The sequence below is a fragment of the Pagrus major genome, chromosome 22 (genome assembly GCF_040436345.1).
Source record: "Pagrus major chromosome 22, Pma_NU_1.0".
Lineage (NCBI taxonomy): Eukaryota > Metazoa > Chordata > Actinopteri > Spariformes > Sparidae > Pagrus > Pagrus major.
In genome coordinates this window covers 22,240,965-22,312,619 of record NC_133236.1, presented here as the reverse complement: position 1 = coordinate 22,312,619, position 71,655 = coordinate 22,240,965, and the positions used below count along the sequence as shown (strand labels likewise).

The 71,655-nt window shown below is 41.2% G+C and overlaps 3 protein-coding genes across 5 annotated transcripts; 2 read left to right on the top strand and 1 right to left on the bottom strand.

Moving 5' to 3' along the window:
* Positions 1–3,781: 3,781 nt before the first annotated feature.
* myb (v-myb avian myeloblastosis viral oncogene homolog) lies at positions 3,782–12,410 on the bottom strand. Of its 2 annotated transcripts, none has more exons than XM_073492945.1 (14): positions 12,319–12,410; positions 10,159–10,276; positions 9,959–10,030; positions 9,726–9,818; positions 8,638–8,858; positions 7,964–8,180; positions 7,774–7,842; positions 7,586–7,690; positions 6,887–7,153; positions 6,182–6,300; positions 5,907–6,084; positions 5,561–5,659; positions 5,289–5,372; positions 3,782–5,175 (listed from the first exon to the last, which is right to left on the bottom strand). In XM_073492945.1, exons 1-14 carry the CDS (start codon positions 12,339–12,341, stop codon positions 5,062–5,064), a joined length of 1,779 nt encoding a protein of 592 aa, XP_073349046.1. In that variant the 5' UTR covers positions 12,342–12,410; the 3' UTR covers positions 3,782–5,061. The 2 variants fall into 2 exon arrangements, with proteins under 2 accessions (XP_073349046.1, XP_073349047.1); XM_073492946.1 differs by having other exon boundaries at positions 4,965–5,172; positions 12,319–12,400.
* Positions 12,411–18,647: 6,237 nt separating this feature from the next.
* On the top strand, positions 18,648–42,003 carry hbs1l (HBS1-like translational GTPase). 2 transcript variants are annotated; one of them, XM_073492376.1, is made up of 18 exons: positions 18,662–18,806; positions 19,418–19,483; positions 19,780–19,911; positions 20,049–20,300; positions 31,471–31,579; positions 31,787–32,037; positions 33,694–33,859; positions 34,607–34,724; positions 35,899–36,045; positions 36,545–36,619; positions 36,747–36,864; positions 38,393–38,461; positions 38,597–38,701; positions 40,018–40,108; positions 40,218–40,326; positions 40,442–40,542; positions 40,846–40,990; positions 41,226–42,003. In XM_073492376.1, the coding sequence occupies exons 1-18, from the start codon at positions 18,764–18,766 to the stop codon at positions 41,235–41,237; spliced, it is 2,109 nt and encodes a 702-aa protein (XP_073348477.1). In that variant the 5' UTR covers positions 18,662–18,763; the 3' UTR covers positions 41,238–42,003. The 2 variants fall into 2 exon arrangements, with proteins under 2 accessions (XP_073348476.1, XP_073348477.1); XM_073492375.1 differs by lacking the exons at positions 31,471–31,579; positions 31,787–32,037; positions 33,694–33,859; ... (9 more) ...; positions 40,846–40,990; positions 41,226–42,003 and adding an exon at positions 21,055–24,214 and having other exon boundaries at positions 18,648–18,806.
* Positions 42,004–44,689: 2,686 nt separating this feature from the next.
* On the top strand, positions 44,690–49,352 carry aldh8a1 (aldehyde dehydrogenase 8 family, member A1). Its single transcript, XM_073492676.1, has 7 exons — positions 44,690–44,941; positions 45,814–45,961; positions 46,868–47,023; positions 47,108–47,257; positions 47,346–47,602; positions 47,882–48,043; positions 48,129–49,352. The coding sequence occupies exons 1-7, from the start codon at positions 44,801–44,803 to the stop codon at positions 48,579–48,581; spliced, it is 1,467 nt and encodes a 488-aa protein (XP_073348777.1). The 5' UTR covers positions 44,690–44,800; the 3' UTR covers positions 48,582–49,352.
* Positions 49,353–71,655: the final 22,303 nt, after the last annotated feature.

Below are 71,655 nucleotides of genomic sequence, written 5' to 3'. Positions count from 1 at the left end.
TTTGCTTCTGTTTCACTGTGTGACCTTGTTGATATAAATCCTAAAATTAACCAGACAAACTATAGATTCACACTAGTTGAACTCTCTTTTCTCTCCCTGTGTCTTCATCCCTTGTTTTCTTCTCTGCCCTCCACTCTGCTCTCCTCTCCTCCGTACCATGGATGGGTAGAGTAGTTATCAGGCCCGGCCAGCCCAAGCCCAGCCCTCCTACCTGACCGCTGCCAGCAGGGAGCGGCTGCTCTCGCCTGAGTATCTCCGACCACAACAGCACCCAAGGGAATGGGGAAATCAGGCTTGAGTAATCTACGCAGGCCCAGAGCGAGCTGGCCAGCGCGTGAGTGCGCAGAGTGTGTGCATTTTTGTGAGTATGCACGCGCGTGTTCAGGAGCCCGCCACTTCTGCAACATCCGGCTATAAATCTATTGTGACACGTCAAACTGAATTTATGGGCCAATCTGCTTGCGACAGACATGTTTGATTTGAAAAGGGAAAGGAGGATGGAATAAAAAAAACGTAGTAGTAAGAGTGAACTTCTGCTTTGACACTTGGAGCAGGAGATTTCGTAAACAATGTACCATTCTCATCTGAAACTTTATAAAATGTTTCCCCTTTAACCTTTCTGTGTTGTCTCAAAGCTTTTACATCGTCCAATAAAGACTAGAAAATCTGAATCTCCTGTTTGCATTCAGCATGAAGTTGTTTACCAGTTGCACGCTGCATACTCCACCCATCCATGGTCCAGAAGCCACGTCTTGACTTGACATATTTTGCTGCGCTGCACTGCTAGATTCACCTGATGTTTTAAGCTTCGACTGCAGCGGCTGCACATTCTCACACAACAATATGTAAAACACAACAGTCTATGTCATATTTTTGATCATAAATCCAAAAACGATTCACGAAACGCTGCTTCGTGCACCCATATTTTTTATTTCTATACATGATTTATGTTTTCTCGCTGTGTGACTGCTTAAAACATATTTGCAATGATGCATAATTGAAATAAATAGATGGATTTACTCCCATTATCTTCGCTCATGCTCAGCCATCCTGACCAAAACTCAAGAAGTAGTCCAACTTAGAGCGTAAACAAGATGCACATGCTTATGTCCTTCAGCCGTGAGGAACTTACAGCCAGGTCTTACAAGATTGTTACTGTCGATCATGGTGTCGATAATTGGGTTTTTTAATTTTCCTAATAAAAAGGTATGAAGTATTTATCTTAACTTAAATGTGTCTTTAAATACTAAGATTTGCCTTTAACTTGCTTTTAAGGCAACACTTCATTTTACAGTTTCAAACAGCCTATTTGAAATTTCCTTGAAATCACCCCTGAAATGACCACAATAACTACCTCAAAACTTACTGAAGACATTATGTAATAATGCTGTGATTTTGCCATTTTTAACTTATAGCTAATTAACATCTAACTTCCCCCGTGCCTCAATTTACTGACCTGCAGCAGTTGGGCAGAAAGTACACTGTAAAATCTGACAAAGGGATCTTACTTTTAGAAAAAGATAAATCGACAAAACTGGTTACCTCAAAATGACCTAATGAAGCGGACTAATAATGCAAAAGCTTTTCAGCTCGTACAACTTAAACGTAATAGTCTACTTTACTCGGTAATTCTGAAGTAATTGGTTTCGTGACCTTTTTTTTGACGGAGATTCTACTTTTACAATTTACAGTGTAGTTTTTCACAGATTAAATTCTTACCTTTGCTATTTTAAATGCACTGTAATGAACTCAACATGTACTTTTCTGTTATTTTAGTGTCTGTTCGCCTCTTTGGGAGCAACAACAGAAAAAAAAAACTTTAATTTTTTTTTCAGTCTGAACTCAAATGAACTTGACAAAATTCAATATCAGTGTGAGCGGATTGTTTTGTTGATATTGTGCATTATCACACTCTCCTGCTGCCTTTCTCAAACTATTGCTGCACTGCACTGTTGATGATAACACAATCACTTTCCTCATATACTGTTACACTGTTCACTTGATTAAGGGCTTAAGTTTTATGCTCGAGTCCACTGTGTGAGTGTAATAAGGAGGAAAGATCTGTGATGACCAACTATTCACACTGTATGATGTTGTGTCTATCCATCTGGGTCTCTACTGTTTTTTTTTTGTTGTTTTTTTTCAAAAAGCCACCATCCATCCATCCATCCATCCACACACACACTCACACACACACACACACACACACACACAGGCAGCTGCCTTCTCACTCAGTGGAAGCAGGTGTCTGTAAATCTCGTGGGGTTTGGGGCTTTGGGTTTTTTCTTTTTTCTTTCTTTCTTTCTTCCTTTTGGGTGTAGTAGAAGATGGTGAAATTCCCAATGTGAAAGTCTGCTTCTTGCTCTGGCCTCTTTCCACAAGACAACCCCCACCCATACACACACACACACACACACACACACATAATGACACACTGACTGACACACATACACACAAAACCACACACACTATGATTGCTGACAGAGTATTTCAAACCCATCCTCTGAATTCGAACAACTCTCACCAGAACTGCTCTATCGTCGCTTCGCCGACTGTTTGCACCATTATTGTTACAATAGTTGAAACCACATGTGAATATATGTGTCACATAAAGCTGCAATAAGCATGCACCCACCCCCGTGGAAACTATTTCTGTTTGGCCCTGCCTCAAATATCACAGTTCCTGTTAGCTGTGTCCGTCGTGATGAATGTCATTTCTGTTTATGTGTCCCTCCGAGACTCATACTTGAGATGGGAATCTATATTTGAGGGCACTGTGGTGGATCAGGGTGAGGTGGGGGTGCAGGTGGCTGGAGGAGGGGAGGGAGGGCAGGAGGGAGGGAGCGGGTGTAAATATAGCACCTGGTCTGAGTCTGGGCCCCCTTGGCTTTGGTGGCCTCACAGGAAAACAAGTCTCCTCATGAGACTGAATGTGGAGATCATACACGTGCGGGAGGATTCTGCTGTTTTATACACTGATTGTACACAGTATATTCACATGTGCTCTCAGTTTTGAGAGTCGCCAGAGTAAACTTTCTCTTTGTAGCTGTGCAGGATTCACACAAATGGTCCCTTGTCCACAGAAAAAGAGGCAACGGTTGGATACATTTGCTTATGACCGTCACCGGCTGGCTTAGTTATTGGCAGATGGAGGGAAGGTTTTATGATATGCTCAGTTCAACTTTATGACAACAAACCTTTGTATCTGCAGGTTTGAGTGTGTGGGAGGTCAGGGTGGAGTATTTGAATACTACAGTCCTCACAAAAAATTTGAATACGAGAGATAAGTATACACTTTGTAGACTTCAGAGAGTAAATTCACTTTCAACACAGGAATTACTGCAGACAGTAGAGTGGCTTCAGTGTTTACGCTTGTAACTTAATCCACTACAGGCTATATGTACAAATATTATGACTAATAAAAGCATATTTACGGCTCAAATATACGGAAATATTTGGTTATTGTCTCTGAGGAACAGCTTTTAAATTGTTATTACCGTTATGTTCTTTAAAAGGTGCAACATGTCAAAATTTTAGTTTAAAACATTCAAAAATTAGCTAAAATTATCACCAGAATTTAAAGTTTTGAAGTTAGTTGTTTTGCAAAGATATCTATCGTAGTTAGCATGCTAACAAACGAGCTCCTAGCCACTCAAAAAGGTACAGTTAGCGGTTTCTCTGGTAATATTCTGCTTTCTATTTGCTTGGTGTATGAATCTGAAAGGTGACCATTTCTTGCAAATTGCATCTTTTTCCAAAATCACACTGAACACAAGGATGTAAAAAAAACAACACACTTTATTTACTAGGCAGTATATAAAAGTATAAAAACATGAAAACTTGGCATGTATAAATGCTTTTATAAAATCACTTTTTGCTGAAAAGCTAGTATAAAAACAAGGCATCTGAAGTATAAAAAGATTGTCTGCTAAGTGTTTGACACGGTCTACTGCAGTCTTAGTAAGAAAACAAAATGCTGATTGAATAAAAACAATACAAAACTATTCAAAGAAATGTTTTAAAAAAACAACATACAAAAGTTTCAAATGGGCTTTTGTTTGTAGCATAGTATAAAATATCAGTGTTTCGTACTCTCACTTTTTTATGGAGAATATAAAATTCAAGTGCAGCTTGGTCTGACTCTTACTGGGAAATGCTCATGGTTTCAAACATATAAGCTCAGTTCAGATTTTTAAATGTATAAATATAATATGTATATATTTAAATTTCAATATATATGATATAATGTTTGTTCATCGATTGTTTCTCCATACAAGACCAGAATTAAATTAAAAGTTGAAATGAAAACTTTTTTATGAAATAAAGGTGCCAATGTGGTAACTGGGTAATACTAATAAGGCTGGCCCCTTCTGTGGTGTAAAGCATGATAACTCATAGTCTCAATAATAATGTAAGAACAGATGCAGCTGTTCTTGTTCAGTAGTTAAGTGTTTACATGAGGTGGCACAGACCAAACACTTGAAATTCTCAGTAGACCCATTGTACCCAGAAAGAAAAAAAAGGAAAAGAAAACCAAAAAGAAACTGAAAACTTTCATGACTGAAATACAGAGGTCAGTATTGAAGTAATTAGTATGCCTTTGGATTTATGATAATGCTAACAGGGCTTAAATACTTGCAACAACACTGCTCCATTGGCCAATTGTAAAAACAACAATAACAAAGTCATCATAAAAAAGGAAATAAATTAATCAACTTGTTCTTTATATTAATATCAAAATTCGGAATTATTAATACAGCCCAAATGTAAATTATATAGCCACCATTTCCCAATTATAATACAACATTGATAATAATACAATGACAAGACCAAAAGTGATAGAACGTACGTTTCTGAAAAAAAAAAAAAAAAAAGCAAATTCTATATAAAAGATTTTCAAAACAAAAAATGTATATAGTCTTTGGTTGGTCGAAATCCAACAAGTGTGAGTGTATAAACACCAATGGCATAGAGCCTCTCCCAACTGTTGTACCACAACAAATATGTAACCCGCGGCAGTGCAGGGATTGTTGATGTTTCCAGATCAACATGTGTCTCTGTCTACATGACCAGTGTCCTCGTAGGGAAAGAGTTGATGTACTTGTGGCTCTGCTCCGAGGCCAAAACAACGTGGTCCTCCGTCTTCCCGCAGGTCACCTCATCCCATGGAAGCTGCTGTCGACAACAGGAAGAGAGGATGATGAGTTTTAATCGGGCAATGAAATCAATTTTAGCATTGTTTTTTAAACATAAATCGATAGATACATGCAAACAAACTTAAAACATACCTGTAGTGGGCTGCCCATGCCTCTGCGAGGGAGGTGGTAGGCTTTGTGTCCATCTTCACTCAATAATGAGCTTGTAAGTAGGTCCTGAAGGAAAATATAGAAAACACATCTTTAGAAAAATCGAGCTGATTTACATAACATTCTGCAACAGCACTCAGAGTACAATAGCACATGGATCAAGGGGAGAAGGGGTCTTTCATATACTCTGAGGTAAAATTGTTAATTCAGGTTATGATTAAGCTTTGAATTTACATTACAAGACATGAACTTACAGGTACTTCCTGCGCGGGGCCGTTGGGGGAGAAGAGCTGTGTGTGAAGGTCTTGTCCTTCCCACTGCATACATGGGCTCCTCTCACATGGGGACTCCACCTAGGACCAAAAAACACATCATGGTCACGTATCTTCTTGACTTCAATGACTTTCATTAATCCCAAGGCTGATCACGAGTGTGTTGCAAAACTGAAACACACTCTAATCATTTACCACAACTGCAAACTGAAAGTATGCTCCACTTCTCATCTTTGCTTTCTCACCATATAAAGTAAAACTTCAGTCTTCAATGTGTCTACTTGATTCTTTTGCATTTGTGTACATGCTTATTTTGAGTAGAAAGTACCTCTTGTTTTATCTTTTTCAGAGGAGGCTGATCGATGGCACACTCCATCGGCTCCTGCTTGATGGACTCCACCATCGGACCATACTTGGCCTCCTGGAGGGCCAGGGTTGACCTGAAAGGTGTGGGTGTGCAAGGAGATGACTCCATGATTGAACGACGAATGTTTGGAGTCCTGAACCTGAGAGAGAGTAAGAGAGACGACTGTTTGTAAAGCCTAATTTGTAGCAAATCATGCATAACTACACATTAAACACATTAGAGACAGCTCCACTCACATTTCATTTTCCTTATGGGGCCTGAGAGTGTGGTCGATCAGAGGCTTGGAGTCCACAGGCGAGCTCAGTGGTAAACTGTCGCTGTCGGAGTGTTCTGAACTCATTGACTGGTTGAGAAACTGTAAAACAGAAGGAAGGAAACCAATCAATCAAAGTAGCTTGACAGGTTAATTTTAAAGCGGTAACAATCTGGCAGATCATGGGAGCACACTTGGTCGAAACTACAGGAATGGAGAGTAATGGTGAAACTGATGCTTCGAAAGACGAGTTAAAGAAGAAATGATTGAAATAAAACAAAAAAAGATGGAATCAACAGCAGAAAGACTAACTCTAAATGGTTGTTGATATGATCAGGCGGCAGGTTGGTGATTGGATGGATTCTGATTCACACGCAGCTACTTTAACTACCTGTGAGGGTGAAAAGGGAAGGTTTCTGCCTGGTGAAGGCTTGTTGGGAGTTGAGCAGATGAAACCAGCCCATGCTCCTTGAGCTGTTCTTGAGCCCTGATTGGGCAAGACCCTGTCTGTTCTGAGAACGCCACTGGTAGTGGCCTCATCCACTGAGGAGAGGCTCTGGGGAAAGGGCGGGAAAATATGGGTCAAGGCCCACTACCGGGTAAAGTCTATGTTGCTCATTGCTACACTATCTTTTTAAATCTAGTAAACGTAACACATACAAAAAAATGACTAAATGCAGACACTCACTGAATCAATGACAGAATCCATAAACTCTGGAATAGTATTTGAGAACGTCGAACTGCTGTGATGGCTGTTGTTGTTGTTGTTGTTGTTGTTGTGGCGGCTGTGATTGTTGTGGGCACGTGTTGCGGAGGCGCTCTCCTCAGGTAGGCAGCTCTGGTCGAGAGGCAGGGCGGGGGCGGCCGCCTGGTGATGAGGTAATAACATTGGCACACCCTCTGAGCTGCTGGTCAAAGGGCTGTGGCTGGCCCAGCTTGAATAGGGCATATTAATCTGGGTGGAGAAGAGGACAAAAAGAGTGAGGGCTTGAAATAACAGTCAAATAATAATCATCTGAAAATATGGAGTGTAAAAAAAAAGTGTCAAACAAGCACAAGAGAGAAAATGCAAGCCTGACAATAAGGGAAGAGGTGTAAAAAAACAACAGATGAGAAAAAGAGAAGAAGAAAAGGAACTCTAATGTAAAGAGTGACAGCAGTGTTGAGTAGAGGGTTGCACAAGGGGTCATGCACACACACGAGTATGTTAAGAAGAAGGTCCTATTTCATCACTTTTGCAGAAACAGACCCCCCAGATGTTTCCTCCTCCTTATTCGCACAAACACACAAATCTAACCACTGTCCTCAAAGCCAGGGTCAAACACACATGCACATAAATCGTGCTGTCACACTTTAAGCCACACAGACACACTTGCACGCGACTCACTGGTCGTGACGGCTGGCCTCTCAGCTCATCTTCTGTTGACATGAGCTGCATTTCGATCTCTTTCACCCTCCTCTCCTTCTCAGGGTCCTCCTCACTATAGTGTCTCTAAGAAAAAGAGCAGGAGATTTTAGCCCCATTTCAAACATGATTCCTCACTATTGTAATCAGTGTTTACTAGCTGTTCTTACCTGTATAGCAGCGGTTCCATGCTGGGGAATGTTCAGGATGTTCAAACTGAACGCCATGGGGAATGGTACCTGCACAGCCAATCAGACACATGTCCACATCAAACAATGAATCACCTGCAGCTACACAATCAGTATCATTCATCATCGTTCTCCTGCCAGCATCTCAAGTTTGTGTTTAAAGCCCACTCACTCGGTGTGTGTCGGTGATGTAGGCGTAGTTGAGTGGCAGCTGTGCATGACTGGGCGAGTGGTGTGGGAAGCCCATGATGTTACTGTTGGTCTTGACGTAGCCATGGCCGATGGAGAGGGAGGGGCTGTTGTTCTTTGATGCGCTCTGGAGATAGCCTTCCTGTTCCACCTTTCGCCTCATGGTGGAGTTCCAGTGGTTCTTTATAGCGTTGTCAGTCCTGGATCATGGATAACACATATTAGCTTACGAAGTATTCATTACAAAACCAATGATAAAACATCCTGGAGTCTAGTGGCACTTGATGGCAGTATCAATACAGGCACACAGAGTCTGTTACACATAGATACAGACAAAGTTGATAAGGTTATCAGTACAGAGCGATTACAATCATGTCCAGACAACACTATTGTTTCTTCTCACAAGTCTTTCTGTCTAAAGGCCACCATATCCTGAAATTATCTTTAAACCATTTTTACGCCCAATTTAGTATCTTGTTTTGTGTTCTGTGTGCTCACTTAATCCTTTTTCTCATTTGTTTCCTCTCTTTTCATCCCCTCCTTCAGCGCACTACCCTCTGTTTCACCCTCTCAACCGCAGCATTGCGCAGCCAGCCAACAAGAATTCAGTGATTCATCTTAGCTTCTCTTTTTTCACCACTCCATTCTCCACCTTACCTGCCAGGGAGCAGCTTAGCAATTTCGGCCCAGCGGTTGCCAAGTTTCTCATGCGCCTGGTAGATGATCCGGTCCTCCTCCTCGGTCCACGATGTCTTCTTCACCTCTGGGTTCAGGTGGTTGTGCCAGCGCTCACGGCACTGCTTGCCTATGCGCCCCTTCAGGTGCTTTGCGATCACTGACCAGCGCTTGGCTCCATACTTCTGGACCAGCTCTATCACCTGGGGATGGATGTGTGTTTGTGTGTGTAGAGGGGGCGAGAGAGAAAGAGGAAAGAGGAGAGGGGAGGAGGAAGAACGTTGAAAAGGAAGAAGTAAATGATTGTGGAGGGACATGAGGAAAGAGGAAGGAAGGAGCAATAACAGGGAGGAGAGGGAGAAGTAAAGGGGTACAGAATAAGAAAAAAGAGCAGGTATATGAGAGGTAGAAAAGAGAAAATGACAATAAAAAAGCTTGTTAGTCACCCAGAAAAATCTCAGAAACTTTTACATTATGTCATTGAACACTTCTCATCTCCTCTCCTTCCTCCTTCTCTCTTTCTTTATCTTTCTACTTAAGGAGGTGATTGAGAACACCTGGTGGTGAGCAGCGAGGGAGTTTCCAGTGGAACGTTAGCCACTCTGCTAATCATTACAGTGGCATCTGGGTGGAAATATAACTCCTTTGGACTAGTTCAATAAATGCCTAACAAGTTTTAAGGCACCAAACATGGTGCTTGTTGAGTAACAGCAAACTTTTTGGGAAACTAAAAATGTGCAACAGCAGCCAAGGAGTTGCAACAGAATGGTTGCTTTAATCACACAGGAACATAAAGTAATTGGGTTTTTTTTTTTTTTTTTACTCTGGATGATTGCCTGTTTCCTGTGAGTGGTATCCAACTATGTTATAATTTCCAAATGCAACACAGCACTAATAGGTCAAAGGTCATGACTGATGCCTTTGTAGGACTGAAGCATCTTTATGCAGATTATTATTAAACTGCTATTGATCACGTTGATTTTGCATTGCCATGTGGAGGTTTTACTGTGTTGGGCAAATATGATTTTAAGTCCAGTGTTCATTAAGGTCCTTAAAGGCTGTTTTCTTACCCTCTGGTCTTCCTCTTTGGTCCATGGGCCTTTGATGAGTTCTGGGTTTAGAACTTTCTGCCACCTGTGTTGGCACTGCACATCTGTACGATTCTAGGAGGACAGAAAGCAATCATTTCAATACCAGAAATGAAAGAAAACTGTCTTGGTTTGTTCCCACTTTGCAAGACTATATTGACAAATGTTGCTAATGTTTGCTCCTGTCTCTGTGTGTATGCAGTCCTACTACTTACAGATAGTAAGCTTGCAATGAGTTTCCAGTCTTCTGATCCATTAAGTTCAACGAGTTTCTTCAACTTCTCATCCTGAAAAAAAGAGAATGCATATTTCAGTTTGTCTGACACATAATATACTGTATGCCTATGCAACGAGCAGCATCTCCAGCATGTTCCCAGGTTACTCAGAAGTGATTTTGCCAAGTGTCTGTGTGTACCTCTTCTCGTGTCCAGCGTGTTTTGCCAAGGTGGCGTTTCCCTGTCTTGGCAAGTGATCCATCATAATCATGTTCATACATCTCGGTCTCCTCCTCATCCTCCTCGCTACTGTAAACACTGCAAACAGAGCGAAAGAGAGAGAGAGAGAGAAATTTAATAACAAGTGGAGGCTGTCCGAAAAAGAACAGTGTAAGATAATAGCAAAGTAAATAATAGCACAATAAGCACCAGTCCATTTCCAAACTACTCCCTAATCGTCTCTTTACAGAGCGCATAAAGAACTCAGCCCACTCTTTAACTCATCAGGTGTCAACACAGACAGAACCAGTCATTCTTGAAGGTTTGGGTGCAGGCGTTTAGCCAAGACACCCACAAGGGCAGAAAGAAAGAGAGAGAGAGAGAGAGAGAGAGAGATGATGATGAAGAACAAGCAAGAGGGAGGGAGGGGGGACGGATGGATGAACAGGTTCCAATGTTGTTGGTTTCCACAGATACTGGGATTGGCGCATGCGATCATAATTTCGTGACCCTGGCGTGTTCAGACCTGCAGTGGCATTGTGCAGTACAGCCGTGCATGCACAAGCACACACACACACATAGACACAGAGGGGTGGTTAACCAATCAGAATGTAGAGCATGGACAACGTGGAAGCTAGGTAGGGTACTTGTCATACAGTGCAACAGGTGAACAGGAACCCCACTGAGAGGTGTGTGCCTGTGTGCTTCTACAAGGATATTTACAGCAAATTACCTTCCCTATTTTTGTCCATTTACATAACTGATTAACAACGCTGACCATACAGAAAAATAAAGATAATGGATATATAGCAGTCAGGCTCTTTTTTTCCCATTTTAACAAACAACCATGATCTCTTTCATTAAAAAGGAAATAACCAGTTAGATATATAGGATCGCATGCGCACAAACAAGTCAACATATTACAATGAATACCGCAGGCTCAACTCATCTCGAGAATGATGAATCAACTGAAAAGTACAAGATAAAACATTAATCATTACCATTGCTCTTATCTCAATCAGCGGCGTGGTTTTGTGTGTGAACTGGCGTCGCACTTTCTTACATATAAAATAGGAAATAATAACTATTGAAACTATCGCTCAAACTCGAGTAAAAACTTGTCACGCAAGCTGAAAGTGAGTCAGATGCGTTTTCAGAGACAGCTGGTGCCGATCGATGCCCATAAAGAAAGTGGTACGCTGGTGAGAGTGAGGGAAGCTACAGTTTGCGGCGATTCCTTTAACAAAACAAAAGGAAATACAAAAAAAAAAAAAAAGGGAAAGAAAAAAGAAATGCAGCTTCTTCCCAAGACAAGCGCTCATGGGGGAGGCTGTAAAAGCGCAGTTTCCGAAATAACAATGAGCAGATGCTGCGGCAATGTTAAGAAAAGGGGCATTTTCCCAGTTAAACTGCGGGATAAAGTCCAGTTCGCAAGTAAAAAAAAAAAACGTGAACGTGGAAATATTTGTCTGTACGTCTGTTTTCATCGGAAAAGCGCGATAAAGTATAAATAGTTTAAAAGCCAATTTAGGACATTAAATTGTTTTTGCTGCGATGCATTCAAGACTAAAAGTGTGTTCAGACAGAGATACACGGGCGCCATGCTGCATTGTGTTTGATTTTGTATTTATTATAGGCTCCTATTAAAACCAGTGTCCACGCACCATCTTGTGCACGGTGTGACACGCGCCCGCGACCACCCGCCTAAAGTTGTTCATGCATGCGTGTGTGCGTGAGAGAGCGACACACACACACACACAGAGAGAGAGCGAGAGCGAGAGAGAGAGCGAGAGAGAGAGAGAGACCCCTCGCTCCACTGACAGCGGCGCGAGGAGCGCACATGCCAGATGACCACCACCTGTCATGGGCGCGCGCGAGCGAGACACCCCACAGCAGCACTCGGCTTTAACGGCCGAGAAAAACACAACGGCTCCCCAGCAACAAGAACAAGCACGACTGAAGAAATGACGGAAAAAGTAAACAAATAAAGACACAAACTCTGTCATTAAAATACACCCTTTAACCGTGTGCTGGCTAACATGAGTGGAAAAACGGTTACTAGCTAAATAGAGGAGAAAAAAAAGGGGAAAAGTTGACGAGAATGCAAATTAAAAGAGTGTTTGTCGTCTGTTTTAACTCACCTGTTTCTCGGCCGCCGAGTCATGTTTGATATGTGCGGAGCGGCTCGCAGGGTTGCGCTGAGCACGGTACTTTCGCTATCTGCGCTGGGTTTGTTCTCCCGGCGAGGAGGCAGGTTGACATTAATTTAAACGCAGCGGCCGCTCTGCTGCTGCTGGCGGCTCCTCCCCTCCTCCGCATCCCGGTGAATTTGGCGCTCCTGAGCGCGTGCGGCCGACTGCGCATGCGCGAAGCGGAGTGTACTTCGCGGCCGTCCGACGTTTCGCACTCACGGTCTGCGATAGCACGGGGGAAAAGTCAGACTGTTTGTTTTCATGGCGAGAGAAGCGATTGAAATCATTAGAGGCGTTATGTTCTTCCTGAAAACGTATGCATTTAGGCCTTTTATGCTGTGCTATCTAAACCAATCGCCGCTCGCCACGTGATTAAATAATACGAAGTCAATGATCATGAAGATGTCGCTGTAATATACTCAAAAAATTCAAAGTTGTTGAATTTTAAGCGTCAGTGGGATAATGATGGTGCTTCAAGGACTATTCTGTACAGGGCTACTGACAGACAAGTAGATGTGTGGGATTTACGAGGCGTCCGTGAAGGCACCAGAGCATTACTCATTACACTTGTCAAAGGCGCGTTTTGCTGCTCTGTCCGCGCTAGACGCTCTCTGTCAACAATTTTCTGAGTTACTTCTCCTCTGTTGAAAAGCAGAAGGAAACTAATGAGCCTGGACGAAGTAAACAATTGCGGAATGGGCTTGTGGCATGCGAGGAAAGCGAAGTTCCCATGCTTTCGGTGCTCGGCTTATACCTGACTGCTGTTATAAAAACAGATGTTCCTCTGTGATAAAACATGCAAGACCTTGGTCTTATCCTCCAGCGATAAAAAAAAAAAAAAAAAGAGCTTTTGTGCTCTCCCAGACAAAGAAAGTTAAAGAAATCCAGTGTTTCAGCTTCTTGTTTTGTTGTGGGAGTCTATTGCACATAACTCAAGTGACAGCTGCCTATAAAGCACACATGGCTGCCAATGTGTCATCCATGTTATTCCTAAAGTTGCCTTTTTGAGTTTCTTAAACAGCAGCTTGCTGATGATGTCTTTGCATTTATTCAAAATTAATCCACATTTAAATTAGGAACAAGTTCAGCCTGTTTTTCCAGCAACCCTGTATCATGGATGACTAATAATAATGCTTCACTTAGCTGTATTGCATAACTTCTTCTTCTGCATTAGTCTGTATTAAAGCGAATGGCCACCATGTATTATGATTATTTTGTTTTGGTTGAGTTCTCCATCCTCCTTGCGCCAGAACTGTCCACTCAGCCATTCACTTCAGGGAGGAGGAGGGGGGTTAATGCTTTATTTGTATTTTGTGTCTTCTCATTGTATTAGTTCCTCCATACGCGACCGTATTGTCCTGGTCACTTGTAATTACCATCACCCCAGACCAGCCTTTTGTCCCAGGGCAGTCATCATAATAGTGGCCTGATAAAGGGCTGCACACATACACACATGACCATGGACTGCAAATTTCACTATTTGATTCAGCAGTGAGTGCTCAGTGAAGTGAAGCTCGTCGAGAAATATCAAGATTTAAAGGACTGGACAAGGAAAGTTATTTCTAAAACGTGTTATGTGTGCGTTATTATTCATCATGATTGTGTGACATTGAAATTATGTTACCGTAACTTTTAGTGCCACTACATTTACCTCAAGGCCTGCTATAATATATTGCATTGTTACCAGGTTGCAATAACCTGTAGGCTTCAAATCCCATACGCATCTGTGTACACGAGCACTGTTCCAGTAATTTTTTGCCTCGAGGAGGTGGCACTTCTAATCTATTCAAATCAAATTTTTATAGTATTGCAGCTATCGTGCAAGATTCCAATACAAGATGCCCCATATAGAAAGAGAAGTGGGTCGGTAAAAGAAATGAAGCACCAAAAATACCCAAAGACGCCAAAAATATACAGTGTCAACACCATTATTAACACAGATTGGTAAAAAGAAACAAGATAAATAACCTGAATCTTACTTCACAGACAGTATAAACAAATATTTGAAGGGAAATTCATCTCCACTTTGATTTGTGTGTGTGCAAGATGTTAAGTATATTAGTAATTATGTGTCTTTAGCCTTTTTCTGCATAAGCCCGTGTCTTTTCCCTAGAGGGTAATATTAAAACATCATGAGTAGCATTGTTGGTTCAGAGGCTACACGTGTGACACTAAAACTATGTTACCATAACTTTTAGTGCCACTACATTTACCTCCAGGCCTGCTATAATATATTGCATTGTTACCAGGTTGCAATAACCTGTAGGCTTCAAATCCCATACACATCTGCGTATACAAGCATCGTTCCAGTCATTTTTTGCCTCGAGGAGGTGGCACTTCTAATCTATTCAAATCAAATTTTTATTGTATTGCAGCTATCGTGCAAGATTCCAATACAAGATGCCCCACATAGAAAGAGAAGTGGGTCGGTAAAAGAAATAACGCACCAAAAATACCAAAAGACGCCAAATATAAACAGTGTCGACTCCATTATTAACACAGAGTGGTCAAAAGAAACCTGAATCTTACTTCACAGACAGTATAAACAAATATATGAAGAGAAATTCATCTCCACTTTGATTTGTGTGTGTGCAAGATGTTAAGTATATCTGTAATTATGTGTCTTTAGCTTTTTTCTGCATAAGCCCTTAATGTGTCTTTTCCCTAGAGGGTAATATTAAAAACAACATTTTGTTATCTGAAACCAAATTGAAGGAAGGGAGCTAGGGTATGCAAATATCCCCTATAGCAGGAAGCCTGACTCCCATTCACTCTTAGCTGAGGATATTTGCATGGGCGCGATTGGACAGGTTAAGGCCAGGTATTGTGATGGCTGCCCCCTTTGCAAAGCATTGTGTGCACAGGTTGGTTCATTTGAATGATTTTTAATGGCGGCCCCTGGGCTTGAGATATCATCCCACCAGGCTTTCAAATCTAGCGTTGGGAAGGCCAGACATGTGTATTGTTAATTGTCTGTGCGTGTTTGAGAGAGTGTGTGTAAAGGCCTGCGTTGGGGAAGGGTTGATCCCAAGTCAAATAGGTGGTGAATGTGATCCTCTATGGCTATGTGGTTAAGTAAACCCACATGTTGACTGATTGCTAGTAATTGGTATTGAATGTATATAAACATACAGAGGAATTTTACATCACTGTATTACCGCTTGCAGTACATTTAAAAACTAGCAATAATTACTCAGGAAAACATTGTTTTTAAAGAATATTTATCACACATACTTGCTAAATGAATATGTGGTGTACTGATCATACATAAAAGAGTTGATTATTCACTTACAGAATTGCATTTTAATTTGAAAATGTGCCACTTTCAGGACCTCACACATGGTTCTCAGTTGACTTTAGTTGTTTGGACCACCTGTCAAAGACTGCCAAGGGTGAAGGTTTTGCATTTTCCCCAGGGGTGAGTTCCTGTGAAAGACTCTTCCCATGATGCCTGGTGCCCTTGGCAAATTATGTAAAGCATTACCTCATACCCACTGCCAACTTTTGGGCTGGACTTCACCCCTCACCCACTTGCATTTAGGCTTTGTCTTCTACAATTACACCAGGATTAATCTGTTTTCAGATTTACATGCTGTTGTTGACAGATTTGCAATCCTTTGCTTTCACTTGATTCTGTAGATACCACTGACATCCATTTGCTAAAAAACCATGTTGTGCATCTCCTAGAATTAAATATAATCAAATCACAGAGAAAATATGATGGATGCAAAGTTTATCTGTCATTCAATAATGTAATTTCTGCATCATTTAATAAACAAAGCACCCATCCGCTGAGCCGCTCATTCTTCTAGCAATCTGTCCGTCCATCTGTTTACTCCGACTAATCAGCCCAACATTAATTCTCTCAGAAATCCTTCTCGCCCGCCACTGATTCATTGATCAGACTTTCCGCGAACTCTGTGGCCACATTGGCAGCACAGATTTGACCGAAGAGTTCTTAAAAGGCATCCTCAGGAAATAAATGCTCAGATCCTGTGCAGAGGTGTGAAAAGTCACACCTCAGCCCTGTTGTGACTTAGATACGTATCTGTTTCAACGCTGAATCTGACTCTGTTTCTGTTTTCTGGAGAAAACAAACAAGGAAAAGTGAATCATGCGTGGAGTTTTGTTGGATAATGCAATAGAAAAACCGCAAACACAATTATAATGTTAATGCTGAGACTGTCTCATGCATGACTTCTCACTTAGGCAATATGTTCCATTTACAGTACATATCAGGTGCTGCTTCTGCCTTTGGTTTCAAAATGTCCTAGAAACATTTGCAAAGGACGAGTTCCCTCTGTGTCACCTGTGTGACCCCAAAGAGATCTTGTTTGTGTCTGCGTACTTGTGCTGTGTGCATGTGTTCCATGTGAGCATGTGCAGTTGTTTATTTTGACATGTAGATGTACAACTTCAAAACACAGGAAGTGGAATTTTTAGAGGGGAAACCTCCACCCACTCAGAGACGCACGCGCAGTGCACACACCTAACCAAAGGTACAACTTTGTACATAATAAACAATAAATTCCACGACGATCCCCTCCTGATATGACTGACCACCTTCTTGTTTTTACTAACCTCTGTCAATTAAAGCTGCTCCTCGTCAAACTGACAGTTGCAATATGAGCCATTCGTTGTGAAAAGGTCTTTACAATTACCTAGGCAGACGCCTTTCTTTATTCTGCTCTATTTTTAGATTGGGGAGACACGCCAAACCTCATATTTCATTTCACCGTGCAGATGTGCAAGTGTATACTTCACCTGCATCACTGGTATCAGATTACTGACATTTTCATATTCTTCTCTTTCATCGAAACTACTGATGATGAGATCAGGACAACTTAATGTGTCAAAAAGCATACATGCATACACCTGCACACAGGATATGCAAACACCAGGTCAAAGATAAACATGTGCACATAGACAGGCTTGCAAATGCACAAATACAAGCACACCAGGGGGTACAAACATGTCATTGCTTTCCCTTTTGTGGTAGAAAGGCGATAAGTTTTTTTGTGGTAAAAAGATAGTAGGAAAAAATGATGTCACCCTTGGGTGCGGGTGTTTGTGCGAGAAGTGTAGAGTGTGGGCTCAGATGGGTTGGTCTCTAACCATAGGGCATGACCTTTGACAAAAATGGTTTAGACATTCACAACCCAAGATCATAGGTGGGATTGAAAGTTGTACGTGTACTTTGTGCAGGCTCTCATGTTCATGTTCTCTTGACCTCATGAGCTGAAATTATTTCCTCAAAGTTGTGCAGAGAGGAAATAAGCAAATTTATTGCACCTCCTCTTTCACATTAATAACACGTCACCATTATAATTTTTTTTTCCTCACGCATAAAGCAGAACAGTGTTGGTACGGAGGTCACACTCAACATTCACTGCAATCGTCATCAGCACAGTCATCATCCACATGGTTATCATTCTTGTGAAGGTCAGTGGTTTTTCCAAGAATAGCACTCATGACATATCCATGCATCAGCCATTTTAGATCTTTCAAGTCATTCCCTAATGACATTAAAGGGGCACTATGTAGTTTTGGAGAAGAAATTCAAACTCAGAATTTTAATATTTACAATATTAAAGAGGTAATCATACACACTCAGAAATATTTGTTTTTTAACAAGCTGTTCTCAGAGGAAAATAAGGTCCACAGAACACTGTTTGAAGCTAGAAAGGTGGCAGGGTCCGCCAAACGTAAACAAAGTAAAACAGTATGTAATTGTGTTGTCCTTTAAGGTCAGTTTGTTTATTTAATTTATTCAGTTTTGAAAACAAAGACAGGTTGTTCATTAAGTTTGTTTAGTCGGGCTACCCTAAAACTGCACAGTGCACCTTTAATCGATAAACTCTGCTGTATGTTTATGTAGCTTACATCTCTTCTTGCTGTGCCCCGGATGATTCATGATAACAACAACAAAACAAAAAAAGTATAATCATTTTTTGGGGTTTATTTCCCTCTTACAAGCTCAATAAACTCAGCAAACTTCGACTGATTGGAGGTCAGTTTCTCTCTATCAGACAGAGTGCACATTGTGAGAAGCTCGTTTGGGAGATCTGATCCCAGACGGGCCGTGTTGGTGAAACAGCAACAGGAAGTTACGTCAGCAAAAAAATAAACGTCTCAAAGCAGGTTTTAAAATTTGATTTTAATGACTGCGTTGTTGACTATCAAGCAAAAGACAAAAACTCAGCGAGGTTATTATTAAAAAAAAAAAATCCCTGATCTATTTTCGACGAACTGAATCTGATCTCCCCTCTGCTGTAATTTCCCTGAGCAGCAGCAGCAGCAGCAGCAATGGCAGCCAGGCAGTGAGACACATGTCACAACAGTCTGTGAGCCGAATAACATTTACGCTGGGGCCGAGAGAAGACACATAAGCAAAATGTCTCGGCACAGAAATGTTCGAGGTTACAACTACGATGAAGGTAAATAACTTGAGCTAGCTGTGACGGTTTAAGCGCCAGGGCAAGGCCTCAAAGCGCTACACTGTGTAGCCGCTAAGCTAATATTGACTGTTATTGATATTAGCGCTAGCAGCTACTGCTAGCTAGTTTAGCTGGCACGATAACAGTACTGTCGTGTCGCTTGGCAGAAAGATAATTGCGTTATAAAACTAGTATAAACGCTTATACTCAACCTTTCAGGCTAATGTTATGATGTTAAAACTTGATGTGACCTGTCTATAATTAAGCTAATGTTTATGTTAATTAAAGTTAGCATACGCTACTTAGCTAGCTTGCTAACTTCCTAGTGTGTTTGCAAAGAAATGCTACAAGCTTTTAACTCACTGTATTAACATATTAAGGCTCCCAATTTGTCAGACTTACTGTGACATCGTGAAATAAAGTTGCCTGACTTTCAATTTACAGTGTGGTATGCATTCAGTGAAGTTGCTGACAAGGCAAAGTGACAGCTGTGACAAAAGACTCTTTACAATAACTGCATTACAATAACTGCATTTGTTCATGTGTATGTTTTGTGTCAAGCTAAGAAAGGGAGACATTTTGAACTTCAGTAATACCCTTGTATTTTCTAGATTTTGATGATGATGACGTGTATGGACAGTCTGTGGATGATGACTACTGTATATCACCAGCAACAGGTTGGTATCAGTGAATGGAAACTTATAGATGGGATTGTGTGTGTGTTTGCTGATAAATAGACAGTATTATTCTGGGAAAAATGATGTGTCATTTGAATTTTTTTTGGTTAACTCAAAGAAAACAATAGCTACTTTCGGCTCATTGGCGAAAATATTCCAACATGTGTTGATAAAATTTTCTATAAAGGATTGATGTGATTGAATCACTACTTACATTTTACACCATCAATCAAACATCACATCTCTGCCAAGTTTCCTTATCGGCCAAGAAGTAAAGACAATTTTTATTTTTACAGCAAATCAGTTCATCTACTCGCGTCAAGACAGGCAAGCGCCAAGGGAGGAGACTTTAGAAGAGGAAGCATACGAAGATGAGGATGTACCCATGTCCCCCACCGTCACTCACAACCTTGACCCTCTTGATCAAGGTAATATTTGATATTTGTGTCGGAACATGTGCTAACTGAACACTTTTATCTATCAATTAATCTTTGTTTCATCTGTCATTTTTTTCCCGCATTACAAATACAATGTGTGTGTCTAACATGTGTGTCGTACTCTGTAGCCAAACTGTATTCCTGCCTGGACCATATGCGAACTGTGCTGGGAGAAGCCGTGCCAGACTCAGTCCTGACCCAGGCAGCCATAAGATGTGGGTTTGACCCACACAAGGCACTGGATGCAGTCCTGTCTGAAGACACCAAGACAGCCCCAGTTCCCAGAATTACCAGTGAAGAGACAACTTCGGTAGCAAGAGTTAGCCAGGAAAAAGCGCCGCTTCCACAAAGAGCCAAACAAGAGGCCGTGGCTGAGAAAGGTACGCCTGGAGCGGATCGAATTATGATCATTTTATTGGATGGGAGTTTTTGTCTATGACTCGTTCATTTATTTCCCTTCACCTGAAAAACAGTTCAAAGTAGTTCTGATTTTTAACGTCCCACATTTGAGCATGTTTTTGATTACATCTTGAATAATGTTCTGTATTATAATAAGTATAATTCAGAATGATAATAACAATGTTGTTAAGGAATAGCTGTGAGTGAAGTGATTATTATATGAGGCTTTTGGGGTCTGCTTAAGAACTGAGAGCGTATCAGTTTAAAGGACTCCAATGCAACAAAATCAGCTGTTATTACTGTGAAGAACAAAAGGTAACAGAGAAATTGCCCTAAAAGCAGGGTTACTGGTTCTGATGTAAGCCACTTGAATTAAATATTTGTTAAAAAAAAAATAAAAATAGGGTTCAGACTCCAGCCTGGGTTAAGAAATAAGAACTGGAATGTTATAGTATGCTATGCTGAATGACAAACATATAGCTTGGTGATACTGACTATATCTAAAACTGTATCTTGATATTTTTGACTGAATACCTGTGGGTTCTTCCGAAGATGCTTGCACAAAATATAATTTTAAATAATGTTCATTAGTATTGTTTACAAATACAAATGTTTAACAAAACGCCTTCTTTCTGCTCTTTCCCTTCTTGTTTGTGGTATGATTCAATGGACTTCTTTTCCGTGGTCCTCCTTTCGCTCCTCTTCGACAACTGCGATTGGCTTCTGTAAGGTAAGGAGCCTGCTTGTTTGCTTCTCACACAGACATTACATCCAAGACACAACCCACTCAACCAGAAGTGAAAGCAAGTGCACCAAACTTGCGTGACCTCTTATCGCAACATAAGACTGACCCTGTGTATGGCAGCTCTGAAAATCCGAATTTTATCCGTCAAAATGTTAGTCCAGATGTCGGCGGTACCAGTCTGGCACAGCTCATGTCTGACCATGTGCAGAAGAGTAAGGTGTCAGGAGTAGTTGACGCAGGTCGAGGTTTGGGTATTCCCTCATTAAGCGCTGTCAACATGGGACCTAATTCACCTCCGTCCAATATGTCAAATCTCAATAGTCTTTCATTGGGAACATTGGCCTCTTTAAACATGTCTTCAGCCTTTCACAGCTCAGCTCCCTCCCTCCTTTCAGTTCCACTCAGTAGTCTGTCGCTAAACAACCCCAAGATAACAACTGTAAGCTCTTCTCTGCCTGTGCCTCCTGGGTTCGGGAGTCTCAGTTCTGTACTCCAGAGCAATCAGCAGGCAGTCGGAATTGGGATTGGAGTCAAACCCACAATGGCTCATCCTAAGGGAAGCCCATCATTGGCTGATTTAATCCAGGAGCATTCAAACCGCAGCCCAACTTCTGTCAGTAACTCCTTCCCTACTCCCCAGAGCAGCATAACTTCTGTGAAGTGTCAGGGGATCGCTGCACCAGCACAAACACTCTCGCTGTCCGAGCTCGCTTCACAGCACCAAAACAGGAATACAAACAGTCAGTCTCAATCAATCACTGAACCACCAGCAAACACGCTCAACTTTTCTAAACCAACCAACATTACTCCTGCATGCCTAGGTGGGACTGTCTCGTTGTCTCAGCTAGCCCTGCAGCATCAAAGCAACAGTTCCTTAGCTTCCCCTCACCTTGTCAGCACTGAACCTCCAGCAAATGCACTGCAACAACCACCTGGCATTTCTGAGCAGCTCTCTTTGTCACATTTGGTGTCTGCACACAAAGGCAAAACCTCAACCACCTCAAATGGGTCACGTTACTCTCTCACCTCGCTCCTCTTACCAGCAAAACCAGAGAGCGCTGGTGTGCTAGCAGAAAGTACTCCAGAGGGTGGGACCAACCACAAACCATGCAACCAAAACTCTAGGCCGCCTAAGCTGAGGCAGACTATTGATCTGAGTGCACTCATGGCCCAGTCAGATGGAGCAAGCCCTCGTCACTTCGACAACGACCTCCCTTCACCGTCCTCTCCTACTCCAGTTGTCATGGGACAGGATTGTTCTATTTTTGCACAACCATCAGTATTTGCAATTACATTGTCGATTCAAAGCCGCAGACCACAGAAGAAGATGAGGAATAGATTGAGGGGAAAAACAAGGGGTCAAAGAACAGGAAGTGGTTACCAGGCCTTCCTGTGTACATCGCAAGACAAACATAGAGAGCAGCATACCCTGCTCTCACCGATTGCACCGTTCCGCTTCGACACGCCCTCACCTGATGACATTGTCCGTGCTAATCAGCAAAAAGCTTTCACCAGGTAGACAAGGAAGTGAAAAGCTCTTAATTCAGTTGCGTGCATGTTGGTGCTAAATTGACTCACTTGGACTAGAACCCTTTTGGCAGCCTTTGCTCCACAGACTGAACGAAACTCAAAAAGTTGCAGCTCTCAGGGTCATCAGTCCTTATGAGACTTTTTTAACCGTCTCCCATCTATCAGTCATGTAAAGTGAAGAAACTTTTGGGACCAACAGTACCACAGAATGACAGACCCGCTGCCGATGACTGCTTAAAAAGCTCTGCAAACAACAGTATTTCCACAACATTCATGTATTACTTTTTGTATGGAGGCAATAAGTCTTCCATTGCTACTTTATACAGAACAATCATGTTTTAGTCAAACAGGATCAAAATCAACCACTCAGTTACTCTGGCAGCTTGAAAAGAATTGCAGCTAATGCTGTGTTAACACTGCATGGTACGACTCAGATCAGCTCGACTCGCTTGCTTTTGTTTTTCTGTGGTCAAAAGTTGTGGTTAGCACCTGGTGCCTTTTTTGGCGAAGTACCAAGCACAGTGAGCAGATACTAAATAGTAGAGTGAAAACACTTCAGACCACTGATTGGTCAGGGGATCATCACTAGAAATGTCAAGTACGTCACATGGAGCATTGAGAGTCATAACATCATCTGTACCCTGATGTGGGATTTCCCAAACTCTCCAGTTTGTTCAGCAAACTTGCTGTGACTCCTTGCTGTGACAAACAAACAGCCCTTCGATATCCTCCATTTTTCCTGTGTTTGGGTCATTTGATGATGATTGATGATGTTGTGGCAGTTTCACGCGGCATCGCATGGCCAGCCAAGAATCCCGCCTACATTGAGGAGGATACCATCTTTTGTGGAAAGATCAAGAAAAGTACCAAAAGTAGATTGAGTGTAACTGATCGTACCATGCAGTTGAAACACGGCTCAATTAACCTTTCTACTATTCATGTTTTAAGAACTTTTTAGATTAGCTTTTTTCTCATTTACTCTCGTAGACATTTTTTTTTGACATTTTAAATTTGAGTCTTATTTTTGTACGCTTAGAGTGCCGTCGTCTTTTTTAATTGAATTTTTTGTATGAAAGAAAAATAGTTTAATCATAGTCTGGGAAATTTCTAAGTATATCTCTTTTTTTGCATGGCCTCTTTTCTAGTTTTGAGCTGCATGAACCCTCAAAAGAGAAAAAAGAGGTTGACTTTGTTCGCAGGTGTGCTGCAGCTATTGGAATATGGATCAGTTAACCATTGTACTGGTTTACTGCTGCCTGTGTTTGAGATCATGGGGTAGACATTTTGGTTTTCGAGGACACCTGGAGATTTTCCCATGAAGGAGCGAGAACATACACACACACACACACACACACACACACACACACACACACACAGACAAGTGAACACTTTTAATGTTTGATACTGAAGAAATGAGTTTATAATGAGTGCAAGCACTGTAAATACAGACTGTACAGAATGAACTAAAGACTGCATTTAGACCTGAACTAAAAGAGGTTTTTCTTGCTCTTTAAGCTTTTAATATTACAATGTACAAATACACTGGGTGTGTCGTCACACTCTGCCAGAAGTGAATTTGTCAATTTTCAAATAAAGATGACTGACTTCATGTACTATAAATGCACCTGTGTCTGGGCGTGTCTCTAGTTGTATGTTTGGGAGTGCTTCTATGTGTCTGAGTGTAAAACTATCTTTTAAGAGATGTTGTTTTGAACTTATTGTACGTAACCAGTTAAAACAGCGCTGTATTCCCTATTTTAATCTGAAATATGAGGAGTATGTGTGTTCAATGGCTTCAGTGTCATAATATTTAGCTGTTGAATAAGAAGCATGTCCATTTTGTGAAGTGAAAACACTGCATTATGTATCTGGTGCAGTGTATGCATGTTTTTGTTTTTTTTTAGGTTAGCCCAAAGTTTCTTAAGGCAGCTCACATTTCTAGTGTGAGTCATTGGTATTGGTTTGAATGGAGAATCTTGCCCTTAAAGAAATGAATGTTCAAGACTGACGATTGGACAAGAACTAGTCCTAGAGTTTATAGTAGATAACATCATGTACCAACAGCAAAAACTGTGAGGAGACCCTAACAAAAGGGTAATTGTCTTGCTGTTGTTATCAGGACACTGGTCTGTATTCCAGTTATAAGTTAAGAGGAGATGATTAGGGCTGATGACAAACTTTCCACACTGTTTAATAATGTTCTTGCCCTGCCCCATTGTTGTCTTAATTGTGAGAAGGCTATTTAAGTGAAGGTGTAGGGTTTGGGCTAGGTGTGTGTAAACTTTATACAGGTGCAGAAAGCTGAGTGACCCTCAGGGTGTCAAACATAGAGTGTTGAGCCTGAGGGAAATGGTAGACAATAAAGGGCAGATAGTGTTAATAATGACAAGTTAAACATTACAAGTCAAACAGGTTCTGTGTGCCTGTGTAGTCTTGGGAGCATTGTGATGGTTGGAAATAATTAGGCGCATTAGGGATGTTGTGGTCTGTCATGACTGAAGATTCATTATGATCAAGAGCACTTGTAGATTTAACAATGTGACAATCTAGAAATGAGTAAGTGTTATTATGAACTGGGTTGGTCCAGCAACAGTTTTGTCCTCTTCTCTTAAGGCGAGCCAGTGTGTGGGTTTGAGCAGGAAGCTGATCTCTTGGAGCAAATGTCACCCCAAGCACACAGCGACTCGACACAGCAGCCGATCACCTCACTCTCTGTGTCTCTCTTACACCACCTACGTAGGAAAATCTGATCATGTCTCTCGACTTTCACAGCTTTGTCAAAAGCTTTGACAGATCAAATCATTTTGTGTCTTCACAGGCTCTGCATTTCTGCAAGGCACGACATGTTGCACAAACATAGTTCTGTTGTGATGTGGTGCCAACACTGGAAAATACCATTTTACTCGCAACAAGTGGTCAAAAGAAAGCAGGTGTATTTGGATGTGCCATCAGCACTGTGGCTTTGTTGTGGTGCAGTATGTTTACAGGAAAAAAGGCAAAGAGTGAAGTGTAGTTCTTTATTTAGATGGAAAAAGCTGCACTTGTTACAAGAAATGCAAGAAGTGGGCTCTACAAAGGCTGAAGGCAAATAATATCGTTAAAGACCTCCATAAAGAAGTAATGTGACAGTTTGTAGCAGGCATGCACAGTGTCTTCAGTCATTCTGGTTCATTTGGTTCAGTTGCATGTTGTCGTAGCTTGAATAAAATCCTTGCTATGTGGCAATCAGCAATAAATATATTTATAACTCAAATTCATCAATTCAATTCATGCCTCCTTTGTTTGGCCAATGGGATTCTTGCATCCAAGTGACGAGTAGTCTTCATCTTTCTTTAAATATGGTCATTTTAAAAAGCAAGATTGCTGCATACTGTATCACAGGAAAAGAGGCAGGGTCTGTGTAGTAGCTTGTCCTTTTAGTTGTGTCTGCGCCAATCCCTCGTCCCTGGTGATTTTATTATCTTTTTGTAGGATATTATTTGAAATTATATTTCCAATACCCTGATTTACGTTCAATTTCCTTTTGTTGGCTTTGTCGCTAATTAAATCATTTGTATGCGTTGTGTTTTGATGGTTCAGATTCGAGAGAAATGGGTACCTGACAGAGTGTAGGAGGTACTGATTCATTTATCTGTGTGTGTGTGTGTGTGTGTGTTTGTGTGAGGGTGTGACCTTTGAGATCTCTAACTTGAAATTGTCAGACTGGCACCCCTATGGTCTGCTACACCTTGAGTAATTGTGGATATGCTTGTCAGGTTGGTACTAATCTGTATACTAGAATTAACTTCTTTACAGTTGTTTGCTCAAGGTGGAAGCAAAGTCTGCGTAACTAATAGTCTCCAAGTAATTCCACAAGTTTTCAGTCCGATTCAAGTGTGATAGTGTGTGAGGTCTTTTTAGGCCTGTGTCTGAAATGACCCCCTCGTCAACTCTTTCCTACTTTCCTAAACACTTTTTGATTACAGCAAGTTATAGTGAGTTGTGAATTGAGATTTAAGACCCTTTTTTGATTATGGTCATCTTGCACCATCACTTCTAGGTACATTGTTGAATAATGGTAATTTGTTTTCTCTCTCAATGTGTAGGAAACTCCTTTTATAGCATTGACCTTTTAGCTTGATGCCCACATAACGTGATCATGACAGCAGGGCTCCAGGGTGCAGCTATTTTGGTCACACATGCAACCAAAAATCTGTCAAGTGCAACTTAACATTTTCATTGGTCGCAGGGTGCGCCTGAAATTTAGCAGTTTTTTGTTTTTAAATGATTAAGGTTATCGCCATTTCTTTAAAAAATTTGGAAAGAAACATGTGTTTGCACCTTTTTGTTCCTGTTAACAATCTTAATTATTATATTTAAACATCATTTGTGAAGAAATTAAATTAAAATGTATTGCTGGGTGCGCCTAAATGGAAAAAGTTTGGTGCACCAGTGCAATCAATGTAAAAAGTTAGTCTGGAGCCCTGTAATATGATCATTTCAGCATGCGACTGTCAGAACTCATGTCGACTTTGTACAACAACAAGGCAACATTCCTGTTTATATCCAGCTGCTAACATGCAGAACAGGAAGACAGTGAGCTTAATTCACAGCCAATTTGTTTTTCATCTCTTCTCCAGTCTGCAATGCTTTACCCACCAAACATGTTTGGCTTTGTTGCCTTTTATCAGGCTGGAAAAAGTGTTTCATTAACGTAACTGAAAATCAGCCTCACAGTTTGATCTCTGTGCCCGTTTCTTGCTTCTTTGGAAACTCAAAAAAAGCCACCACTAGAGTGTATACACAGAATGGAAAGTGGATGAAATAGGTACACTGGTTTAATTAGTTTGGTAAACAATGTAAATCCAAATGCATGCTGACATTATAGGTTAATCTGCTGTGGGTCAGACACATTAATCCTACAGAAGCTCTATTTTGAAATCTTGTCTGTAAACAGTAGGTGAGAGTTGTCAGGTGCTTGGTATGAGTCAAGGTTGACTGCTGAGTAAGTGAGTGTAGAGGATGAGGTGATATCTTGATAGATGTCGTCCTATGAAATGTGGAGTGGTGGCACGGATGTGTGTGTGTACGTGACTCAACCTGAAAGGGGTCAGATGGGTCCTACTTTCATTCATACCTTCATGTCTTCAATTGTCAAATGTGAATGAAGTGAGTGAAGCTATTTTGGTATATCCCTTGATTTACAGCAGAAATAAGCAGCCATGTGCAAGCTAGTGCCAAAATGTAGGTTTGAATATATATATATATATGTGTATATATATATATATATATATATATATACCATATCAGGTGAGTTTATACTCTCTGCACTTTGTGGTACATGGCTCCTATCCCTGAACATTCTTTATAACAACCAGAGCGGGACAAAACCAATTGTAACTTTGACAGTAACATATTGAACAGACTCAGATGCAGTACTTGAATCAGTGAAAATGTTTTTCCCCTTCTTTTCCCCCACAGTTGACCTCTGAAGGTTTGAGTCAAACGTGATTCTTGTCTTTCACAGCCTTTAGCGGCCTCAAGTGGCGGGGAGCCCCAGTATCAAAAAAGTCTTTCCAGAACTCAGTTTTTTTTTTTTTTTATTGTGATGTCCATCAAAGCTGCTCATGAAATATTTCATTAAATATTTTTGGGAAAGTGTTTTGCCTTTTAAGAAAAATTGAGAGCACGGCACAATGCATACTCAGTGCTTATGGATGAAGACAAACACCTAATGCAGTGTGGCATCTGTCTCCATTTCTCTCCATCCCTCTCTTGGGTCTCTTACTCTCAATTGCAAAACCAGCTCACCCTGCGAGGCTGTCAGTCACCACATCAACTGCACTTTCACCCGCAGCCCTCGTTATTTTACTTTTGCATTCATACAAGTGTATTTGGATGGCGGGGGGTTGATATTTGCATATCCTGGGCGACTCCTCTTATCCTGTGCTCAGTTGGGGCCTCGGGCCAAGGTGTACAACTGACTCACTCCTTCTTAGTCACTGCAAGGGTCTCCTATACTAGAGAAATCCTGGATGGGATGACACCAACTGTTTACCTGCCAATCCAAACAGTGTAAAGAGATCCTGCTTTAAGCCTCAGAGCCTGATAGCGCTGTACAGTTGTTGTCAGGCCGCCCTTCAGTTAAAGTTGCCCCAAGGCCAGCAACAAAAAAGTTATCCAGCAAGGCAGTTGTTTGCAAAGGTGTTCCAAGTGTTTTGACTGACATGTCCGGTAGTAGAATTGGGGGTTGTTTATTGATTCAGACCTTGGGGGTGTTGAATAGGGTGGGCCTGTCTGTTTCACCCCAGGTTAAAGTAATTTATTCATTCTATCCACGTACTGATGATTATCAACATCCAGCTGTGTTAAAGAATGCATTCATCCAAAAATAAAAAGTCAGTCTGCCCACTACACACCCTCTTGCTGATAGAAAATCAGGGGAAGTTTCGTGGTCCATAAAGCATTTCTCAAGCTTCACAGCAAAGCAGCGTTGCAGCGTTCTCCTAAGCAGCTGAAGTAGATGGGGACTTGTTTTAAGATGTTAAAACAACTTTAAAAAAAGGCTGCTTATATGGTTAATTCCAAGTCTCTGGAGGCCCAGAGATGCCAAATTAATTCTAAAAAACACTCTTGATGCGGGGTCGAGCTCGTGCACCTGCTTCAGTTTCGGGAGACTTTAATAAATTGCATGGTGCTCTTTTTTTTCTGAAGTTTTTTACATTTGAAAACAGGCCCCCATCTATTTCATTTGTAAAGGAGATTGCTGCAAAAGTGTTTTGCTCTGAAGCTCCAGAAATGTTTTGTAGACTACGAAACTCCACCTGACTTTCCCTTGGCATGGGGTTAAGTAGATAATGACAGAATTCTCATTTTTGGTTGAACATATATTTACTTACATCATTTTGTGAAAGTACCAATGATCATCCCCACAATATTGTTGCATTAATGATATTGAGGTATTTGCACCCACCCCAGTCCTAGCATTTATTAAGTGCTTTTGAGATTTAATGTGATTTAAGGAGATCATTTGTATTACAGCTGATGTTCATGTAAGTAAATTGCAAGCTGGCTTGTTGGAAGCAGGTGGTAGAAACCTCCACGTCACTGTAGAAGGGACAGGAAAAGCTGCAGGAAGAACATAAATTCCCCAGAGAGTACTTAATTTATCTCATGTTGCCGCTTACTGCTGGACAGTGTTGATGCAAATCTTAGTGATGACAGCCATGTTAAATATATATAACTGTCTTTAGGTGCCTTTTCTGCAGGGGTCCATCTATTACAGGTAGTTCTTAGTTAGTTTTTAGAACTTATTGTGTAAAAATAAGTTTTAACCATCGTCATTTTTTATGTACAGCTAGCAGTTCTAATAAGATGAAAAATAAAATATCTTTTTAACGCAGTTTTGCCTTTGTTGCCCATTTTCCACAGCATATTCATATGCATGTACGTGCCATTACTTGAAAAAATAACCTCTTCAGGGTGCTGAAAGCTACCTCACTTGTGTATCAGTGTTTCAGAATGAGAGGGACTTTTTCTCTTTGTCATTTAGAGAAAGCTTGGTTAGAGAAAGTCCATTAATAATTCTGTTGAATCACACCTCCTTTCCTCTCATTTTCCCTCTGGGTTTTTTTTAATGATGAATAAACTGCATGAAGCATAGAGGAGGACACAAAAAATACAAGCTATAAGGTATAAAATTTCAGTTTTTTAGTGTTAAAAGACAAACATCAAAGAGGATCAAGCTCCTGAACAATATTTGTCTAGCCTGATTGAAGGTTTAAGGCGTCAGATGTGACAATAAAATCAGTGAAGATGGTGCGGGAGTTCATCCTGTGTTGATACTAACCATTAAATAAATAAATGCATAAATAAAATAAAAGGAAAACTGTCAGAAATTATATTTATGACCAACATCACTTTGTCAAGTTGTAACAGTTTAACCAATTTTGCATATGTCTGTTGAAGAAGTCTCTTTGTGCAAATATATGCAAGTTTGTTTTAATCAGTTGTGCATCTGTGCGATAACACACTCATTCACCTCCAGCTCGACACTTTGCTGAGAGTGACACCTTTTCTACAAGATTCATTCTGCGAAATGCTGTGTCACACTGCTCTATTTACGTGGAGACGGGAGGCAACGGCCACTTCTGAAATTAACCCTCTCTGCGCCAGGATGTCACTGTCGCACATATGCACACACATGCACACGGTGTGCACTAGGCTTGGCTCTGCAGCCCAGTCTAAATGAATCAGTAGTGGCTTGATATGACTGGTACCGGTGGCCATTTGGGACTGGGATGACAAAGCAATGACCTCAACAAGTCTCGCTGCTGCAAAATAGGAACTACCAATCAGATAGATGGGGCCTCGACTCAATGCATCATGTGCTTCCACTTAAGAGGATTTTCTTTACTGTATTTTCCAGTAAGGCATGCAGCTATGATCAGGAAAACAGTCCATCATGTTGTAATATCCTGCGGATGTCTTCCTGCCAAAGGGGCATATGCACAGTACGTGTTGAGGAAGCTATCTTGGTGTCACATGTATTTTATGTAGGCAATGTTTCAGTGTTTCAACTGTGATGAAGTTACTCATTCTATTAGAAACAGCAAGACATCAATTATTACAGTTCTATTTACCAAACTAGAAAAGCAGAACAAGTGCATGTGTAAGCTTTTATATCAAACCAAAAAAATACAGCGTGAGAAACCTTTCAGTCTTATCCTGTTCATGAGAAATATCGGCAAGTCCTTACCAGTACATATAAACCATTTATCACACACAAGGTATTTTCCGTTCCCTTTTATATAGGAAAAAATGCGTTGCCCACAGTGACTCATGATTGACTTTGTTCGTGAGCAGGTGTACATATTTGTTCCTCTGTTCTCTTAAAGCTAAAAGCAGAGATGTGCCTCACAATAAGGTGGACTCTGAAGTGGTACCCAAAGTGGCCCGCATGACCGTATCTGGCAAGAAGCAGACCATGGGCTTTGATGTTCCCAGGTAGGTAACACACACAAATACACGTTGTTGTTATAAAACAGTACAAAACATTTTAGCAGTGATGAAATTCCTTCTTCCATCTAATCATTGAGCATTCAGCAAAATTGTAGAGTAGAGCTTTTTGGAAACAGTACACTGGCATAATTATCATCTGTTGCAGAGAAGAGTTGTGTTTCATTGTGATTAAACTCCATATTTCCTCCTCAGTACAGGGGAGAATGGCATTGTGACTGCGTCAGTACGCCGGGGTGGCAGCCCTGAAAACGCCACCACGACCTCTGCCTCAGAGGCAACGTCCAAACGTCCCGAGACTCCATCCAAAGGTTCCAACGTAGATGAGCCCTCTACAGTCCCAACCCCAGGCCGCTCCTCGGGAAAAGCCCGGCAGGCGCTCAATATCAAGGCTGAGCTGGAGAAGCGGCAGGGTGGCAAACCTCTGTTGAATTTGGTGGTTATAGGTAGGAAGGAAATATACAAAACCACTCATAAACCACCACAAAAAACCCTCATGACTTAGCTTTTTTTTTTTGTTTATAGCACATTGAAGGATCAATACAATTACAAGAGATACAAATGTCGATGCGCACAAGCAAGATTGAAAACAATTATACTCACTTATAGAACAATTTCCTACTTGCTGACTATTCTACAATACACAAATGTGTCCTACATTTGGAAATAAAGAGGAAGCACAGCTGGAATTATTGGGCAATATACAGTACTACTGGTGCATGATTCATGCATAAAAAACACAAGCTAAAAACTAAAGTGGAGGAAGATCAGTGGCCAGTCTATAATACTTTTGCAATAACATTTTTATGAAGTCTTAAAATCTGAATTTTTGCCGTTGGAACATTTTTTTTTTTCAACAATTCTTCTTCCAAATTCATAAAAGTAATAGAGCCACATTAAAGTGTTCACACACTGCATCACAGTAGCTTTTGCTAAAAGAGGTACTGCACACAGAAATGTGTTTTTTGAGCTGTTAACTTAATTATATGACTGTACTTGACTAATACACATCTATGATACTGTTCATACTGACATGTCTTAACATGTCAGTATGAACTGACTTAACTTATAACTTAAATTTATAAAAAATCAGCATGACATAGATTAAAAATGGCTCAAATTGCCACCTACTTTTTTAAAGAAATCATCCTGAACCTTACATGGCCGATGCTGACATGGAATCAGCCATTTGGGACTCCTCTGCATCATGAAATTTATACAGAAGAAGAATGTAAATGCCGTTAGTGCCAAGCAGCCCTCCTACTCAGTGTTTTTCAATTTTGGTGCAATGGTTCACCATAGAAGCACCAGACAGACCACAGACTCGATCAGCAGCCTCTCATGACTGGTTAGCTCTGTACATGTGCTACACTGAGCGATGGTTGGTGTCTCCTCACCTCCTGCATTGCCACGAAGCCATGCCGCCTACACTTATTGGCCTTTGCCATCATCCGCTGCATCTCTAAATATGGTTGTCGGAGGGAGCTAGCACAATTTTTGGTGTTCGATACTTTTAAATAAAGTGCCAGTTTTTCTGCCACATCCCTGAGTTTGTAAATGTACAGGGCGTTCCTGACATGCATTTGGCCTCTCTGTCAGTCTCTTCTGCAATGCCTTGCAGTCACTTTTCAGTCAGCCTGTTTGGTTAACATGTCTAAGTTTAATAGTAGTAAATGAGTGGAACTGCAGACCAGTGCAGTTGCTCAATCATATTTTCTCATTCTCAGTTACACAAGAAAAAAGTGACTTGGTAGTTTCAGAAGTGCAGATGATTCTAGTTTCCCACAGCCTGTGAAACCTTTCGTTTTACCACGGTCCTCTCCCTCCCCCCTCTCCCCCCCATCCTTGTTCCCATTTCTGTCTGCCTCCCCCCTCTTGTGCAATTCTACGTCTTTCCTTCTCCCATCTGTGGCTCCCCTCTATCTTATCTTCACTCTTCCCCTACCTGTCTTATCACTATGGTAACAGTCTTCCTCTTTTTCTGTCTGTCCTCCCTGCCACTTGTGTCTTATATCACTCCCCACCCTCTGAGGCCCCTTTCTCGTCCCCTTTCTTTCGTTGTACCCCTTATAACCCCTGGACTACATTATTCTTCTGTGCAGGTCATGTGGATGCAGGTAAAAGCACATTGATGGGCCACCTGCTTTATCTGCTGGGCAACGTCAACAAGCGCACCATGCACAAGTACGAGCAGGAATCAAAGAAGGCAGGAAAGGCTTCCTTCGCCTATGCTTGGGTCCTGGATGAAACTGGCGAGGAGAGGGACAGGTACATTTTGAGCGTAAAACTCCAGATGAACAGATGCATGGAAAGGGGAATTCACAGTTGTCCTCCTCCCACAAACACACACACTGAACAAGCACTCTTGCGTAGTGCAAATGCTTAACAAGCTTCGGTCACTTCCTGCTGTGTGCTTTGGTTGATAACATATCTTGAGTCACACATTTGGTCCAATTACTGGTGTTACTGGTACCAGTGATTATAACTCCACATAATATTATCCTGCATTTGATCTGGAAAAAAATGGCTTGTTCACAAATCTTTCCTGCACTAGTATATAACTTTACTACTATAAATTGTGTAATGACCGATGGTAAACACTAAATAGATTGTCCTTTTTAACATGTAAGATATGTTGTTGTGGAAAATATGTCCCTGTTCCCCCGTCTCTGTTTATATTCGAGTGAAACGGAAGCGAAATACGTCAGAAACAGAAAGTGACTCGGGTGGGAATCCATATTCACTTATCAGTAACTTCTGAAGTAAATGCGTAATACTTACACCAGACTGAGAGCCTCGCCCACTAGAAGACGTTGCTCTTGAAATTGACCGAAGCTTTGAATCTGGATTCCCTTATATGGCAGTCATGCTACTCAATACACCATCCACAGGTTTTTTTTACACTATGTTCACTTTTTCATTTTACTTCTACACAAATGATTGTATACATTGCAGATTTTTGACCGGGCCAAGTAGTTATAAAACAAATTTCTCATTGTTCTGTGTTTGCTCCAGAGGTGTGACAATGGATGTGGGCATGACCAAGTTCGAGACGAACTCTAAGGTGGTGACCCTGATGGATGCACCAGGACACAAAGACTTCATCCCCAACATGATCACAGGGGCTGCACAGGTATACGGTGTGAAAGCGTTTGAGCAACCTGCCCAATGCATGTAAACCAACACAGTGGATGAAGTATCTCCAGGCATCAAAGTGTGTACCTCCTAATGCTGCAGTTCCAGGTGTACATTCATAGGAACAGTCTTAGTGTTTATCTGTGTTCAGAAGTAGAATAATGGTGCAGAGTCAGCTCATTTTGGTTTGTCTTTATTGAAAGATAAATAATCTTTTTTTTTTTTATTTGTGTTGCAATTACTCAAAAAACAGACCTCAGAGGAACAGGATACAGATGATTTGATAAAAATGCAAATAAATTTAATTTAGAAAGCTAAGCTGGTTTGCTAAGTGGCTAATGCACACATAGATATAAAAGGACTTGCTATGAGGATTGAAAGTAAATACATTGTTACTTTTGCACCTCTAGTGTAGAATAATATGACTAATATGCATTTTTGTGCAGCCCACATTAAGCTTCTTGCAACACCTCTCAGTACATCAGGTCGCTACATTTATGCCATAACCATCTAAGGCGATCATGATTGATTAATGAAGTAAAACTGAGCATCTTTCTAACTTTGCAAACCTCTCGACTGAAAGGGTTCTTTCCCTCCTGCAGTAGAACCTCAGCTGCCACACCCGCCAGAGATTTGAAATAACTTTTTGTGGTTTTGGGTGTTGGTGTCACTAGGTGTTTTTGCCGGCATGGGTGTGCTTGTCTGAGTCTGTTTTGAGGCACTAATGTAATTTCTCTTTTTACCATATGACTGTCATCACGTTCAGCCTCATCGTTTCGTGACTAAGGGGTTTCTGTTGCAGGCAGATGTAGTCTGTCACATACTCTGAGGTCAAAGATGGTATATCTCAGCCTGTAATGATCTCCAGAAAATCCTGTACTTCGTTAATGTACAAAGAAAAGCTTTATTTTTACATTATAGCCTATATAATGTATTTGACTGTATTTTGCTTCTAATACTTTTTATAAAAAAATATTTAACACTACTGACACTCTACTCTGAAGCCTCATATAACCTTTCTCATTTCACATGTGCCATATGTGTTAAATATTGAAATTCAGCTGTTAAATTACCTGCTGAGCTGAGTTCATATGTAATTCTAATGCTCACATCTGCCTCAGCAGAAACAGTTGCATGTGGTTCTTATCTCTCCCCCTCGGTTTTCTCTTCAGGCCGACGTGGCGGTGCTTGTGGTGGACGCCAGCCGAGGAGAGTTTGAGGCAGGCTTCGAGGCGGGTGGCCAGACCAGAGAGCATGCCCTGTTGGTGCGCTCCCTTGGCGTCACTCAGCTGGCTGTGGCTGTCAACAAGATGGACCAGGTCAGACCCTGAGAGATTTACTTACAATATGGGTGGTTTGGCTGTTACCACATACCATCTATTCTTTCTAGAGAAATGAGGATCTTTATTTGGTAAAAATCTGTGAAAATGAAACCAAAAGGCCTTCAGACGTAGACGTTTCCTTAGAAATCAGCAGGTCATTTGTGCTTTAACTGTACTCCTGCAGATATTTTGGATAGAAATAAAAATTTAAATAATCTGTGATGAGGAAAATTGTTCTATATACTTTACTGTTCACAGATTTTGGACTGCAATAAAATAGGCCCTTTTCAGATGTTCTTAAAGTTCAAGACCTCTAAATGTTTCCGTGAGTAGAGAACAAGGCTTTAGGGAACTGTGTGTGTGTGACTGTGATTTGGTTTCCTACAATCACTGGCATTTTGCTGACACATTTCCATTTCAAAGCTGTGCTGAAGGGGAAACTTTCTCTCTCTGTAATTTTCCTTTCTTTTTTTCTTTATGTGCGTTTACAAATCAGGTAAACTGGCAACAAGAACGTTTCAAAGACATTACTTCCAAACTCGGCCATTTTCTCAAGCAGGCAGGATTCAAGGTGAGTTTACTCTAACACATCCACATCTTTACATGTTAGGATATTAAACACTAATATCATCTTGGCTATTTGGAGAGTGTTGAGTTGAGAGTTTGATCCAGTTTTTTGTTTTTAAATGTTTTTCCAGGAGTCTGATGTCTTCTACATCCCCACCAGCGGCCTGTCAGGAGAGAACCTCGTTACCAGGAGTTCAGTGTCACAACTTACCTCTTGGTACTCTGGTCCCAGCCTGCTAGGGCAGATTGGTAATGCTCACTGACATGGTTCAAGCCACCCAAGGCACTCCAAAATAAAGTATGGCCAGTGTGTACTACTCAGTATTTAAAAATACATCAACAAAATCCTCCAGCGCTTGGAATCAGCATTTAACATCAACCAAACAAGCACAAAGTCTGCCCAGCAAAGCCTTACATTCAAAGTACATCACATTACAGTGAAAATCTTAACAGTTTAGGTTTAAAAAAAAGGGTGACACGTCACTTTTGAAAAATATCACTTGAGCGAGATATCACTCTGCTAGCAGGAGATCACTTGATTTTAGAGAGTTCCTAAAACATGTTAATTTGCATCAAAAAACCACTGAGAAATGTTTTCTTAACAGTGATACTATATTACTCATAGGCAGTTACGATAGCTTAAAAAATCATATTGTAATTATTTCAGACGGATGTCACAATTGTGATATTATTCACAATTATTGGAAACGATTACTCAAACATCACAATTTTCATTTTCACTGACGCAGTCTGTAAAACTTATGATGATGTGACGTTTGTTTGGGTCTGTAACAAACAAACACTTTCTAACATCTGTAGAAAAAGATTTGCAGACTTGCATCTCTTCAGCACCACAGTGACCGTTTTATCACATAGTTTACCTTTATCAAAAAATGCAGTTTCTAGCAATTTTTGATATTGTACTTGGCAATATTTTGATTAATTGTAAAGCGCCAGTGTCTCCATATGCCTTCATTCAGTCATTCAATCTTTATTTTAACTCGGGGGAAACATTGAGGTGGAGACCTCATTTGCAATATAGCTGAGTATAAAACATAAACAAAAGATCCTAGACATCAAGAAACACAAGATTAAAGAAGAAATGTTGATTAAAAGTAAAACTAATAAAACCTCAGGAATAAATGAAGTAATACAATTTTAAAATAACCAAATCAACTGAAACAAGAACAGCTGGAAGTGAAATAAGTTGAGATCCAAAACCTTAAATGCCCTAAGAATGAAGCACTAAGTTGCACAGGAAGTCGCACATTTTTGCCACATCTCGCCAAAACCGTAGCCTCAGCAATATACAGCACGTACAGGTTGAGAAGGTGATTTTGCTTCTGGAGTAGTCTTCTGGAGATGTTTCTGCCAATGTTATGGTGCTTTCTCTCAGGCGCTATTGGAAACCATTAAAACAGACTGAAATAAAATTAACCATAGCTGTAAGGCTTTTTACAGCCACCTGTAAAGCCTCCAAGGGATGATTGTTGATACTCAAAGCACAGATTTTGAGTGGAATATTACTACGAGGTGACAGCACTGAATGATTGAAAGGAAACGGTCTATAGTTTCTTTAGAGTTTTACAGTTCTGTGACTGTCATTAAAGTGCTGACCATTCAGACAGTGAGGATACTAATGTGTTATTCATCCAGTACCAGAGAAAATGATTCACCACCACAGGTCTTTAGACATGTCATCATATACAATTTCTGTTGCCCTGTTGATTTCTTCTCCCTTTTTTTTATCTCCTGTATTTTTCCCACTCTTTCACAGATGCCTTCAAAGCCCCTCAGAGGTCTGTGGACAAACCTTTCAGACTGTGCGTCTCAGATGTGTTCAAAGGTAAAAGTCACTGCATGATGCATACTTAACAAGACAGTATATGTGATTTTCTTCATCCATTTTTTGTTGCCCCAATTTCATTTCTCTTTTTCTCTAAATTAAAGAGATTGCTGAGGTTGCATTTTCTCTTCCCAGACCAGGGTTCAGGCTTCTGTGTAACAGGGAAGATCGAGGCTGGTTACATTCAGACCGGAGAAAAAATACTGGCCATGCCTCCCAATGAAACCTGCAACGTGAAAGGTGTGTCTTTAGTTTCTCCACTTTACCTTTTCTTGAGTCCTACAGAGCATTTTCTTTATCTTCAAAATCTTATTATATATTATTCATCATGAGGGAAGTTTAAAGTCTCATCGATGCTCCTCATTATTATCTCTAGTAGCAGAGCGTGAAGTAGGTGTATATACAGTATATTAAAAACACCAATGGCCAACAACTTATAAGTATACACCAAAGAGTCTGTATTCAAGTCAACTGTTCTGTATGTTGTAAACAGTACAAGTAGTGCAGAGAAGCAATAGAGGCAAAGAGACAAGAATGAATACTGGATAAATGTGTGTACATGGGGTGGATGGATTATATACATTTTATGCATGCATATACATTATGCATATGTCAGTAATATACACGTGCTGGCATGGATGCCACGAGGCTCACTCATACACCCATGACGTGGTTTGAAACCCCTTTAAAAGATATCTTTCTACTTCTTTAAGCATCCAGACAACAAAGTACTTTAACTAGATAGGTACACTCAAAAAAAATAAATATTTATAGTTCTGTATCCAATCCATATGTAATAGATTACTTTTACATATAATACTTATATATACTTATATAAATTGCATTAACTTAATTTAAGATGACTAAGTTGTTAAATGTATTCACATCAACTCAACCTGATAGAAATACTTTGCATTAAATGATATACTTTACGTCGAACTTAATGTAATTGAATTACTTGGAAATCCGTTATGTAACCATGTAATGTTCAATTCATATCATACCTCCTGCTTTCTATTCTGTATATACTCTAACGTCTCACTGTTGTACTGCTGTAACTGCGGCACATGTTAGATCACGTTACATCTTAGCATATTTATATCTACAACATACTCTGTTTATAACCTCTAATATTATAATAAATTAAAAACACAGAATCGGACGCTGTAAGGACATCTCTCAGGCAGGATTCTCCACTAAGCTTGGCTGACATCAATAACTAGTTTTTTTCCTTCTATGAGTCAACAGCATGTGATCTACAAACACCTGTCACAGTGTGACTGACTTTTGAATGAGCGGTGTTAAACACTGCCATCCTGTGGCAGCTGTGTGACTTACACCGTCAGCAGAGTAGGGGTTTCTGACACAACTTCACATTCACCAAGGTGCATGGAGAAGGGAAAAAGTCTAAAGAGGTCAAAAGCTTTTGGACTGACATGTTATAGCTTGTGGCCTTCATCAGGGTCATCATGAAACAAATTACAAACAACATTTAAAATAAGTTGGGTATGAAAATTAATCTAAAGACTCAGACTGTGTGTTTGTCTCCACCACAGGTATTACTCTCCACGATGAGGCTCTGGACTGGGCTGCAGCAGGAGACCACGTCAGCCTGACAGTCACCGGCATGGACATCATCAAGATCAAGTAATCAAAAGCTTAACTGTATTTATTTGATTTTAGCACGGAGGTCTGTGCGTATGTTTTGGATTGTGTACGTTTAGCTATTTTTTACTGATAACGTGCTTCCCTCCAGCGTGGGCTGTGTGTTCTGTGATCCCAAGGAGCCCATTCGAGTCTGTACTCGATTCAGAGCCCGAATCCTTCTCTTTAATATCGAGGTCCCCATCACACAGGGCTTCCCAGTAAGTGCAACCAAACACAGTCTTACCACCAACATTTTTTGACTCAAAACTGTTTTCATTCTATGCACATTCTTGTTCCAATGTGTGTGTGTGTGCGTGTGTGTGCTTGGTGTAGGTACTGCTGCACTACCAAACAGTCAGTGAGCCGGCCACCATTAGGAAACTGATAAGCGTTCTACACAAGAGCAGTGGTGAGGTCCTCAAGAAGAAGCCAAAGTGAGTTTTGTGGGGAGGCATTGTATGACATTTTTAAATAAACAACACACATAAGGAGTTTCCTTACTTTGCACTCATAAAGAGTTGGTCTGTAGGTAGTTAATTCTGATTAAAAGTGAGTGCAGCACTGAAGCTGTGGTTGGCAAGTCACTTTCAACAACTAAGAAAGTTGTTGGTAGATTGTAATCACTATCTTCTTTTTCTTCAAAATAAGACGAGCACAAGCTATTACTCATCCCTGCAGTTAAGCAGATCTTATTGTTATCTTTGGTTCTTCTGTGTGTGTGTGTCTTTCCTGTTAAGGTGTTTGAGTAAAGGTATGAATGCCATCGTGGAGATCCAGACCCAGAGACCAGTGTCATTAGAGCTGTACAAGGACTACAAAGAACTGGGCCGCTTCATGCTGCGATATGTCGGCTCCACCATTGCTGCAGGGGTCGTCACTGAGGTAAAGTGCACCTAAATTTCGACAAAGTCAAAAACAACATGTAGATTGTGTGTTAATGCATAAAAGCAGGTTGATATCCTGTTCTTGAGGCATATACAGTACCTCTCTACTGTATATCTTCTTTAAGAAGAAATTAATTAAGAGTGAGACAATCATATGGAATCAGTTCAGTTTTTTCCCTCTTTAATTAAACTATCCTTCAGTCAGTCCTCCTTCTGCTTCTCCCTCCCTGCAGATCAAAGAATGAACAGCCCTTCAGTAGACTCAGAGCCTGTCAGACCTTGCTCTGGAGCCTGCATGAAGCCAGAGACGACGTGCAATTCCTCAAGGGACTCGGAGCGTCACATTCATCCATCCATCTCTCTATCCAGCGCAGTAGCTGCTCCGATCAACACTAACTAACTGCACAGATAACCACCGGTGACGGGCAAGAAGCTGAGCAGCCGCCTCCGTCAAAACAGCCGCATGACCCAGCTACTCCCACCTCACACTTCCCCGTCTGACTGTTCACCTATTAGTAACATCCTGTTGCCCTTAATTCACAGATTGATCAAGCTAAATCAATGATATAATCAGACTCTGAAAGACAATCCTACCAAGCTGAGATTTCCACAGTGATTAATTTCACTGTCCTCTCCTGGAAGGAGCTGCGGCTGATCATTAATCTTGACTAAAGATGTAAGGTGGAGGATCCAGCTGAGTTTATGTGGTGTAAAGAGAACATTTGGTTTTCATTATAAGGCTCTGCTAATCAAAACCGATGGCCTGAAATAACTGATTTTAACTTTAGACAGAAATGAAATAATGCAGGAGTTGAAGGCAAAAAAGTCTGCATCTCAAATTACATGACTAAGGAAACAAGGTCCGCTCTACCGACCGTAGAGTAGATTGTGAACAAAAAAAGGGAAACTCAAATGTTCACCTCCGTCTGGATAAATAGACACAATTCTCAATTATGTTAACAAAAGATACTTGAAATGCTTCAACAGTAAAGCACAAAAATGCTTTTTGAAGTGCGGATGTGTGTTTTTTTTCTCTAAGTGGAGGAGGAGCTGTGTTTCTGTTTATTTATGTGTTAATCTGGACATGTTGGTTGCCGATGGTGTGAAGGAAGATGATGCTAAATGAACGTGACACCATAAATGTGTAGTTTGAGTTTTGATTTCAGGAGTTTAAACTGTCCATCTCTGCCGAACTGGATAAAATCCTTTAAAGCCTTGCGACAGTCTGTGAATATGAGCATCCTGCACGCCAGCAAACCATATTTTCCTATCTATCGAACTACTTATGTCAAAGTAAGTGGAAAGTGAAAATGTAGAGGTGAGAATTTCCCGTCAGGTTTGACAGTGACACAGCGAGAGCGGAAAGCACCACAAAACATGCGTGTGAGTATATAGAAAGATTTTGCATGTTTGGGAGTTCAACAAACGGCTCACTGCACTTTAAGTAAACTAGTTTTTCTGTTTATACATATCTGAGGTGATTCGGTGTATGCATCCTTAAAAGCGTTGGGCAAAGATACCCAGGTTTTCCAAATATATCAAAGTTTTGGGAAATTGTTGAGATGGTGGAAAGACATGGAACATGTTGCCTACATGTTATAAGTGGAGTCAGAAAGACAGGAAACATTAAAAGGAGATCTGAATTTAATTGACAATGAGTAATCAATGGAAAGAGTAACAGGAAATTAATCATAAGAAAAACGCTTCCTGCCTTGATAAAATCTACGCAGCTCGAAAGGCATCACTGTCCTGGTCTTAAATAAAACTTCGATGTAACTCAGCGTCTGTTTAAAATAAAATGGCGACACAGTGCTGCGGTGAATCAAAAATGCTTTTCTGTTTTCCATCAAAAAAATAACTTAATGTAGATGTTTCAATAGTCTGTAAAAGTTTATAAACTCATGTGACTGAAAAACGTTCTGAGAGGACTTTCTTTGGGTATTGTGAATCAAGAGGCACAAAAAGATCCCTAAGTGTGTGCCAGTCACCCTGTGCGGAGGGCAGCACACAAAATAAAAGAACAAAATAGTGAAAAAGCACCAATCACAGTCAGATAAAGGTTTCGAGTGTGTTTGCAATTCTGAGGGTTTCTGGGGTGAGATCTTTCTTAGAAGACTTTACGGTGGCAGTCAGTGATGAAGGTGTTATCAGATTATGTCTCTGATAAACACTTCCTGTGTGTTTACACACACAGAAATGTAAATGTGCGTGACAGTGGGCTACAGGTTAACTATGCAGAGAATGGACAACAAAGCATAAACTGCAAGATCACACAGTAAACCTGCAATGCATACAACGTATATTTAGCAGTGAAAACATGCCACCAATCGAGATTCACTCAACTTAATATGACTCACATGCACAGCTGCCATGTCAGCATCGGCAGTTACAAACACTGCAAACACATGTAACGTGTCTCGGGCAACGGTCTCAAACATTATGAGTCATTTCAGACCGAACGGGCAAAGAACAGGATCAAGTAAACAGAAACAAACACTGGCTGAAAGACATTTGAGGACACGCTTCCTTGCTTTGGACTGTGAGTTTACCTAATATTGATCCCCTCTCTGAATTCAACCCAATCAAAGTCCTCACAAGGAGGAATTTCCCCCGGCTGCCACTAGATGGCGATGTTAAGTAACCTGCTGCTTCTCGAGACATCATGTCTTCAAGTGTCCTGCTACAGGAGTGCATAAAGTCATGCAGTTTAATATGTCGATCACTGGGGAACACATTTGAAATACAAAGACCCCTGAGGAGCCTCTGAGGCATCTAAAGAGCCAAGAGCAGGTTGATGTTGAGCAATAACTGCAGTTTCAAGTCTGGTGGGCCATGATGATGAATCACTTTCTCTGTAAATGGATGAATGATGCTATGGCTTCATCATAGGAAGCTGGCATCCTGAGTCTGTACTTTTTAAAACTGACAGTTACATGATTTTGTACATAAGTGCTCAACATGTTGGACAACACACAAAGTTGACGTGTTCTTTCGTGCCTGTTCATGCGTGGGCAAGCATTTCTCCTTGTGTTCATAGTTATACGCAACAGGAAGAGAGAGGGACCCTCCGGTGTTGGGACACATTTCATGGGAATGTAATAGAGAGGTCAAAGTTTGTACACGGTACCAATGGTGGACATTGACCCCATTTACTCAAGGAACTGCTATATGGGTTATGAAACAATCTCAGTTTAATACAGATGCCCCTATCTGACTTACATCTGACAGCAAACAAGACCATTAGCAAGAAGATTATTTTATTATTTTTTGTGTAATTATTATTATTATAGTTATTCTTAATGCAATGAATTGAGGAGTCTTAGGGTGCACTCACACTTGGCAATCCGTACCGTACCCAAGCACGTTTGACCCCCAAAGTTCAGTGTGTTTGACAAGTGTGAGCGCTCCGTACCGTGCTCAAGCATGGTATGTACTGGCACGGTTGGAAGAGGTTGGAGAGCAATGTGAGTGCAGGCCTCCAGTCCCCCACCCCTCCAGGCGGGGGACTGGAGAGGAGGTACAGAGCAACTGGGCCAAGCGTGAGTGCGCCTTTATAGTCAGAAAAAGGAAGCTGCTGTCTCACTATTTATCAACAGGGGCCGCCAGAATCAACAAAGAAGGAAGGTCCTTGTAGTAGCTTTAAGTACAAATTCCAAGTATGTGTACTTTCCCTCAGTAGAGCTCACTGTTCAGTGGGAGGATCCGTTCAGGGCGAGGTGAACTAGTGACTAGAGACGTCACCTGCAGCAGTCTGCTGTCATTTTCTCAGTCTTTTTTTGTATTTTTTTGTAAGCATCAGTTGACAGCCATGTCGAAGACCTCGGAGCAGCTTTTGGTTCTGGAGAACTTCATCGGGGGGAAGTTCCTGCCTTGTCGGAGTAACATTGACTCCTATGACCCCTCCACAGGAGAGGTGTACTGCAAAGTGCCTGACAGTGGAGAGGAGGAGGTGGGGCATCCAGTATTACTTTATTTTTATTATGCTGCACTATGCATTCTGTGTTTTCTCTGCAGAATTGTGTTGAGAATGAAAGCAGGTGCATGAAGCTCTTTATTTTGCTGCAACAGCTCTGCAATAATACATTCATAAAGCCTTAATGTTGAGATTTTGTTGAAGCAAATCTGAAATGTCTGTGGGATTGCACAAAGTCTATCAGAGGCTCTACTGTTCCTCTTTGTTGTTGCATTTGACCTGTGTTTGACATATGTTGCAACTTTTGAAACCTTTTTGTAATCAAACCTAGCTTGACTCATCACATCCGCTCAACTCACTCATAAACTTTACGAATACTGCAGGGATGTTGTGCTGAATTGCATTTTATTAGAAGCCTGTCACGGATTTTATTTTGCACTTAGTTGCACTTGCACAGTTTCATAGAGCGGAGGAAGGAACCTTTGCTCTTTACAGAGTCAACAAGTCAAGTAATCATTAAACATGGGCTGTCACGTGTCAATTAACCTTCATATTTTGTGCTCAACAGTGGTTAGATTTATTATTTAGGGCCTAAAAGTTGTCATTACTCATGTTGTATTTTGTGAAATTAAAGTTATCAGCCATTATCAAAATGGCAGTGTGCTTTTGCACCTTTGCACTTTTTTTTCCTTCTCTGAAGTTTCAATTTGAAGGATTTTTAAAGGCTGCGAGAGATGAAGGGATCCAGTATTTCACAAGAAAAATTTACTTAACTGGAGTGAATGAGCATACGTTTATGTAAAAGAAACCGTTACTTCCCCCTCAGATTGATCTTCAGACAACATGGTGGGTCTTGACCCTGATGTAGTGTCACACAGAGGAGTGTGTTAATATGTTACTGCCTGCAGGTGGAGGCAGCGGTGGCAGCAGCTAAAGAGGCCTTCCCCGGCTGGTCTGAGCGCAGCCCGGAGCAGCGAGCGCAGGTCCTCAACAAGCTGGCCGACCTGATGGAAGCCAACCTGGAGGAGTTTGCCCAAGCGGAGTCCAGAGACCAAGGTGTCTTATACTGTGATATTACTGCACACTGTACACTGGACTGGGTCAGTGGGTCAGAATTTGATTACAAGGAGTGTAAAACTTACACACATACACTGCTGGAAAACATTTGGATCAAACATGTCATAAAGCTTATAAGCAGTTTCTGTTCCAGTGAAGTAATGCCTGATGACTGACAACATGTTGAGGGCTGCAGCCAAAGATCACTTTCATTATCAAGTAATCTGCCAGTCACTATACTGATGAATCGTTAATCGTTGTAAACATGTTACTACAATAATTCAGTCAGTACTTTGAGCAGCATTCATCATAAGTGCCTAGAAGTTACTGAACTGTAGTGCACAGATTTGCTTCTGAATGCTCCGGGGTTTTTTTTTTCTTATAGTTTGTGGCTGTTCCCAGTTTATGCCATAATATTGACTGAAAGTGCTGGACATAATTTTTAGGTTTGTAGCAACAGTGGGAGTGCCAGAGGAAGTAGGTTCATGAAAAGGGGGTCATTAAACTCATGCATGTTGTGCACTAGGCTGACATTTGGCCTGAGGGTGGCACTAGAGAACAGCTCATTAACTGACCAAAATAAACAGATGAGGGGCCCAAATGCTCGAGTCAATTTAATGTCAATTCGAATATTTCTTCAACACAGAACAGTTTCAAGAGATGAAATTTCCAGAGGTCAACAAAAACTTCATGTAATTTTTGGGAGCGCAAACATTCACAATTACATTCAGGGAAATCCTGCCATTTGATTTTTGGGCGATGTTGTCACGGATGCAAAGTATGGGTCAAAGGGACATTTTTGACCTGATGATAGCGCTAAAGCAAAGTTAGACTGATAAAAAGCTGTTGATTAGTGTTTAAGCACACAAAATTGGAAACTTCTGTATCTTTGTTGTTACATTACAGGTAAAACAGTCACATTTGCGCGGACTGTGGACATTCCCCGATCCGCGCACAACTTCCGCTTCTTCGCGTCCTCGGTGCTCCACCACACCACCGACTGCAGCCAGATGGACCACATGGGCTGCCTGAACTACACCATCCGCTGCCCTGTGGGCGTCGGTGAGCGCTCAATGTGTTTGCATTAAAATCTGTAAATGTTATATGTGCTGTGTGCGTTTTTAAATGGTGCTGTTGTGTTTGCAGCTGGTCTGATCAGCCCGTGGAATCTCCCCCTGTACCTTCTGACCTGGAAGATTGCGCCTGCGATCGCTACAGGCAACACGGTGGTGGCAAAACCCAGCGAGATGACCTCCGTGACCGCCTGGATGATGTGCAAGTTGATGCAGCAGGCTGGTAGGACTACAGCACCCACAATGCAGCAGCAGTTCACTTACTCACACAGAAGTTAGAAGGATTCTCATAAACATTTCTGTCTTTGCAGGCGTTCCTCCAGGAGTAGTCAACATTGTGTTTGGCACCGGCCCGAGAGCAGGCAACGCCCTCGTCGGCCATCCTGACGTCCCGCTGATCTCCTTCACTGGCTCCACCGCAACTGCCCAGCGCATCACAGAGCAGAGTGCCCCCTACTGTAAGAAGCTCTCGCTGGAGCTGGGAGGCAAAAACCCTGCTCTGATTTTTGCTGATGCAGACCTGGACCAGTGCATCGAGACCACGGTTCGCTCCAGCTTCTCAAATCAGGTAAGAAAAGAGTGTTAGTCAGTGATGATTCAGATGGATTATTTTAGTATGAGTCTATACATTGTTTCCTGAAAATTCTGCATACTGTTCCTTTAATGTCAATGAAATTAGGCTGTTATTTTTGAATGTCTGTATTATGAGGATGCAGTGACATGATTTGTCCACACGGGGGAGCTCACGTTCCATGTTTTGTAACAGGTATATGCATGAAAACAATGTCCCAAACAATCAGTGCCTCATCAAAATCATCCGTCTTTCCCCGTTCTTGACATCTCTCAGGGTGAAATCTGCTTGTGCACCAGTCGGATCTACGTAGAGAGGAGCATCTACTCTGAGTTTCTGGAAAGGTTTGTGGCTGCAGCTAAGAAGTGGAAGACAGGTGTGCCCTCTGAACCCGGCAACAACAACGGAGCGCTCATCAGCAAAGAGCACCTGGAGAAGGTGATCATGAAAAATGCTTTGAAAGAAGAATTTTCTATTTGAAGAGAATGAAAAAGTTGAAATCCCGCTTTCTCTTGATCCCCAGGTTCGAAGCTTCGTTGCTCTCGCCAAGTCCGAAGGCGGCACCATCCACTGCGGTGAGGGGGTTGACCCGCTGGATCTCCCTAAGCGCAACGCCAACGGCTACTTCATGCCGGCCACTGTCATCTCGGGCATATCTGACAGCTCCCGCGTCATACAGGAGGAGATCTTCGGGCCCGTCACCTGCGTCAGCCCCTTTGACACCGAGGATGAGGCTGTTTCCAAGGGCAACGGCGTGCGCTACGGTCTGTCTGCCACCGTGTGGTCCCGGGACGTGGGGAGGGTTCACCGGGTGGCCAAGCGGTTACAGGCCGGTCTGGTGTGGACCAACTGCTGGCTGGTGAGAGATCTGAACCTGCCCTTTGGAGGGATGAAGAACTCTGGCGTGGGGAGGGAGGGAGGGAGGGATTCCTACCACTTCTTCACTGAGGTGAAGACTGTCACGATCAAACACTGAGGCGAGATGGCAGCAGTGGCTGAAGTCTCGATTGGTAAACTCATTTTCTCCTCAGAGCAGGTTCAGAAATGTGGAGAATGTTTTGGAGTTGACATTTATCAACCTCTGTCTGCAGTTTATATGAATTTCAACAGCGAATTTCTCTTCCTGCCGTTCCTGGATCACTGCAGCCTGTAATGAAGTCACATTTGTAGATTACAAAAGTCAGAGAAGCTCAAAATGGAACAATACAGATGAATAAACTGAAGATCACAATGCAAAACACTGTCATCACTGACATTCTTGCGGTGCCACTGGTTTCACAATTGTATGTAAGCTTATGAGAAAATGACCCTGCTTCTCATTTGATTTAAAGGAACAGTTCACCCAAAAATGAAAACTCAGTCATTGTCTACCCACCATCATACCAGTGGAAAGTCAGATGAAGTCTTGTGGTCTACCGAAGATTTCTGGAGCTTCACAACTAAACAGTGATGCAGTGTTTCCCTAAACAACTAAAGTAGATGGGGACTTGGGTTCAACCCAATCAACTTGGGTTCTTGGGCCTTCGAGAGACTTAGATTACACCAGATGAGCTGCATTGAGCCATTTAATGTTTTTTTTTTTTTAATGCTTTGTTTTAAAAGTCCCCATCTACTTCAGTTTTTGGAGAGTGCTGCAACTCAGCTCCAGAAACATTTTTTCACCCGATTTTCCATCGTCATTTTTGGGGTGAACTTATAGTCTAATATGTCAATAAACAGTTTCCCAATGAGTTTATCACTACTTCAATACAGCATGTTGTTTATTTTGTGAATTATGTCTCCATTTAGAGTAAAATGGACAGTAAAGCCAGGTATGCTTTAGGGCTTGCCCAACTTGTCATTGACAAGTCACTACCACGTATATTCTCCACCATCTCATCCAATTATGGTCACTTCTGTAATGCCAAACTCAAGGCTTCAATGCTTTTGTCTAATCTAATCGCTCTTTCATTCACTCTTGGCTGAATATTTTGTACCACCGTCCTCCATGCTGAGCAATTAAAATGCAGTGACTAGTGCGTATTAGGACTTCAAATGTGAAAGACCCAGATAAGGCAAAACTTATTTATTGCCCATTTCAAGAAACTTAATCCAACATCGTCGTGCAGGTGTGTGTCCTGCACGACAGTTCAGGAAGTAAACTCAAAGAGAAGAGTTTTTACAGTGTGTGCCTCAGGCTAACAAAAACCCTGAACTTTATGAGGGTGCTGGTAATTCTTCAGCTTTTTTTTAACACATATTTAAGATGTCTCGAAAATCAAACAACTTGACACATGTAGTTCAATGTGTTTACCTCGAAGTCTGGGTTATGTCACCGTTGTCTGTGGAATGCTGTCACTCTTGATAGCATCTCTGACACAATGATTGACAGGGGAAGATGTCGGGTTCTGGGTCTGTTACAAGAAAACGGGTCTATCAGCACACTTTGTACTTTTCATGTGTAGCGGCGTCATCCTTTATGGCCGCACACTTGGTCAAAGTCTGTTCTGTCTTTACTGCATTACTGTACTTGTGTAGAAGTGACTGAACTCGACTCACGTTGAGTCGTGTTTATGTCTGACCTGCTGATGTAAGAAAAAGGTGAGTAAATGTCAGACTGTCCCGTTTGATGGTTGGACAACATGTTTGAAGAGAGAATATTAGGAATGTCAGCGGGCTGAGTGAACTGGGTGACTGTCTGACTGGAGGCACATTTTGTCCTTAACAACTGTCATGAAAAGTCCCTTGTGCTTCACAGGAGAGCTTTCAAATGATAGAATGAAGTCTCTCAAACTTTTTTTACATCACGGACCCATAATCTTACACAAATTAGACCAAGTTTGTCTCCTAGGGTCCCCCATTTGATAGGAAGTTTGAAAAGGAAGAAGAATGTGTGGAATTAAAAGGTGATCTCGTGGTCTGATGCTTCAATTTTGATTTGAGTCCAACAATGTTATACGAGTGCAATGGTAGACCAGTCGAGTGCTTTTCAAAACATGGCGCCTACATTACCCACAATGCAACTCAGCCACAGAGTGACATCACTGGAGGCAATTTATCAGGTTACATGCAGCTTCCTCTGGAGCCACAAAAGGATTTATACATTGTTTATTTTTAACATATACAGTAGTATAACACCTGTAAACACACTTTAATGTGTAAAATTGGTGGAGTTACCCTTTAAGTGATTTGGCAAGCAATTCATGTTAAACTCAGAATCTTAGCAGTAATGCTGAAAATCTGTCTATTACAACCATCCTCAGCAGTTTGTTTCATCTTCCCACTCCCCCCCTCCCCCCTCTGCCCCTTATTAAACATGCCTCCTCTCCTTGCTAAACATCTGATCGTTCCCTAATGCGGTGTGAGATGAGACTGACGTCTTACAGTGCGTCCTGCATGCAGATGAGCACCGTGCACTCTGCTCCGCCTGAGCTCCCGTGCCAGCTCAGGAAAAGAAGGCACACGGGGGGGACGGGGGGGACGCACCCTATCCTGAATGCGAGAGTGTAAAATCACGTCCCCCTGGTGAGCTGTATGTGACATTTACCACAGAGCCAGAGTGTGTCCCACCCTCTGTGTTTTGACTGGGGAATGGGCTTTGTGCTGTGTCACGCTGCACGACTGTACGCACACACAAGCACTCATACGCCTTCCAAGAACATAGCGTGTGTTTAAATGGTTACCACCCAAAAAGTCAGGTTAGGAGGTCTGAAGCTACGTGTTTTGTTGCACCAAGCACACACACACATACACACACACACACACGCCCTCCAAGTCATAATGTAACACACAACATAGGAACAAAGCAAGTCGGCGATTATTTCGCTTTCCTCCGTTTCCGCCCTTTTTCTTGATTTATCTTACATCTTCCCCTCTTGTGGAGGTTTCATTGAGAAGGAAAAGGCTCATTGAGGCCGGTCTCGCCCCGCTCTACGTGACTTTGAGGACACTGCCGGTGCCTCGGGCCAAACCAAGCATTTAACTTTCACCTCACTTATCGGGCAGGGGGGAGAAAATGAAAATAGAGCATCCTTCCATTTTATATCCACGAGGAAACTGGAAAGTCTAGCCAGTCAGAATATATAAAGGGTCTGTTTTCATGCCTGCTGCAGGGATGTGATAGGCCTCCTGCAGAGAGCCTTCTCATTGATATGTATGTGAGGAGAGAACAGTCGCAGCCGACAGCCGTTTTCTCTCTTCTTTTGGCCGAAACCCAGTCTTTTTTTTTTTTTTTAATGTGTCTTTAATTATAAACGGACATACAGGCACATTTGGTTTTCTGTTTGGAAACCGGTATGTGAATGTGTGTTGCCGTGTAAGAAAGATAAAGGTTAAGGGAAATCCTAATCCTGACCTGGAATTACCATGTTATCCTGCGTCCTGCGATTGACAGCTTTGTTTACATATGTTGCTTTAAACCAACACAACCTTGTCCAAGATGACATTGGATATCAGAAGAGACAGATCTTTTCTTATAAGAGACAAAGTAGAATATGTAACAGTAAAGACAAAACCAGCGATCAGTGTTTTTTTAGTCTTCTTTATTTTGGCTGAGGCATTTGCTTTTTTTGGCTTTGATTTTTCCTTTTTATTCTCTCTCTCTCTCTTTGAATGTCATGTGTCACGCGCAGTAGGCTTGCTCTTTCTCACAACCAGCCTCACCTTTTCTCACCAGGCTGCCCGTCTCTCAAGGCCTCCTGTCACATTTGGGTTTGGGGAATTTTCCACAGCGGGCGGCCTGAGGTTTTGTGGTAGATAAGCCCCGAGATGAAGCCGAGTCCTGAGAAAATGCTGCAGTTCAAGCAGGTTAAGCAAACCCAGCCAAGTTTACCCCGTGTTTGTGTGTCGAGGGAGGGTGAGGGAAAGTTACTTGGCTACAGAGAGCCAAATGTGTACAGCTGCATGTCAATCCCTGTTAGGTGCAGTGTATTTACTTATCTAAAAAAGGTGAAATGACAGTTAAAGCCACATATAATCCTCAAAAGAACATGACAAGGACACAACGATCCATTCCTGTATTTCACAAATACTCCCACTTCTTAAAAAATGCTTTTGATAAGAAAAAAAAAGTGTTTTTCCTTTCATTTATTCAAGGTAGTGCATTGGTCCCTTGCTTTTAATGGTCCCATGTGTGGAATTTCACTGCTGCCATGACTAAACTGGAATTGGAAAACTGCACTCGTGAATCATTCAATTGCAAATCCTTTTTATTGCCTTGCATTCCTGTTTTGGCTGCGCGCCATCCCTGAACCGAAACCCTGACGACCTGTGCCCTCATTTTTTTTAACCTGTTATGCAGCAATGGGTTGCGTCTTCAGGGGTGGAAAGGCTCGTAGACACATGTGGGCTCAAGGAAATACTTCTGAAGATGCAACCTGCCGCTGGATGACAGGTAAAAAGTAGTCTCTTGCCCCAAGGTTTGCATAGGAAAAGGCATGTGATTGAATTAAGAAGTGGACCTAAAATTGCTGAGGTCAGATATAGGGCTACATGTATTATTTTGTTTTTATTTTATTGTTATATTTTTGCATACACAATAAAAGCTTTTGCACCAGATTTAGCGAGCAGCTAATTAGCATCTGTTGTCCCTGGGCAGGTAGACAAAAAACAACCAAACCACTGCATAAAACAAGACATAAAAGACAATGAATGTGGACATTTCACCAAGTATGACAAATACAATTAATTCATTTTTTAGCCACTAGGGGCAGTAGAAGTAAACTGCAGACATAACACAGGCATACTACCATTTACCAAACAGCTGCCTAAGCAACATTAGCATCACGTTACCACCTGGTGGATGTAAGTCAACTGATGACTCTCTTTTCAGCTCTGTTCGTGGTCTCTACCAACTCCTGGGGGAAACGTCTGTCTCTTTAGCTGCTACGTAAATGCTCCAGCTGGTAGCTAATCTAGCTAATGTTTTTGGTTCCGGGCTGAAAGTGTAATGGGGTTTCTTGAACTTGCACACTGAAAACAGCTGCTGCAACTGGAAAACAATGCACGTTAGACTGAGTGAAAACATTTTAAACCAAAACAAATGAGCTGAAAGACGCTAACATGGTCTGTGGTAGCTGAGGGAAACAACAGAGTGGTTTCATCAGTACGTATGACCTACATATGACACACCTCTCAAATTACACATATCCTATAAGCCAACACTAACTGAAACTCACCTGTGTCTGCTGACACAATATGGTGTGAATTACATGCCATTTTTGCATATTGTCTTCAACTTACCAAAGAAGAAACTGTAAACATGTACCCTTAATTTGTCTTTTTTTGCTTTTCTTTGGAGTTGTGACTTCATTTCCTTGGTGATAAAGCATTTGTGACGCTGATGTCTCATTTTGACTCAGGCTAATATGATACTAAACATCACCGTAGTTGCCAACATGTGGTGACCTAGATCTATTCTTCTTGACAAATTGTGTGAATGATTTATCCTGATTATACATCAGTTACAGCATTATGCCAAAGTCTCATTTTACCTCTGGGCAGACATCCACTATGTGTTTACCCATATTGTGTGAATCCATTATGGGACACAAAGGATTATCTCCATTGAAACGCAAAAGCAATAATATTGGGTTATATCATCTACTGTGTACCTAATGATGAAATTAGGCCACTTTTTTATTTTTTAGCACAGGTACTATCATGATAGTTGTTCAGCATTCAGCAGGTTTGATCGGTATGAATGCCGAAGATTCATGGGAAGCTTGGAAAAAGTGGGGCAGGACTCTTTTTACTTCCACGCCACAAACATTTAAAGTGAGGCAGTCCTCTGTCTGTTGTGGTTGATGCTCCTCGGTCCTTCATGCTCCGAGCCAAATTCTACCTCTGTGGACAAAGAGAGTGAAGCGCAAAGGGATGACGATTAGGGTCGGTGGAAAGTGGAGCTCAGACATGTGAGGAAGCCGCGAGTAATGACATTATGACAACATTGTGCAAAGGTCTGGGTCTGGTATTGCATTTGAAATATGGCCAATCCATCCATGCGCTCTAGATGGATAATTTACATCAAAATGAGGCGACGTCGTATAACGGAAAAAGATGAGGAAAAAGAAGGAGCAAGAAGCTTTGTGACTGTACCTGAAAAACCACAGGACAATTTAACACTGGCATGTTTTGGCTTCAGGAAAAATCTGAAAAGTAGGCGGATGATGAAAATAATTGATGCAAGGTGTGTTGAAGATTAAAAAGTGTTCCCAATTGTCTTAATATGGCCAAGCACACGAATGCAAGCACACTTTAGGCAGTACAGCTCAACTCCTCGGGCAGCAATGATTCATGCCTGAATAAATAGTTCCTCGATCTTCAAGCGCTTCCCCGCTCATTATCTTTCTAGTATTTGGCCGTTGGGAATTCTCCACACCCATTTAGGAAGAGCTAGTTAGCATCTTATTCTCTCAACGGCATAATACAGGAACAGGTGCAGGAAGCTCTGCAGAAATTAAACAGGAGCTGTGATGTGGCTGTGGTTGGGTTTTCCTGGTCAAGACGTCTGGAGTCTTGACCTTTTCGTAGTCCTTTCCCCCCCCTGAGTACAGGCTGTCCATTTGCAGCACTGTTTGCTAATTTCTAGGGCAGAGGACGTCACCATACTGAAGCTGTACCCACAACACCAGTTTGCATAGCGTCGTGTAACTAATGCAGACACAAGAGGACACAAAGGACTGGGTCAACCGCAGCAGAGCAAACAACATAGAGAAACCAGGTCAGCATGGAAATCTTAGGAGTTTACATGAGGGCATTCACTGGCATAAAGCTCAGTCTGAAATACTAGAAGAGTCAAAAAGAGAAGAGACACAAAAGATTTTATACCGGGGCATTTTGAAAATCCTTCACTGACAAATGATAAAAAGGCTGTTATTGTTTTGAATATAGGAACAGGAAGTTTGCTGAAGAATGAATACCTGTTCTGTGAACCTGTTGGGTTACCGGGGTTACAAAAAGAGAGCATTGTTTTCTTGTAAGTGAAATTTAAACCAGCACAAACATGACACACAGTAAACAGATATGGATGTAGAGTTATATATTCTATCGGTGGTCGTGTTCGCATGCGTGTGTGGCCGTGGGAATGTGTGGGTAAACGCGAAAAGTGAGAAAGGTTTGTTGAATGTTTGCATTACGTAGATGGGCTGAAATGTGTCCCTAAGCAAGAATGCAGTTCTGTAGGTGCCCTGTTGGTTGCCAAAAACTGCAGTTCCTCGAGTGGCCACTTGAGGCTGGCACCTAAAGCGAGTAAATCCCACAAGACCCCATGTTAAAATGCCCAACTTTGCAGTACAAGGAATAAAGATGGTTTTGGGTTCTGTAGCTAATATCTTAACTGTACAGAGGTGAATTTTTACATAAATCATGCTTAAAGTTATGCACAATCAAAGGCGTAAGTGACAAACAATCTGCCAGCCGCTGATCTTGACCTCTCGGCCGTGTTTGTGGTGTTGGTGCCTTTTGGAGGATTTCAATTTGGGCAGAGCCTGGACCTTCTGGAGGAATAAACACCTAAAGTCGAGGTGAACGTAGAGTTTGTTTTTCAACTTTCTGGGATTAAAAAGCAGATTTTTTTTTCAGTTTCTTAGCCTCTGCAGCAGCGAGTGCGCAGCTGCCAACATCCATTGTAACGTACAGTAATTCTAACTTATTTAAATCTATTATCTGAATGATGGGCACATGTAGACTTTGGAGGGAACAGAAAGAACTAGAGTCTCTGTTGAGTGTTGACTTCAGTCAGAGGCTCAGTTAAACACAACCACCCTTGGTGCCTTGGTTGCTTGCTTATGGCCAACATCATCTCGTGGTATCCTTCGGTAACACGGTTAGTATATGGACAAGTATGTAAACAACTACATTCACCACGCAGCCGGTTGTCTACGCGAACATGTGGTGGCAACAGCAAGTACATATTCAGCCTTAGACAGAGTTAGGTGAGTCAGACGGTACCAAGATGGTGCTGGCAGAAGCCACCCACTGTTCGGGCTGTTACATCAACATCAACATGTTTGCTCAATGTTTGTTCGTGTTACATCCTCTGCAGCTGGAGGGCAGTGGCGCAAGGTAGGCAGGCAAGTCAGAGGTCACTAGCGTTGTAGGCCAACAGGTCTGGCGCTGCCTCTCTCGGTTTCCTAACAGTTCTCATCTGACACAGGTGGGAAAAAAACACCGAACATACTGTCACTTTTATGTAGGCCGTCATGCAGGTAATCACTCATCTGTAGTGGAACCATGTGATTCTGTGTGTGCTCAGTGTGGGATGATCTGCTCCACGGCTACTCGTGTTCGACATTTGACATGATGATGAATGTATTTTATGTAATCCCTCATCTTGTGCATTTTGTATAATTATACGTTGACACGTTTTAAGTAACCTGTTCTACGAGGATATTTTCGGAGGGTGTTTTTATAACCATGCATGAATGGTGGAGGCGCAGGCTGGAGGGGGACATAACACCTCCGTAATGCCTTTTGAAACCTGATTAAAAAGCCCTCCATGCACCTTTCATGGGTGCTGTCTTTGTTAGTTCAGATGTCTGTCGGCCAAATATAAAAGAATATTATTTAGACCGTCTTTCATTCTCTTTCTATTGAGTATCTTTTAACAGGTCCATGGCTCTGGGTGACTGCTTGACCTAGATTTATCGAGCCTTAATTAAAAGGTTTGAATGGAAGCAGACGATTGACCTTTCAGGGGAGTATCTTTGGTTCAGGGGTCTATTCACTGGAAGTCTTTTAATCTTCAAAGGTGAACAGATGCAACACAGGAGAGTTGCAAGTTAATAAAGATAACAAGATGTTTTTTTAATGACTTGTATTTCTCATACAGCGATTTGTAGGTGTTTTGAAATTCAGATATTTTTTCTTTAGATCTGCGAAAAAGTAAGTAGTCTATGCTGGCAAACAGCTGTGTAGCCCTGTAATGACAACTTTAAGCAGCAATTAAAAATTAGGCTGCATGATTAAATCATATCTCATTTAATAGATTGGGGACACAAATAATAGGTTTTTGTGTACAGAGTGGCTTTTCATGCTGCTGCAAATTAACACTAGTTCTTACATAAAGACAGTTTTTACCATACACCAACTGTCTGGTGTAGGCTAACTGTTGCATAGGCCGACTAACTGCTACAGTAAGTGAACCGACTCAAAGCTAACGTTAGCTTGCTCATATATGACCTGATAAAATATGCTCAGCATGTTTGAACCCAAAAATCCTGTTTAATCATATAAACAAAGGAGATTGAATAACATTTTTTTTTTAAATAATACAAAAGGACATACACGTCATATAACGAAATGTTTTGCGTTAGCTAGGTTAGCATGTTTCCCACTCTCAACTGTGCTAATTTCTATGAAACACACATATGTCTGCATAAATAAATACATAAATAAAACACACAACATTTAAAATAATGGCTACTAAGACTGTAATTTTGGGAAGCCATGCTATAGCTTAGCGTGTGATGCTACAGTAACTTCTTGTTCAAATAGGCGTTGTTAGAAAAAAATCCCAAGACCTTTACCAGAACTGTTCAGACTGTTGTGTAAACATCAACATGTTTGCTCAGTGTTTGTTCATGTAAGATGCTCTCCAGCTGGGCAAAAGGGAAGCAGCCAAGTAAGAGGTCGCCACGGTTGTAGCCAACACGCCTGGCACTGTCTCTCTTTTGGTCTCATCTGACACTGGACTGAACTTACTGTCAATCACGTAGGCTAGTAACTCAAAGCACCAGAACGTGCACTCTGACACAAACTTGACCGCTTGTAAATGCAGAGAGTCAGAACATACTGTTCAGTTATTATGAGCATCACTCTCTCGGAGCGCCAGAGCGCATACTGGTCAGTCTGTCTGAGGCGATGAAGCGCCAAGAGCAGTCAGTGTGCTGCCAACAACTGAAATGGCAGTTCTAGCTAAATGTAGCAACTGTGTACTGTGAATTAACAGAAATAATTCAACACACACGAGCAGAGATGAGTGTTTGTGTGTGTAACGTTAGCTAACTGCTAACTAGTGGCATACCGAAAGCGCACGTTCGACTGCTTTGAACAGCCGCGCTAATTTTAGTGTAGAGCGTCAAAATGGATTTATGAACAAACCCATAAGTGATGGGTTTTGAGTGAACAGTGCAACAGATGCTCAGTTGATTTATATATATTACAGAAGTCTTTACTAGCTAAGACATTCCTGAAGTTCAAGTATTATAAGACCTTACTTATAGGAAAGGAATGACATACAGACTTCTTCATGGATTTAGTCGGTGCAACTGAATCCTGCCATTCGGATCCAGAACAACATTTATCATGTCACACAGGGCACCACACATAGAAATGTACTGCTCAAGACATTTAGTCTTACACGGCCTCAAGCTGGGATTCTCTGCCGCATGCTGATGAATATGAATTCAAACTCTCGACAATAGATTCCCACAATAGAAAAAGGCTCACAAAGCTTGATTTAATTTTCCACGCAGAGGAGGAAGGATGACACCAAATCCTCCCCTGAATGGAGAAATAACGAAGCCAACATGTCATGGTGGAGCAGTGTGTCAGGCCTGTCGCCTCCAGCATGGCTGCCTCACAAAGGCCATCAGAGCTCCGCTGAGACCGCGCCGAGCCGAGGCCTGTCTGTCAGTGTGTGGATGGATATGTGTGTGTGCATAAGGGGGAGAGAGGAAAAGAAACAGAAACGCACAGAGAGTGGGAGAGAGACAGTTGCCTACTTAATGCTGACTGGTCAGAACAACGCTGTAGGACCAGATGGCCCAGTTTGGCCTCTGATTCCTCAGGCCATTGTCCAGGTAAGCATTCGTCCGCATGCTCATGCCCACACACATACACAGAAATGTGCATACGTGCAGGAATAAACAAAATCGTCCCTCCCGGCTATGTTTAAGTTTTTCAATTTCTGTTTGAAAAACTTTTCTCTCACTCACGTTTTAGTTTTCTTCACCGAGTCCTCCCACCTAAACAGGGTTTGGAGAATGGAAAAATAACAGAAAAAGACACTGTGAAGGAAAAAGGTATGCAGTATGTGTGAACAGGGGACAGAGCCAAAAAAATAACATAGGAAGATATATTTAGATGTCTCTATATGAGGGCTGTAAGTGATAGAACGAGAAAAAGATGTAGAAATCTACCTTAATCCCATTATTTAACATTTAAAAGCAGCATTATATACATTGTTTATTACAAACTATACTATAGTTGTAGGCAGATACACATTTTTTTAAGTGTTTATTGAAGTTTCATATGGATCATATTAACATTTCTCCATGTATATGAGGTAACTTTCATGTCAGGGGGAGGAAATGGTGGCTGTCAAGCAAGAATCCTGAGATGTAGGTGTGAAACCACAGTCAGTACATTTCCAGCTGTCTTTGTACCTACAGAACCAGGTAAGCCAACTCGGGCCATGCCAAGAGAGGAAACAACAGCCAAGATCCATGCTAATCTTGGTCCGTTTTGCAGGGAAATGTAATGGGTGGAATGTGACTCAGGCTTGTCAAGCAATGGGAAATCTGGAGACTGCTGGGCCCACATCTTTACAGAGACCTGTCTCCACCCCAACATCCTGGATCAAGCTGTTGCAAGAACTGTGCGCAGAGCCGACAGAGCGTAGGACGAGTGGAGGCGACCTCTGTGTTTACGTCATTGATGCTTGGTGCTCAATCACAGTCCGAGTGGATGTACAGTGTTTACCTGATGTCAAACTTTTACTGTGAGTATGAAAACCATATTATCACCATCTTGTTGCTGCTGTTTAGATTCACCCAGGCAAACAAACTAAAGAGTTTGTTTATGTATATATGTATATAAATAACTGTATATGTTCTGTAATTCATTAATACAATGAATACTATAATAATTAACAACAAAAATAATATTTCAACCATTCATTATCTAATAATAAATCAGTTACATATGGTATTGGTATAGCCACAGACATTAATAACCACTTAATTCTACATTATAGTGTAGTATATATTTATTAATGACTTAAGGTTGACTTTAATGCTTTTAAGTGATAAAACTTCAGAGTTCTCCATCAAACAGTAGGTGTTATTTATATTATCCTGCCTCTGGTCGTGCATCCGTCTTGTTACCCTGCTCGTCTTTTGTTTTTAAGGCCTGTACCCTTTCCTGCCATTTAATTGGTTAGCTGGTGACACACCACCTCTGGGAGCACAGCCACAAAAGATCAAACACACCTATCTACACAAAGAGTGGCTGACCCTTCCTGGCACATGACAAAAAAGGCGCCATGTGACCTCCAACATCTGTTTACATTTGCTTCCTGTCCATGACCGACAGTACAACCCGGGCGCCGTCTGACAACATCGATCCCCTGACATATACGCAGGTAACAAACGCACAGGAATTCCCAACATACTGCATCACAAGTTCTTAATTATACAAGCTTCATATTATTGAGCATATATCCATTTTTATCCATTCATTCACCCCTCTATACATCAAATTGTTTATATATTCCATGACCTTAAACGTAGGCCTTAACCTTTCATAACACAACTAATATTTACCCATCAAATCAGTGCAAGGCCAATTCAACTTGGCAGCACCCAGATTCAGTTCAATACTATTATTTAGAGGTGCATTGGCCCTATACACACACAAACACAAACACACACTGGCACACACACTCCACGCCACCTCGTTATAGCTTTCAGGACAATAGGACCTTTTGTTTCAGTGCATTTCCCGACTCAGTGCGGAGAGAAAGGGACACTTTCCGGGGATTCTTCTGCTCTGTTGGCCTTGTCCCTGAAACACGTTATTACAAATACACACTAAGTCGTGCACAATCTGCAACTAAACACTCCCAGGGGGAAATGCAATGATTTGATTTAATTTCACTAATTAGCTGTATGCCGTCATAAATGGGACTGCTCAGTAGGTGGACAATGAGCTGGAGTTCTGATATGATCAAAGCCGGTTTCTCCTATTACGTAGAGCTTCCCACCAGTTTCCCTACTCATTTGGTAAACCCCCCCGACAACAGTAGCTTATTATATTGTGATACAAACCTCTGTAAATACTTTTTAATGAAGGGAAAGTACCATTTTTTGTTCTTTTTTTTTTTGTCTTTTCCAGACTCAGACATGCGTATTCATGCATTTTGTTTGCTTCTGTGTGGTTCAGTCTCAAACTGAAGCCATTCTCTCTCTAGGATGAAGGACCAGTTCCTCACGAGTGGTCCAACTTATCTACAAGTTAGAATTTGCTTATTTACAGTAGCTTTTTAAATCTCTAATTTTAAGAACCACTTCAGGTGTACATGAACACAAAGTGAGCTAAAGCAGATAAACAGGGAAGTCAGGAAATAAGCTGCTCAATAGTCTGGTGGTACAGCAGCGGATTCTTCTGTATCTTATCTCAGATGGCAGCAGGGTGAACAGGTTGAGTAGCAGTAAATGTATAAAATTAGCATGAAGAACTGAATAAAGAAGAAGGCTGGTGTTATCCTACTATCCCATGCAAAGACCAAAACCAACAATGTACTAATCCATCTCTCACACTTTCTGATTTCCACACATTTGTGGGAATGAGTGGAAAACAAACAAACACACAAAAAAACTACAGTGCCCAGGTCCATCATAATAAGGTGCTTGTCTCCCGAGTGCATAATTGTGGATCACTGATGAGTTTTTAATAGTTTCTGGATGGAAAGCTGGACATCTATAGCAGCGATCCCTGACAAAATGACTCTAAGGAGTTTAGAGGTGATTGGTGGGCTGTTGAATAAGGAAATTCATCTCTGCCACACAACATTAAGTATCTCTTTTGGACTCTTGAGAAGCAGTACATAGTTCATTTTTCATGTTTTTAAAAATATTCAAATGAACTGAAGGGAAAATGGCTCTTTGATTGACCTGCTTTTTCAGTTCATAAACATGCACAGGAATTCACAACGAGACGTCACTTAATGAGGTGTCTCGTCTTGGTCTATGTCACAGAGTCTTAAATTTGGCTCCAGGCTTTATTTTTTTATTTTTTTATTATTCATATGTTTCATAATACCGACTTTATTTCCTCTCCTCTCTTCTCAGCTAATTGGATGATTTGGCATCAAGTATTAAAGTGTGTGTGTGTATTGCTTGTCTGTGCATGTGTGTGTATGTGTGTGCGTGAATTGCATAACCCTCTGTTTGAGGAGTGCTCGAGAAAGGAAGCAGAGCACTTGTCCTGGGGTGCTGTCAGTCGTGCCACTGAAGCCAACTGTGGGATTAAATAAAGAGAAGGGGAGAGAGGGAGATGATCTAGCAGAGAGACAAAAAGAAAGAGGGCTGTTTAGATCCACAGCAGGGCCTCACAACACCCGTAGGCCAGCCGTCTATTGGCCCACTGGGAAGCTGCACTCAGGATACGACGAGGCCAGCTGGGGAGATGACGAGAGGAAGAGAAAAGGCAGGGAGGGAGGAGGAAGTGGCAGAGACACAGAGAAGGCTGAGCTGAAGACTTATGAGAAAAGAGTTGCAAAGAAAAGGATAAGAAGATGAGTAATGGATGTGAGTCAACAACAGTTTCAAGCAGTTCTCCATTGAAATCAGTCTAGTCAACAGTTTGTGACATTCAAAATGGTTGCTACAAGGCTCACAGGCCAACTACAAGCCAGTGAATATTAAATTATGTAACTAATAGGAATTTGATTGGGTTGTATCGAATTAGCTTCTTTATGTCAGCTGTTCTGCAGTTTGGAGGAGCTTTGATATGATATTTGGCAGTATTAGTGAAATCCTTCTTCATAGTGAGGCTTCTCATGATGGTTTCAGAGGCAGAGGAAATGAAACCTGTGTGTCATTCTGCTCTCAGTGGCGTGGTAAGGATGATGACCAAAGTAATGGTCCAAACCAAGATCTCCACGCTTACAGTATAATGGCCAGATTGTGATGAAATTATGCTTTGAACAGTCATGGTCTGATGTCAGTATAATTACATTTAAACACACAGTCTGTCATTTCTGCCCCAAGGGGTCCCTCAATCTTTTGGTACATAGAATAACAAATAGTAACACTGGATTGTATGAATGCAATCTTTTTCTGTCAATCTGGCACGAGAATGAACAATAAAAACTAATGTAGAAAATGGTAGTTTCAGATTGTAAATATATTTAATGGCTAATTCTGAAAAAATAAATACATGGTAAAAAGTATATAGAATAGTTTGTAATTCATCTTGAAACATTAGCAGATTAAATATTAACCATTAAACGCACATTATGTGATTTCTTCCAGCAGGAGTCTCTCCATCAAAACAAAAAGAAAGTTTGTAAGTAGTGAAGACAACATTCCTTGATTCCTTGAATGAAGTATGATACTACCGATTTGCTATATTATCAAAACAATCAAACCTGATCAAACCACAGCCACACAATCCCGATGAAGCACTTACATTTATATTTGAGTGTAAAACTCTTAATAAATAATAATTAAAGATAACTTTTGGATTTGTTGCTTATTCTGTAATGAATATTTATTGTTGTGAAGAAACTTGCAAGTCTTCTGTGGCTTCCAGTCTTGATGCATTGGTTTATGTGCTGTATACACTGTTCACATGCAGTATGTAGGGTATCAGCAGCTTGCAGGACACACAGAATCTGTCAGTGCAGCCAGTTAAGTCACATTAGCTACAGAAAATCTGCAGTGGCAATGTACTGTGCATTTCGCCCTTCCTTCCCACATTTCCATATTGCACAGTGTAATCAGTTTAAACATGGTCCTCCTGCCTCTGAGGTTCGGTGCAGTGTAGTCATTTTGTACACATCCTTCCTGTGGGAGGTCAAGATGAACAAAGCTGTGTGTGTCTGATTGTTTTTGTTCTCATTTCGCTGTTGGCGTTGGTATGCATAATGGTGAGATGTGTGTGTGTATGAGTGAGTGCAGGAAAGAAAAAGTCAGAAAGTGAAGGGAAAGAAAAGGTCAAATTACTCACTTGATTCTGTTTACAAGATTTGGGAATGACTCGAAAAAGTTGGTGATCTTTAGAAATAAATGTATTTTCTCACATCAGATTGCAGGAGACATTGTGTTGACTATCATCAATAGAAAGAAAACAATACACTGTCAAGCACGAGTGGTAGCTCAGATGCAATCACATGTCACATGATATGTTCTTCCAAACATCGCATAACCTGTTTGTGCAGCTTTTTCCATTGATCACCACTGACACAGCATTACACGTTTTTCAAACAAGGATTTACAATAATAACCTTAATCCCTCTGACTGACCCGAGACTCCCCCTTATTGCTCAATCCTGATTGGCTGGGTTGCACAATAACAAAGAATCCACATGCATTGACCCCTTTGCTTGTGCAATTAATGTATAATGTTTTAAAGTATATTATCCTGTGTTTCACCACGTAAGTATTCAGGGAAGGTCTTTGTGGATGGCTTCGATCTATGTGTTTGACTGTGAGTTTGTTTATATTTATTGTACAGTTTAGGTGGACGTGAGGGTACACATTCATCTACATCAAGGCCTACCATCCTGTACACCCCATGGATTATTAACTTGTTATAACCACCCTCAACTGCTCAAATAACAGCACTGACGTCATCATTGACAGCGATCGACAGCTGTTTATGTACATGTACTGCATCAAGGTGGAAGGGGAGGATTCAGAGACAAAGAGGGAGGGAGTTGAGGAGGAGAAAAAGGTAAATGTTTTGATTTGGAGGGAGTATGAGGAAAGTGTGTGTAAGGTTCAGGAGTATAAACATACTGGAGGAAACTACGCGTGTACGCCCAATGAGGTGGATGAATGAACACCGGACTGAGGTTACTACAATACAGATGCACGCACGACCACACACACTGAACATGGAGTTGTTTGTGTGGATGCATAGACGCCTTGGTATCGTGTGTATGGGTACATAGATGTAATACATTAGCAGAGAGCATTAACCTCACAGAGGGGCAAGTTGTGTTTACATTCAGTGACAAGATGTGAAACAGGTTTGCAAAACCAAAACACACTTACTGAACAATAATGTCTATTATTCATGCATTCATTTATACTAATTTACTGTATCATCCGTACTGAGGTTTTATATAATAGTCTCAAATCTAGAAGTACAGAAGGTCTTCACTAGTATAGTATGATAGGTGTACTACAGGATTATATACGTAATTGTGTACTATGGTATATTATGGTATGGTGTAGTGTACTTTACTATAGTATGATATGGTGTACTTTTGTATTGTATGGTATGGTTACAAAAGTATATGACACGTGTACTATAGTATTATATGCTTATGATAATTGTGTGCTATTGTATGTTATGGTGTAGTATTGTATGTTATGGTATTCAATAGTATAGTATGATGAGAAACAAATAACAAACAAACAAATAAAAGCACATCCCCTGATTAATGATAACATTATTTTGAAAGGGCACACTTGTGACTGCCTGATGAGTTTTTTATTTTGAATTCAGCACATTCACGGATTTATTGTCTAGCTGCCACTTTAATGATACAGATGCAGATGGATATACGGTATCTTTTAAACTTCCTGTTTGGCACGCTGCTGTGGCCAGAGTCTGTTTGTAATGAAAATAAATGGAGATTAACAGGAAAGATCAAAAAGACAATAAGACAAGGAGAGGATAGAGAGTGGGTCATCGCCTCCTTCATGGACTTACAGAGCCTTTGTTCTTTGTATCTATTTAAAGAGCTGTGTTGACTGCATGGTCTAGTGAAAGTGTGTGTGTGTGTGTGTGTGTGTGTGTGTGCTCTGCAGTGGTTAAAGGTTATGGTCTGTATAAACAGGGAAGTGCTTTGTGCATCAGTTCTTTTCTGATTCTTTCTCGCCCCACAGATTTCTAAGTCACTACCTCTTCCATAGATGGCATCAGATTGCGTGTGTATGTGTGCGCTTGTGTTTGACCTGCAGGACATCAGCTCAGACTGCTGTCTCCATGGTGAGGGCTGCTTCCTGTCATCGGAAGGCTGGGCTTCCTGTGCTGAGGGTGCTGTTACTGTACAGTTGGCGTGTGTTGGATACTTTTCAGCACCGAGCAGAAGGGTACATCCATACGTTCATGTACAGTAAGAAGGAAAACTTATCATATACCCATGTACTGGGTTTGGCGGTACATACCACTTGCCTACACACAAATATGAATTTACTCCTGACCCAACAAAACCTCACTGGCCATTCTTCATCCTATTGTTCAGCTGGCAGCAAGTCGGGGAGACAGAATGAGCATCCGGGAAGTGGTTTCAATCCACAAGAAGTCCTGCACACTGTATGACTCACCCCTCTCGTCTAGATTAGGCTCCAGCTAGCACGAGACCGAGAAGATAGAGCGTAGCTGACTCGGGACGGGTGGGTGAAGTTTGGGGCGAGACTAGAGATGGAGGAAGCCTCTCAAAATAGCAAAGGCAGGCCAAAGCCATTGTCTGAACTGTTCCAGTGTCTGTTCTGTTCCTCCTGTAGACTACTCCATCCCTGTTCGCCACACCCCTGTACTATACTGACTGGACAGTAGACACACAGGCACCAGGGGGGAAACTATTCTGCTGCACGCTATCCTTTGAGGATGGCTATTGTAAAACACTGGTAAAGGACAATAGGAGGGTGCAATTGAGTGTGCCAAATGTGAACCTCAAAGTTTGTTCTTGTATGTCAGTATTTACATCACATAATACATTTTAAATGAGAGCAATTTCCAACAATTTTTGAGTTAAACAGAGTTATTTATCAACTTGCAGTCTGTGTATCAGTGTTGTTATATGCATCTACGGTATGGCAAGAAGATACAATGTCAATTTTTTTTTGTTAAAAAAAGTTTGACTTCTTATTCCCGCTGACACTAAAGTGCTCCGAGCACTGCACTGGCATCATCGTCAGATGCATGATGGGAATTCTAATGAACTTTTTCCTACTTAAGTTGCAACCTTCTACCCCAATGTGGCAGCTCTTACATAACCGTGCTCACAAACACGAAGGCGCTTTGCAATCTTAAGCCAGTTTCGCAACTTTTTAAAATCCAGGTAATTTATGGTTGAAGGTTTTTCTGCTTAAGGGTGGATTTCACTCTCAAATGTGAAGGTTTCAAATTCTTCCAAAAGTCAGTTCTGCAAATGTTTCTACGAGGATGGACATGCATGCATTCAACATACTTTTGAGACCTGAGGGATGCAGAGAATGTGTTTTAGTGAGAAACTATTCATTTACATGAAAACTCCACAGGGTACCTTTAATGCTAACCCAATTAAAGGCACTCTGCAGCCTGGATCTTATTTCTGTGACAAGCAGCAGTTCAAATACAAAACGATACCTCCAAGAACACCAGGCTATTGGTTTGCCTATAATCCTTTCCTTAAGGCGGGACACTACAGGTTAAAAAAAATCACTGCTCTTTCATGCATAGGTAAATTTCGAGATTAAGGGATACTTTGCTTCCATGTCATAGAAAGGTAATGCACACCAAGGGCTTTTAAATATGTGCTGATCAGTGACAGTAGAAAGAAGTGTTGCACACTCTGGCTCCTTATGCAGTTTTCTTTAATTAAATAACGTTTTAGCCCGAAGGCCTTCATCTAGATCAAGACCTAACATAACTCCTTTCAGACTCGTGGGAAGAAATCATTAAACATACACATTTTGGTGTAGGTCTATGTAAGGTCAGATTTCTGTTCTGGAAATATGCACATTAGATTATATTTAATTAGATAACCTTATTTGCATTATTAAGCACAACATATCTGGAAACGTGTAATACAGACCCCATCAACTGGGGGAACTTCTATGGGGAATTTATTATTGATCCATTTTGTCTATAAATATATAAAAATGTGAGCAGTTTAAACTCAAAATGAGTTTTTTCTCATACTCTGTGCCATAAATCTCCACTTCAGTATTACTTACATAAACCAAACTGTTCCACTTTTATTCCTATCTATATTCTGAAGGCTATTACGCAGGGAGCTCATTTATGGCCTGATTTATACTGATTCCTAAAAACATGGCACTTTTTTATGGCTGTTGACAGTATTTTCTGATTTATAGAAGACACATCCAGAGGTAAAAACCTTTGACTCTAATATGTAAACAAACTGAAACAAGAATTTTAACCATTGAACATTGGCACATACAGTATTTTATTAGATAATGTTTTTGTGGCATAAAATATAAGAAAACTTGTAATAAATAAACAATTGTCTGAAAGGTTTTCCAACTCAATCTACAATCCCTAAGCATCAGTATTTGACGAGTTGGAGATGAGAGTCAAAAGTCAACTTTTCTTACAAATAGGACATTTAATGTAAATAATGAACTGGGGAAGTTTCATGGTGATATCCTGCAGAGGCATTATGTTAAGTGTCTTGGATATTTTGGCTGTTTGACATTTGTGACTGACAGCCTGGGAGATGAAATATGCCGACAGCCGTCTGACTTCTCTGTCTTTGGGTCTTTAGAAGCTGTTAACCTGTTAACTTTGACTCTGTCGTCTTGCATAGCCCTAAACAAGTTTGTGTCAAATAGTTTTTGAAAGTGACTGTCTGCAGCAGAAGTTAACTCAACTCAAAAGCCACCTGAGCAGAATTTTCCACAACTTACACTGTCTGTCCGAATGCAGCTGAATGCCACCCATCTACTGCTCCACACAGGATAAAGTGAGCACTGACACTTGTTTGACCCTTTTCTGATATATATCAAAAGCCATCTGGGCAAGTAAGACTGTGACTGCAGCTCTGCATTATCTGATGAAACTGTTCTTGTGACAGCACTTGACATTTCAGTCAGCCAGTCAGCACAGCGCTGCTCCATGCACGGTGAGGCAGTCAGCATCTTTACGTAATAGCTGATATGTATCAAGCAGAACTAAGAGGGAGCGAGAGAAAGAGTGAGTGGCAAGATTGCAAAGAACACCCACGCTGTCAGAAAAGCGGTGTGTTTGTCCGTGTGTGTGTGTGTGTGTGCTACTGAATCTAATCTTTCTATAAGAAGCAGAAGATATCACAGCAAAAAATATATACGGGATGCCGGAGCTACAAAAATGAGTTTGCAACCAGCAAAGTTGCTGCCTACTCAGAGATTAGATAAAAGAGAATAGACGGTGAGCGCAGAGGTGTCGTTCCGAATTGGAAACCAACCACTCAAACCTGGACTGAACTGTACTTAAAATACTTCATTTTTTTTCTTTTTTATCTCTTCTGTGGCCAGAACAAAGAACGGGGTAATAAATTGACTCTCAAATACTTTCCTGTGATTGTGATAGTCTCAACTTTATGACTCATTGTATTGTCCTGCGAGGCGAACCTTGCCCATCTGGCACATGAGGAGGATAAATGAAACCCCGTGGAAGAATTTGCAAATAGCATCTGTCCCGTTTTGGCACTTGGCGTACGAACCGGCTTCCCCTCTCGCAGCCAGAGACACATGGGTGGTTGTGTGGTTTTAAATAGATATTACAAAGAAAAACAAAAATAAAAATAAGGGGTTGCATGTCATACTGTAAAACAAACGGCTACTATTTAGGCACCATTTTTTTGGGGGGATTTTCAAGATATCACTAATAAGAGCTTTATTAAAGGTGCACTATGTAGTTGTGAGATCAAAGGTAAGATACTTTTTGACAAGATATCATACATAAGAATAATTATGAGAATATTGAAATATGTTTTGTGACTTAATAAAGGATCTGTAAATGTAAACAAATCCTCCCAATGAATAACTGCGTAGTGCACCTTTAAATAGATCAGTCAGAGGTCAACTTCTTCGTAAGGGCTGCAGAGGATCTGGACCAATATCCACTCGTTGGAAACTTACTTAGCATTTATTAATAGTTAACAAACAATTACAAGTGCTTTATCATCAAACAGGAAGGATGAACAGCAGCCGCAGGGATTTTTCACAATGTGACAACCTGAAATTTGCTCCTATATGGTTGTTAAACTTAAGATTTCAGTGCTGGCAGATTTAGCATCACCCTTGTTTACTGGTGGTAACAACAAGTGACAACTGTAACACTCCTTGAGCAGATACTATACAACAGAAGAGCAACTGGCGAATCTGTTCACAGCGCAGCCAAACAAGCTTGTTTTGTTACGATATAGACGTCAATCAAAGATTACAGCAGTCAGATTTCATGCTGCGTATGGCGTGAGTTGTTCTCCACACATCTGCTGAGGAGTTGGTGTGCAGCCTCTCGTCACTCCTCACTCTGCTTCTAACAGCTCACTGCGGTTGCTCCAATTTATCCCCTGACTTTCTTACAAAAGTTCAAAATTTTCTGCTGATTGCAAATGCTGAAAGTCACAATTTTCTTGTTTTTTCATATGCATTATTGATGGAGGATATCAGTGAGCGGATACGAGTAGGTATGACTGTGAAGCTGTGACTTTGACAATAAAAGCCACCCTGTGTTTCACAAGATGTTTGATTTGTATCGACAGTTAACTGAATACAGCTCTGATACAGCTGTGGAAGATTAAACATTTACATTAAGGGCGATATAAGACAAAAAACATGAACACCAGATTGTATGAATGCATTATTTCTTGTGAATCCAGTGCAATAAAGAATAATGCACGAAAACGCTAATGGCAAAAAAAAAAATTAAATAGCTTGTAACTCGTATAATGACTTATTAACCATTAAATGCACAGTGTGTGACTCCTGCCACCAGGAGTCTCTCAGTCAAAAGATAATACAAGACATAAGTAGAATGGGATCATGGGAGTTGATGTTTTTAGTCAGAAATTTTACATATCATATCCTAAATACTACCATTAGCTACAACTTGGAAACATCTCTTAAAAAGTGTTTCCAAAGAATAAATAGAGAACAAAATACATTTGCCAAATTGATCAAACGATCTAACGCATGGGCATCTCCCACACCCATACATGTGCACATACCACAGCCCTCTCTGACATGGGTGACCATAATCCCTTCGCTCCAAAGACTGATCTAACCCGCTCCCCCTGATGCAACCATGAAGGCAGTGATGTAACGCCAGCGTAACTGCGGCGGTAGCCTTTGGCACGGGTGTCTCCTTTACCGAGTGTCAAACTGTGATGTTAATATTCACCAGCA

Bases quoted from the DNA above. Each gene is read 5' to 3' on its own strand.
- myb (XM_073492945.1), bottom strand. From the start codon at position 12,341: ATGACTCGGCGGCCGAGAAACAG. The intron at 7,691-7,773 runs GTAAGAACAGCT...TCTTTTTCTTAG, and splicing joins ATGGAACCGCTGCTATACAG to AGACACTATAGTGAGGAGGA. The intron at 7,154-7,585 runs GTGAGTCGCGTG...TTCTCCACCCAG, and splicing joins GAGGCCAGCCGTCACGACCA to ATTAATATGCCCTATTCAAG.
- hbs1l (XM_073492376.1), top strand. From the start codon at position 18,764: ATGTCTCGGCACAGAAATGTTCGAGGTTACAACTACGATGAAG. The intron at 20,301-31,470 runs GTACGCCTGGAG...GTTCTCTTAAAG, and splicing joins AGAGGCCGTGGCTGAGAAAG to CTAAAAGCAGAGATGTGCCT. The intron at 36,865-38,392 runs GTAATGCTCACT...ACTCTTTCACAG, and splicing joins CAGCCTGCTAGGGCAGATTG to ATGCCTTCAAAGCCCCTCAG.
- aldh8a1 (XM_073492676.1), top strand. From the start codon at position 44,801: ATGTCGAAGACCTCGGAGCAGCTTTTGGTTCTGGAGAACTTCATCGGG. The intron at 45,962-46,867 runs GTGTCTTATACT...GTTACATTACAG, and splicing joins AGCGGAGTCCAGAGACCAAG to GTAAAACAGTCACATTTGCG. The intron at 47,024-47,107 runs GTGAGCGCTCAA...TTGTGTTTGCAG, and splicing joins CCGCTGCCCTGTGGGCGTCG to CTGGTCTGATCAGCCCGTGG.